Source organism: Apaloderma vittatum, unplaced genomic scaffold (assembly GCF_000703405.1).
Source record: "Apaloderma vittatum isolate BGI_N311 unplaced genomic scaffold, ASM70340v1 scaffold207, whole genome shotgun sequence".
Taxonomy (NCBI): Eukaryota; Metazoa; Chordata; class Aves; order Trogoniformes; family Trogonidae; genus Apaloderma; species Apaloderma vittatum.
This window is the reverse complement of record NW_009726450.1, coordinates 1-72,089: the sequence shown is the minus strand read 5'-3', so window position 1 is coordinate 72,089 and position 72,089 is coordinate 1. Positions and strand designations below refer to the sequence as shown.

Genomic DNA, 72,089 nt, shown 5'->3' with positions numbered 1-72,089 from the left:
ATAAGTAACAGTCATTTCTGTTGAAATAGAACTGTCCTTACAGAGTCACCATAAAGAAGAATACACCCGAAGTGAACATGTTACCCAAAATGACAGTGGAAAGGAAGACAAAATCCTCAGCGCTATGAAAGGTCCCTAATGCTCCCATTTAGACAAGCAAAAACCTCCTCCCAGTAATTACTGAGGCTTCATCCTCCTCTGCAGTGGTTACTCTGTGGTGATAGCTCTACACCCATCACGATATCTATTGTGTATGTATGTTAACGTCTAAGGCATCAAAATTTAGAAAACTTATAGTAGGATAGATTACTTATGTTCGATGATCTACAGCACTGTTTGAATGATAAAAACCTGCCCCACACATAACAAACCAAACCACATCCACAGGTGAGACTATTTGCTCCATTTTGCACAAAGAAACATCCTCTGAAGTCAACAAGCCTGAGTTCTGGAAGACTAGCAAATAAACCCAGGAGATTATAAAACAGGACCTTTCATGCAGAATGTCCTGTCAACGGCTGCAGGAGAGGGCAGATCAGTGTAAACATGACAGACACCCCATTCTCTTGTTTTGGAAGTACCCTGGAAGATGGGATGGGAGAGCTAACAAAGCAAGGGTGGTCCAGCCTCATCTGAGATCTGTCTCCAGCACAAGTTTCTGTTTGTAACAAACAGAGGCAAAATACACATAATTATGTTCAAGCATGTTTAAAGGTAAATCACAAGTGGCCCATATCATATGTAGGTTTTTGTTAATTTTCTATCTTTTAAGAATACTTACAGGATGCAAAGGTTGTGATGAGACTTCAGCTGAATTTACTCATTTAATATGCTCTTCAAATTCATAGCTAGATTTTTTCCAATAAGCAATTTACTCTTGGTAGAAGCACTTGTGCCAATACAAGTTAATGTGCATGACTTCTTCTTTATTCTACTCCTCTTGGGGAGGCATAATCCATCTGTTTATAAAACAAAGAGAATTTGCCACAATGGTTGCAGACAACTATTTTAAAGTTTAGATCCTTTCATTCCACTGAATCCAGCTAGACCCAAACATGAATAAAGACCAGTCACAAGATTATAAGCCTGAAGCAGTTGCTCATACATAATTCAATATATTCACTACTCATTCTTTTTTTTTTTCTCTGAAGAATGGTAGAATTTCAAATTTTGTTGGCTATACCTCCTCTTAGAGGTTTTCATCAGTAATTTCTCCTTTAAAATTTACTCCATATAGTGTTCAGCTGTATCAAAATAATAGACAATAATAGCATCTCAAACTCTGCTTAGGAGCTAAGATTTAACAACACACACCTACAGTACTCATGGAAAGGTTTTAGTCTTTCCTGTTAGAATGAAGTAATGGGAAGAACCTGAGCTAATTTCTTTGGGTTTCAGACAGCTGTGGATAAGAACTAATTTACGGTCATGTTTTGAAATCATGCCAGCAGGAGCTTGCTCTTCAAACAGAAGCTTCAGGATACTGCTAGGAAGGTCACATGTCTCATGTCATCCTTTGATGGGAATATGGTCAGAAGTCTCTTCCCCTCCTGCTACAGCTGTCCTTGTGAAACAAGTCTTGTGGTCATTGTGCACCCTCTGAATTATTTCTTTAAAAGCTTACTTACAGAAAACTCAAGGATCCGTCTTCTTAACTCTGCAAACCTGGAGGCTGAACCAAATTATGTTTGCCAAAAAAAACCCCAGCACTCAGTGTGGTACAAATCTGAATATTTTTTAATAATTTCAAAATGTTACGTTCATTTTATGAATTAAAAAATCCAAACTCAGAAAAGATTCCTCTTTATCAATCCTTTGCTTTTGAAAAGGTATATGAAAATTTAGATATCGCTTTTTTTTTTCCTGATGAGACAGCCCAGAAAGATACATGCAGAAGAATCCACACCTGTGTTAATGTCTGCCTAGATCACCTCTCAGAGCGGCATGAATGATCATACATCATCTGCTGCTGCCGTTTGGGCATAAACTAGTGTTTCTTCCACACTGTACCTTCCTTTGAAAGAGGTTTTGGGAAACTTAGGCACAAGTTAGGGCGGAGCACAGTACGGTTGTGGTTCCCAGCACTCCCGCTGTCAGAGGTTGGTGGCTCTCGGGGACACTCTGAGGGTGTTGTCAGTGCCCGCTGTGTGTGCTCCCTCCAGCTGCTGTGCAGCAGCAGGAGCCGCTCTACGCTTCTCCCAGAGCCGAGCCACCAGAGGGAACGCACTGGAGGAGCATTCCTTAGCCAGATGCTTTGTGTGTCCTCTCAGCCTCCATGAACCCCAGGTCGCATTGTAATGTTTCCATTCAGGAAATATCATGGTTGATGCCAGAACTTTCTCGCTCCCAAGAGTTTCTTCTGTACCTGTCTCCAGGTGAGACAAACAGAACTTGGACTTTTTTGGTCAGTTACTCATGCTGTTGATAGATGGCTCTGGCTGTAGTTTAATGCATGCTTTCACGTAGTATAAACCAGTTCTGGTGTTGACAGAAAGCTGTCCACCCTTCCCCACCCTCCAGCTACTTGCTGTCATCCCACCACTCCCTTGCCTTAGTGTTTGCAGGAGCATTTTGTGTGGTCATGTGGAAAGCTTGTTGTGCTTAAAGCAGGAAAAAAAACCAAGAAAGGTTGGTAAATCATTAACGAAAAGATAGTGAGGGCCAGCAGAAGGGCCTGGGCTCAGTTTCAGAGCAGTGCCTGAAGGTCAGGCAGCAGCTCCAAGGCTGGAACCAACACACTGATGTAGGTGCTGTACAGGAAAGGGCAACTAAATCAGCCTCTGGGGCAATATGCAGACAGGGCACCCCTCGGGTTTAGAGCCCAAATTCCCTTCTGGTGCCTGCCTGCCTGCTGCACAGAAGGGGAATGTGCACGTGGGTTTTATTTTGCCCAAACAAGGTATAGTGAATATTTTTTGCTTGTGGTGTGATTTGACACATGACATACCGCAGCAACCTTCCAGGGCAAAGAATGTGACCCTAGTAGGTATCTGATATAATTAAGGATGGATGACTTAAGTCATGGCAGCAGTCTGAAGTGATACCATTGGACTGAGATACAACATTGTGGTTTTGCTTCCCATCTAGGGAATTGCAATATGTGCTAAAAATACTGTTGGGCACACGGAAGCATGGAGGGTTATCACATACAGAGAGGGAGATGGAATGTCAGTCCTAGCAGAAGTCATCACAGAAGAGAGAAAATGTAGCATTGAACATTTTAAGTCAAGCCTTTTTGTGTTGCCTGCAAGATAAGCTTGGACTGGGTTGACACTCTTTATCCCTCTCTCCTCTCTGTCCCTTTCAGGATGAGAAATTATATATTTCGAAGTGAGTCATAGGTAAACAAAACATATATAGGTAAGCATTTGCACCATATTAGTGTGAGTTTTCTGCCACATATTGTATCTGTGTAGATACGTAGATATACATTGTATCTATGGATCTTTCTGTGTTTTGTCACAGGAAGAGCATTTATTCTTCAGTGGTATTTAAAGTCACTCATCTCTAGGGACACATGCAAGAGGTTGCCTGACATACAAGGTGACTCACTCATCCTCCTCTCCAAACCCACTCTGTCCCCTGGCTCTGCTATCCCAACTCTGGGTGGCACACGATGACTGTGATTTAAGAGAGCAGCCATAGGAAAAGAGTTGCTCTGACAACCTTTTTAGAAAAAAGTACCCATGACCCTGTTTGAAATTGTGCTTACAGACAGTGGCATCTGCTGAATTATTTAAACTGCTGCATTCAGGTTCTACAATCATGTAATCAGAAGAGAGGGAGCAGAGAAATTCATACACAGAGTTACTTGTGAAGGACAATAAGGTAATAAACAAAATGTTCTGGATAAATAACAAATTAACCAAAGTGATTACATTTCAGCCTTAGAGAGCTGTAGATCCAGCTCCTGCCCGTTTTACCCATATGAGTAGTTTCATTAACAACTATCTGCTGCTTAGTAAATTGCCAGTTATAATAAAAACAATTCAACTTGCTCTTTTGCTTCTATATCGTTACACATTTTAATAATTCTAGTCATAACCATTAAAACTTGTGCTTTATACTCCCATGTTGCAAAATATAATGCTACACATTACTGTTAAACTACTCAATCTCCTTTTTTTCTGTCTGAGTGTCAATATAGCACTTACAGAAGAAGCAGGGGAAAAGTAAATACGTCCAGAACAGGTGCACGAGCAGGATGATGTAACTGTCTGCTCGCTCTGCCCACAGGAGCAATGCGGCACCTCGGGGCCATGAGCATGGATCCGGTAAGTGGGACTGATTGAAAAACGCTGGCAACATCTGATATGTGCAAGGGAGGGGCTGAGTGCACAGAACTCTGTGTCTTGCTGAGCATAATATCATGCAAACACCGGTGGGGTTAGGCTTGCACACAGTAGTCATTTATTTGCTATAAAACCAGATGTGCCTTATAGTTCCATCTAAAAAGTGTACTCCCAAAATTAGCAGCCCAAAACCTGCACAGAGGTAAAGGTTTTGTAGTGTTAATAATCAATTTGGAAAAGTTACATCCCATTTTCTTTACAGTAAGTACCAATTTTAGTAAAGTACTGAGTGGCATCTATCAAGGTTTTTAAAAATACCTTTTATTTTGACATATTTTAATGTTTATAATGCCTCTATGCTACAAGTATAAAGGGGTGGCTATGCATGTGTTGGCTTAGAGCAGCAAGGTTTCTTCAGAAGAGTTGTCTGTGTATTTTTTTATACTATTGATGAAGTGCTTCAGGCTATTCAGGAAAACAGCTAGATAAAAACCCACCACCTTTAATATGCACATGTATAATGCTTATTTTGCAAAAACAAGTCAGCAGAATTCTCTGTAAAGTAGTGGGTAACACCTCTTTCCTGAGCAACAGTGCAATTAGGAAGTGTTTGGCAGTTTTTTATTCTACCCATGAGAAGTGAGACTCTAGAAGGCTCCCTTTGTGCCCACTCAGAAGCATTACTGAGAGGGTGGCTGCCTCCAGTGCAACAGCTCTGTAGGGAGAGATATCACTTTATTGCCCCTAAGAAAGGGGAAAAGTGAGGTAAAATAATATTAATTTGGATTTTTTTATTCACACTTCCAAGAGTCAGACTTGAGAAGTTAGCAGAGTTGTGCACAAGCCTTATTCATCCCTGCTTCTGAAGCCCCTAAATCTGTTGTGCCGGGTGCCATACAGAACTGGAATAAAAAGGCAGCCCCAAGCAGATCTGGAAATTTCTGGGTGATACAACAGATGATGAATCAGTGCTAATGGGTGGAAATAAGGAAATAATTCTGTTACAAGCTGCTCAGAGATCTGAAGAATTGGTTTGCAGAGAAGGTGAGAGGCGGTAAAAACTTTCTGGTTTCTAGCAAGAATGTTTCCAGATAGAAGAACTTTGCTCCATATCTTTCTACAGTCTAGCTGGAAGTTCCTCTTTGACACTGATGGGTAGTTGGTGGTTTTGAAGTTTTTCATTTTATACTTTGTGCATGTTTGATGAACTGTCATGGAACCCTCTCGGATGGCCACAAAGTTGTGATCTCTGGATTAAGGAGGGACCCCTAAACCCCAGGGTTCTGTCCTAAGGCTGAATTTGGTCCCACCAGAGTTCAGTGGTGTACACTGTGGTGGTGCTCTGCAGCCAGAAATCCAGCACCTCTGGCTCTGGTGTAGATTTATCAAGAGAATAAGCCAGAGACCAGGCTGCTGCCCGTGTCCATGGCAAATGCATTCCAAGCAGAAAAAGGTCTCTTGGGTCCTCATATTGCACCAGGGATAACACAGTCCCAACCCAAGCTTGAGCTCCACAAATAAGAATTATTAATGGTAACAGACTTCAGTGCAACTGAAAACACTGGTCAAGGACACAAGAAGTCCTTGCCTAAGTAGTTTTCCATTTGGTCATGATGCAGGTATCTCCAGTGACTATCTGACTGTTCTCTTGGCTTGTTCTAGCCTTGTGGGCAAAGCATTAACTGTGCTGAACTTGGGGTTCATGTGAGCTCAGTTCACGTGGCAAGTCAGACTCCAGACTCACAGTCGGTGGGACCAACTCCACTCATGGCATTTCCTTAAGTAGAGTTGTACTGCTGTGCCCTTTATTCTCTGCTGTATATACTTGGGCCTATTGAATCAAAGGAATTCTGCTTAAAATTGATTGACATAGTGGAGTTTCTGCTGAAAGATAATTGAAAAAGAGAGAAGAAGAGAATGATAGAAAGTTAAGCCAAATTATAAGTGGCATGAACCTTGTTTTCCTCTTCAAAGTAAAGCTAAATGTATGTGATCTAATTTAAAATGACAGATGTTTCTGAAATATATATAAAAAGGTTTCATTTTAGTAAGAAGAAATGCTGAAAAACTGTTTTTGCTACCAAGCAGACATGTGGATGACATTGGCTGGCAGCCTGTTACAACACAGTAGTACAAAGGAATTTTCTTCAAACATTGCCATGGCACATGATTTTTTTTCTGTTGAGATCTTGCTACTATAAAGTCAGCCAACTGAGGAGAATTTCTCATGTTTTGGGTGGTAATAAATCTTCCAGAACAGTGCTAACCAACACCTTGGGCAGTTCTGCTGGTTCATATTACTCTATATTCCACAATACAAATTGCTGAAATGGGAGAAGGGGCTCAGATACATTTTTCAAACATTTCCTTCCTAGTTTTGGTCAGCTTCATATGACTGCATGAGAGAAATAGCGTGGGATTCATCAACAGTATAAGCAGTAAGCTACATCTCAGGTTTTAAGTTGAAAAAGAAAACAAAACCAAACCAACTCTTCCTTCCCTGCTCCCCCTCCTCATTCCCATCTAACTGTTCAACAGACTTTGTGAGAAGTCTTGGAAAAATTTCCCTTTTCAATGCTTCTAATTTAAATGACTTACTAGAAATGAATATTTCATAGCATACCAGGACTCTCTTCTTCAAAGCTTCGTCTCTTTAGTGCTAATTATTTCAATGAGACCTATACTAAAGGCAATTCCTGTCACTTCTCTATATTGTCTGCATTAACACATAAAACTAGCTTCACATGACACTTAAAGTTCTTGTTTCTGGTATTTTCTCACTTTCACTTTTTAGTGTCTTCCACATAAAGCAGAGGTGCAGAGTCTGGAAATCCTGCAGATAACCAGCTATGGCCTCATTAAAAAAATAAAAGCAAAACTGCTAAAATTTAATCCTTACTTCACTTTCTCTTCAAGCCAAACCCACCTTCAGTTTCTATACTGGAAATTCCCATAGCAGTATCCATAAACAAAGTGGTGTTTAACCCTCCAGGTCAGTTTGAAATTTTATGTATTGCCTGAGCAAAGAAGCAAGGTCTGCTTAGACATCTATGTGTCTGGAGTTAAGAAACTTAGAGAGTTTCCACTATACCCCACTTTTCTGTCGTGGTAAAAAAACCAAAACAAACCCAAGCAACCCTCCACCTCTACTCCTTTCACAATCTGATGGGCCCAGAGGTAATGAATAGCCCTCCCAAACCCAACACTTACGTCATTTGATCAAAATGAAAGACATACAGTACAAAGATCGAAATCTTTTCTGTGTGCCTTGACCAAGGTCAAGACAACCCTGTGTACAACCTGTCGCCCGGCGTATCAGTGTTTCAGACACACTTTCAGAGGCTCTTGCACAGTTCCTTCATGCACCGTGCACACTGAGGAAAACACGTGTAGGACAAAATCCGGGCTCTTCTTCCTTTACTCGCACAATGTTCAGCAGCCCATCGCTCATTAGCTGCAATTAGGAAAGGGAGTCTTCCTTTTCCTGGCTTCTGCCTGACTCTCGAAGTCTAGCTGAGCATCCAGGGGGACCCCCACATTGAGAACTCGGTAACAAAAGCTGCTGGTAATGGCCTACAAGAGAACAACACAGATGCTCACGGGGGCATTCTGCCTCCCCCTTGCTGGTATAATCCTCCCGGTGAGAGCATTAAGGACTGATGGCTGCTCTGTGTTGCCAGAGCAGCATAGAGTGAGACCACTGCAGCCAAAGAGCAGTGAACAGTAGGAGCAACAGTGGCAAAAAATTTCCCCAGACTACTCCTCGTGTCACTGAGCAGCCCAAAGCTGAGGAAACACCTCAAAGGAGGTAAGACCCAGAATTTCACACAGTTTGTCCTACAATCTCTGAGCTGAAAGACCAAGATCAATTTTTACTTTCTAAAGTTGGTATTCATGAGAACCACACCACTGCTTCCAAGACTCAAGACACTTTCTCTCTGAATACCTACATATGGCCTTTACTCTTTCACACTAAGTTTTCTGATGGAGAACTAGAAGGTTTTTCATGCCCTTACCTGTTCCCACAGCCAGTCTCCCACATGCCTAGCATCCTTATTCACAGTGATCAGATATATGAAACTAACAGTCCAATTCTGGTTTTATGAAGTGCAGATTTCTCTAAGGATGGAATTATCATCATGAAACAATCTGCTGTTTAATATCAGGCCCTATAGGTTTTGACGAGTTTCTTAGTTTTACATGTGGATCTTAACTAACTCCCATTCCTTGAATGTTACAAGAGTGACTTTACCCTCTTTAGTAAACACAACAAAGCAACAAACCTAGCTGAAATGAGAAGAAATATTGTGGAATTAGCTCTGCATTCAAACTGAGTTCTTACTGTCGTATTTAGCAAAGACAAGGACAAATGCTTGTAAGGTGGTTCTTTTGAAATAGCAAAACAAGTAGGATGATTTGGGGAGACATGGTGTGAGTAGGACTAAATCTTACAAAGAAATATCACTTGTGACACTGTAGCTGAAAGAATCCAAGGCACAATATTTTCCATTTGTCCATACAGCCTATTGTAACAATTTCTGCAGCAAAGCTGAAAGGGTATCTGCACACAGGCACTGGGGTGCAAACTTGATGTTTATCTGTATGAAGCACCCTGGCATTCACAGACAATCTTCAAGTGCAAAGGATTGCTTCTCTATTTTGCATCATAGAGCATTTGCAGCATTCGACAGCGCTCTTTATGATCGAGGGTTAGATTGTAATATCTATGTTCACAGCTATTTAACTTTTACCCTTCCCAAATTTTCCTCCGTTTTATCTTGCTTCTGTTGGACTTGCGACCATATAAACTATATGAACAATGTACTTCTGTCAGACCAGTCACTCTGTTGGAATTGCCAGAATCTCACTGGGCTGATAAATCGCAGTTTGATAGCTGCTGCCAGACACTACAAGGACATCCACTGATGTCAGTGAAGCTATTTGTGAAACAAGGTGCCGCTCAAGGGGAATGGGAGTATCTCACAGCGAACTGCCTGCTAGCAAGTGGAAGTTAGGGGAGCAGCAACAGGCAGAAATATTAAAAAGTCTCTTTGAATGGTTACATACTTATTTTGGGATTCTGAAATATAAGCAAATAGGGAACGAATATAGTAATTCAATAAAGACTAGATTAATGAAAATAATTCTTCATATGAAACCTGAAGCACAACACTGAAAAACTATATATTCCAGCAGAAAATCCATTACTATTTACCTCCTTCTGTTAATACCATCATAGTTTAGGCTAAGCCCATCGTAAAACATAAATGAACTGGAAAAGAGAACATTCTGTTTTGCAGCTGTTATAAACAATTGAATATGATGTTAAGTTTGCCATTGGTTTTGGCAGCAAGTCCTTGCTCCTTTGAAGTCCTATGTACACACTTTCTACTCCTCTGTAATGAGGACTTTAAAAAGTCATTCATTTTGGCTTAGTTTTCAAGGGAATGATGTAATCTGGGCCAAGTGGAGAGCAGAGTTTGAAAGACAAATGTCTTACAAGGTTGTGCTAGGTGACAGCCACACTTTGATCTGTCACACCCCCAAAATGTGCTCACGCTGGGAAAGACTGGAATAAAGAATGAAAATAAGGTGAACCTGGTCACTCAGCTGCAGCTACAAAGTCCTACCTAACACATGGCCAAATTTTTGGGCAGGCAAGGAGTACAGCCATGTTGTACACCACTTTATCTGCAATGCTTACCAAACAAATTTGTTTCATTAATATTTCTTCCGTGAAACTGGAATAAGGTAGATTCTAAAAACATGAACTGATAAGACACGAATGAAATTACTTCCATATGTCTGTGGTGATTATTATAAATGTGACTTCTCTTTTAAACAAAGAGTACTATAAACAAACACATGAACTACTCTATTAACTGAAACTGGCTGGATTACAGTTTGAAAATAAGATGTGTATGTTGGCAATTACTATACTTCACTATGTTTAGGTCTTCAAAAAGCATACTTTGCATGTTTTTCCTGTAGAAATTGCAGGCTTTTTAGCTTGCCTTAATAGAAGATTTCAAGAAGTATCTTTTCAAAATGACTTTTGACTTCAGTCTGACTTCTGAATCCCTGTTCAGACATGAGAGGGCATGTCCAGACATCATCAGTTACATCACCTGGGGTAGACGCCAGAAAGTTGTTCCAGCTAGACAGAGTATACCACAGAGAGACACTAGGTATAAATGTTTTGGTGGTTAACATGCTTGTCTGTAGCCTCTGTTGCGCAAGATATGAGACCAAGGTGCACAGCCTGAGTCAACTAGGAGAAGAGCTGTGTCAGTATTCTGCTTTTTTAGGGCTATTTTATCTTGCAGAATGGTGGTTGTCATCTCCTGACCTGTAAAATGGGGAGAAACCAGACTGTCTCTACTTCCCATAGATGTTATTAGGGGGATCTCAAACTGCCAGACTCTTAGGTACTAGCTGCCCAAAAAAGGTAGGGGGTTTTTTGTTGTTTTTTTTTTTTAGAGTAACTTTGAGAGGAGAATCTCTGCTTGTTATAACTGAAGAGAAATCTTCTGAACAGCAGCCTGGCGCTCAATGCACTATAGCAGTTGCTCTATCAACCGATGACCTCCCCAACCAGCAGAAAAAGGGGATCAGGAAAAGGAGAGGAGACGCACAGGTTGAGATGAAGACAAATTTAATGAAACAACAAAACTAATATCAATACTAATGCCAATATAAAGTATACAAATTTATACTCAGCCCAGCATGTGCACAGCAGTCACAGCGAAGAGGAAAGCAGTTCTCAGGAGCAGAGTGGTGAGCAAGCCCCTTCAGGAACAGCAAGGAGAACAAAGAGGAGGAACTCCCATCCTCAGCAAAACTTCCCCCGTTATAACGAGCATGACACTTATGGTATGGGATACACCTGTCAGCCAGCTCAGGTCAGCTGCCCTGACTTTTGCCTCTCAGCTTAATCTTCCGGCTGACTCGAACCTGCTACAGTCCTGCACAGCATGGCTGGGCTGGGACTCCATCCCAGCGAAACCAGGGCACCCATGTTAAGGAAATACCTGTTAATCCTGGCACTAATCCAACAGTGGGCTATAACATTAGAAGGACATAGGCAGCAAGTAGGAATAGGTCTGCAGAGACCATTAGGGATGATTATTCACTCTCACAATACAAGGACTTCTTGTAGCAGATGTAGGAAAAAAAAAGAGGAAACACAGGCCCTGAATCTCTGCTTAAAGCCCATGGTAATTTCCAACATATCCAAGCAATGATGATGCAGAGTTTTGCAGACATCGTTGGAGCAATAATTTTGGGTGCTGTTAGTCCCATCCTGGCATAGCTACCATGCAGGCAGGAGACAGACAGACTGCCTCTCCCTTCCTGTCATGCAGCCTAGAAAACCAATGAAGTATCGTAGTAGATGTGAACAACAGCACAAATGAACCTCCTTATCTAATTGACTCCAGTACTGGTGGCTCACAGTTAAATGAAGTAGAAAGATATGAAATAAAAATGTCAAGTTTAAAAGCTAACAGACTAACTCTGGCCTCAGCTAAGATTCTCACGCAGCAGCTCCACAGGTAGAGGAGCACCACAGTTCAAGCGTTATTTACTTTAAACAAAATTTACCACACTTACATTCTGAAGGATTCTCCCAGTGAAGGAGCTATGTCAGTCCTGTCCCTCTTTCCAGCACAGCAGAGACAAAGCTGGACAGGGCATAGGGTAGCTTAGCAACCTACACTCCAGGCTTCACCACGGGTGTAGCAAGACATCCCTTGCCAAGCAAAGCCTGAGATAAAATTACCTCAGATGCCATACAAGTCTTCAGCTGCCCTGAGAAGGCCAGTAACATAGGAAAAGTTTTTTCCCCTGTCTTATGTTACAGGTTTCCCTAAGAAAACCTCAGATTATTTTGGGATTTGGTGCTGATTCTAATGTCACTTTTTTTAAGGACATGAAATAATTTGTCACTTGCAAAAGGAATAGAGTTAAAATCAAGAAAGTCATAAATCTTACTAGAAAAAAATCTGTTGAAATTACACCAGATGGAAGCATGTTCTGAAAACTCCCCAAAGGGTCTTAAAAATGCAGTAGGGGGAAAGAGATGCCATCTACTTAGTCCTCTAGTCCTACCCACCATCATGACTACGCTAAATAGCAAAATAATCAGTTTAGGAGGGGCCAGAATACATGGAGGGAAAGCTGAGTGAAGGTTCAGCAAAGCCAGTATTCACAACTCTCTGTGTTTCATTTCATTCTACAAAGCCAAAGATTGTTTTCTTGTCTTTATAAAATTAAAGCAAGCCCTGCCCTGTTTTGTTAGAAAGCGTTGATATTTTTATACCAGCTATCATCTGCTCAGACATGCAGAAAATTTCAGATAAATCCTTGTAATAGGCTCTTTTTTTTTTACCATAAGGCCAAATAAATGGTTGAAGTATTTATTTCTTAGAAGAAGAATAATAGATGAGTTCCTGCTTTACCTCTGTGTTTGTGGCCATTAATTGGTAATAGCAATTAAAAATTATGCCTTGTAAATGATTTCCATTACCAGCCTAATTCATATGTTGGAAGGAGGCAAAGGTGAGCAGGGCCACGGCGGTCAGTGGATTTCTCAGGCTGGCAGCCAACCTTAGCACTATTGCTGTTATGTCTTTCTTCCAGGGATGGTTGTGCACTGGAGCAGAGCTCCACCAGCCTTTGCAGCGTGCGTGGTGGCACACATCTCATATCACAGCAGCTCCAGAGGGTTGGCATGATTGCCTCTGCTTTCATGTGTTCCCATCCTTGCTGCATGTTAGGCTAAGCCACAAGCCAAATAATGGGTTTATCAGCCACCTGCAGAGGATTAGATGGACATCACTCAACTAAGGTTTCACAACAAGCCTGGGCAACTCATGGTGGCAGTGGCTCTGGCATGTGGGGAGCTGAACTGAGGGTCCCATGGCCCCAGAAAAGATCGGACTGGGTTTATGCGCCCAGGCCTTACAAAACTGCCATCAGTCACTGTTCAGACACAGGAGACTTTGGTTTTTGCAGCTGGATTCATTCCCTTTACGCATTACAGTCTGGATGGGACCAGACTGTAGCCAAATTGTTGCAGGTCAGCGATGGAGACCTGGGGAACTGCTCCTGAGGCAGAGACCCTCCATCGCAGCAAACCCCATGTCAAGAACTGCAGCAGTGCAAAGACAGAAACATTCATCTTACTGCCTGTAAGGTTCTGGGGTTCATATAGTAAGAAAGGTATTATTAATAGCAAAATTGGCCCTTCTTAGACATAAAATTTGCAAAGCTGCGAAGCCTTGTGTCTGACACTGTAGAAGTCAGATCAGAGATGAACACCACCAAAACTGGTTTTAACTGGTCATTCTGGAGGTGTTTCCAAATTTGAAAGCCTTTCTGAAATCTGCTAAATTGCCAGGTGGCAGTAAGGTTACCTAAAACAGAATTTACAAAATTTGAGTGCTTAGCACAAAAATTAACAGTTAGGATCATGGATCTAATTTGTGCTAAATACCCCTCTTTATTATACATGAACCCCTAGATTTTAATTTTTGTATTTTTTAATATTTGACTTTCATCATGGTGGGAATTATATTACCATTATTTGGCTAACTCTAGCAACCATTACTTCTGTTAAAATGGAAGCAAGATTAGATGCAAACAGCAAAGCCAATCAACCAACAAAATCAAAACAAACTCCAAACCCTGTAATTTATAAAGCACTTTTTCTGATGGCAGTTTGTGCACGGTTCCATGAAAACCATGAGGGAGTACGTTAAATCCTTTGCAAGGCCAAAGAAAGCAAGCGTCAGATGGAAGACGCCTTGTAGTGGATCTACTCTGACTCTAAGTCATTCAAACTTCAGCAACTGTTTGAGATGTCTTCAAGTTCTCCTGAATATAACCTGTTCTCTTCAGACCAGACATTCTCAAAATGAAACACTTTTCCAACCAGCGCTGAAGAGGATTAAAAAAGAGAAATGCCCTTTCTCCCTTACACAGCTAAAGGAAAACCCACAACGAGGAACTGAAAACAAATACTCTGCTTTTATACAGAAATTCCAAGAAAAGTGGAGTGCGGGAACAAGTATAATGAACAGCCAAGGAGTGGGCTTTAAGAAGGATGAGAAGTTAGACAGTTTTCAAGCCTATCTTAAGCAGATATCATTGTAATAATGGCCACAAGGAACTTTTCTTAGTATTGCAAATTTAACTGGAAGCAGAATTCTGTCACAATAATGAAGCTGCTACTGCAAATATTTTACAATGGATAAATAAACTTCTAGTAGCTAGTAAAAACATACATATTTAAAGAACTGGTGCATTACCCAGGTCAGCATTATGTTTCAACTCTTATTTCCTTTTTTCACACCCTCTGCACATTTCTTTCTTGCTGAAGGCTATAATCCTTGAGAGAGGAGGTAGTGAGGCTCTGCATAAGTTTAATAGTTTAAACCCGTCTTTTTTCAGCTGATCAAGACCTAAGAATTTAATGATTTACAAGACAACACTTCTGCTTGAGGCCTTCTTTCAGCTTTTATTAATTAAAAGTGCATGTTTTTGATACAAAGCTGAATTTCCGTGAGGTGAGAGACATTGCATTCTTCAGTATATTTAATAGAGAGGAACATAATAGATGCAGTAGATGCTCTTCTGTAGTGCTTATCTGGTGGCATAAATTTAGAAAGTGACAAAAGGCCTAATGCCTATAAAACTGAAGCATGTTACACCAAGCTAGAAAAAAAGGGAGATGATGCATTCTCTCAGGAATCTGTCTAAGGAAGTTATGGGTGTAACTACAGCGCTCTTTGGCTTTGGTGAAACTCTAGAGCAGGAAGTATTGTGGGATGTCCCTGGGGAAACTTACCAAAACAAGAGCTGTAAAGTGAGTGAAAAATCTAGATAAGAGAACTGATATAAATCCTTAGGAGAAGTGAATCTCATGTTGGAATATCTTCCTTCTGGAATTAACAGTTTATTGCAGAAAAAGAAATGAAATGCTGTATCAGTGATGTATACCCCCATAGCTGTTACTGGGACCTCTCCCTTGGAGAAGAAGTGAGATGATTTTTTTCTTATTCTGCTACTTTGTTAGGTATGGCTGTAACAGCCATTTAGGCAACAGAAAGAATATCTAAACCACTTGAGGAAGTTGTTAGCATTTTGTGATTGACTATTGTTTTGTGATTTATACGAATTTGGAGTGGGACTCCAAATTTTGCCCTCCTCATCACTGATCCCGGAGCTGCTCCCAAGGTGCTGCTGTGAAAGCCTACACTTATTACTGGAAAAAGCCATTACTGACAAACATGGGTTCAGAAAATATTCAAAGTAGTCATGTGGTCTCATGTCTGACTTCTTTTTCTAAAAGCAGAAGTTACCTGGTTAAGTCTATTCTGGAACAATATTGTCAGTTGTTTTCTGAGTATTTAGAAAGTCCTGCTTTGTTTCCAAATTTAGACCAGAGAACAATCAAAAGTAATTTGTCAGCTTCAGCACAACTATGTATTTAAAGCTGAAGGCAAATATCAGGATACCTTCTTGCTTGAACATTATGGGCCAGACGATATCAAATGGTGGAAAGCAGAGTAAAGTTCAACAATGCTATTTTGCCAGTTCCCAGGAACTGAGTATCTGACACTGGGCTGAGCTGCCCCATAGTCAGGCTCCAGTGCTTGCACCCATGCAAGGTTTCTGCTCCACTGACCGTGAGAAGGGTGTGAGTGACCAGCTGCCCTGCAGATACACATCTCAAGTGTAGCATCAGCATCTGGAATTAGAAAGCAACATCTTCACTTTCATAAAGCATCAGGCTCTGCTCAATTTTGCAAAAAGTCATGTTTACCACATTAAGTTTCTTTAGGGAAGAGGGAGACTAGAATTAGTCTCCTTGAAGCTGTTTCTCCATCTTGCACTGGGTGCAGGCAGACAATGATTACATGTCATCACATCGTCCCTGACACTATCGGTTGTTGTCTGCCAGGAGGGAGGAGCTCCCAGTCACCCATGACCTCCATCACCCTGGAGCACCACCTGTGGCCAGACCCATCCAGCAGCCCTGCGAGATCCAGCGCAGACAAGCTCCTGAGCAACTCATCTGCTGCCATTGGTGAGGGTCCCATCAGCCACCCCTCTGCTCCTGTTGCCATCCCTGCAGAGCAAGAAGACCCTCAAGAGGAGCCAGAGGAGGCTGTGCCTGCCCCCTCCACTTCCAGTAAGGGCAGTGACTGCTCCCCTGGGGGACACAGCAAGCCCCAAAGAGAAGAATCAGTAGCTCTGAGGACTCTCCAACCAACAAGGGGCCAGCACCACATTGGTGATGTTGGAGGGTGCCTTGGGGGATGGCCTAACCAGGGTTGGGCCATCAGCTGGGGCACACACCAGCCCTCAAGGGCTCCCAACTTCTCAAATCCAACTATGCAAATAAAACAAATGCAAGAGAAAAACAGAAAAGGTCTCAGTGTTACTAACAATGCAGGTGGAATTGCTGTCCCCACCCTTTTTGCTGGAAGAGGTGGGATGTTAACGCTGAGGGGTCCTTCTACATCTGCCAGGTATTATTTCATCATTCCCCTTGAAAGCAAGTGCTGCCTAGCCCCAGGTCTGCAACTCTGCATCTGGTCCTGGGGCAGATGTTTCCAACTAGGGGCTCTCCGGGGTCAGCCTGTGCCCCAGCACTCATCACCCCAGGCCTGGCCTCCTCCTCTGCCCCACGACCAGCCGGCGCTGCCTGACGCAGCCTCACTGCACCAGACGTGGTGCAGACATGCACGTCATGGCAAGACTCCAGTGCCCAATGCAGTTTTACATCCATGTTTAGTTCACAGGGTCATTCAAGCCCCAGAGCTGACTGGTCCAACCAGTCTTAATAATAATAATTGCGTAATAGTAGTACAGCAGCTCCTCAGGAAGTTCCCACATTAAAAGCCCACTGCTGTCTGATTGAGGAGGCAAGAGGTTCAGGTAGAAGTTCTCCCTCTTCCATATACATCTTTAGGCTTTTTGGACCTAAACATGTGAAGAATATAGCTTTCACCCACAGATGGCGATGAACACAACCTCTGCCTTCCCAAAGATAGAAAATGATGTATTTAGTCTCAAAGAAATGCCGATGTATACGTTAAGGAAAGGGGCTGTAGCCTACGTTGAAACAGTATAATCAATTTGGCATGAGAAAAGTGAGAGTCAGATTGGTATAACATCTACCCACTCATCAGGCTTCAGCACAACCCAGGAAAGCGCAGACTCAGAAAACTGCCTCATCCTAATAAGGCAGAGCTGTCTGCTAGCGGCATAGTCTGGATGCCTTCTATATGAACTAATGCAAACCATCGGGAGAGCTGCTTCTGTGCGGCTGAGGAGCCGTATCAACTTTCCATCAACAACAAAACATGATCATCTTTGCAGGATTATTCGTGCCGAGTTGCACACAAATGCTCGCATGCGTGCTGCATGAAAATCTCATGTTACAAGAAAAGCCACTTACCGATGTCCTGGGTTAACCTCTGCATCTCCCTCAATATGAAAGCACAGTGCGAAAAAAAAAAAGCCATTGTGCCTGAATAGTAAGCATTTTTTCTGCACAGGGAGTATAAAATGATAGCAAATATTTTTGACTCTGTAGCAAAATGATATTGCTTTTCAGTTTGACTTGTCAGGACCTTCCTTTGTTTACATTTAACTTGGTATGACTGAATCCTTTAGGAATAATAGATGTGCTTTGGAAGAGAAGACAAAAGCTCAGAAGGGCATCTGTGCAAACAGCCACGCTTCTGCCTGTTGCTGAGTGGAGGTGGCAGGGCATCTGCTGAGGTAGGAGCTACTGCTCACTTATTTTGAAGAAATGTCTTTATTTTTTGATGTATTTATAATATTTATATCCGCTACTTGAATGCATTTCAGGGAAAGCCAGATCTCCCTACTGACGTCAAGAGAAACAGCGGAAAACAGGCCAGTAACAATTTTTGGGTTTTAAAGCAGGATCTGTGGCTGTTTAGGAAGGAGGAGATTTCTTGTTACATGCACAAATAAGAAAAATGTCATTTACAAATAAGAGAGCAAGTGAATCATGCCAAAATTCTTCATGTTTTGCTGAAACTCTTAACATTTTGTTGCAAAAAGCCCCTGATGCTTCCTGCAGCAAGATTTCCATCTGAATTATTAGGAGATTTTCTTGCTTGATTAAGGACTGCAAAATGTGATTTTTGCATCAAAACTTATAATCTTAGAATCACAGAATGGTTTGGATTGCAAGTGACCTTAAATATCATCTAGTTGCAATCCCCTGCCATGGGCAGGGACACCTCCCACTAGACCAGGTTGCTCAAAGCCCCAACCAACCTGGCCTTGAACACTTCCAGGGAGGTGGAATCCACAGCCTCTCTGGGCAACCTGTTCCAGTGTGTCACCACCCTCACAGAAAAGAGCTTCTTCCTAATATGTAATCTAAATCCACTTTCTTTCAGTTTTAAACTGTTACCACTTGTCCTATCATTAGACTCCATAGTAGTGTAGAATCACAGAATGGTTCTCCCTGAGGGTAATGGTCTATCGGCATAGTGGATTTTTCTCATTCAATCAGAAGTATATAATATATTCTAATGAAAATGAACACTCAGCTACAACTACTACGTCTTACTGTTTTCTCTCAATAATTATAAACATTTATCCAGAACACAGTGACATTTCATAATTTTACAAGCAGTGACCTTTTCCTACTGCCTGCAATAATCAAGTATGGCTCTGTTGGCCTCTTAATCCCCTTCCATGTCCTCCTTCCAGATTTTTTCCTAGAATGAGGTATTAGTGGCTTGAAAGAGAACAAGAAATTGTGGTGCTGGTATAGGAACATGATGTGCTGCTCCTGGGTGAATAAACAGTGCTATTGAAAAGATTTTGTTTAAAGGGAAATGTTTATTTCTGAGCAGAAGAAAGCATGAGCTTATTCAACTTGCATTTTAACGAGCTGGTTTGGGTTTGTTTATCCCTAAAGTTTGGTTAAAATTAATTTTCAGTTCAGAGGACATGTTCTCCTTTTGCTCATCAATTACTCAGGAAATGAAGGTAGCCCTGACATTCATATGCAGAAAGGAGCCTCCACCACAAGCCTGGCAGCTTGTAAGCAGCAACTTTAACAGTAAATTTTGCAAAAATGCAAGAGGTGCATCAGACCAAGCCCAAATACACTTCTATAGAAAATAAAGCAGAAAAGAAGTTGAAATTATTGAAGGTATTTTAAAAACTCTGTTTAACGAATGCATATATGAAGAGTCATGGAAAATTATGATGGATCTCCATGTTGTGCCATCTCGTACAGATATGCCTCTTCTCTACCAAAACCACACACATGTCAGACTCTATCTGTGACAGAAAAGAAGCTGGTTCTGACAAGGAATCTGCAATTCGCTTACAAGGCCTCCTATTTCACTTGTAATTCTTTAATAGTTTCAAGTTGCTAGACACATGGTTTCAACAGTGGCCAACTTTCCTGCATGATTTACAGTTTCCAGTTCAAATTTCTATATGTGAGTAGGTGGACAGACCCAGTTATTTGACCTTACAGATCTTGGAACAGTCCATCCCCATTGGACAGAGAAAGTGGGCTTGCAGTACCTTCAGCAAAGAGACCAAAAGGTGAGCAAGCACAGGCCACTGGTGCTACTGTGCAGAGTGCCACTGAAGCACGACTAAGGTGCCATGCCAAATCCCTGCAGGTGTAGTCAATAGAGAAACCCATCTGAAATTTTCCACAAAACGGTTTCCACATGACCAGCTTCTACAGGTCAAAAACAAGGGTTCATTATTTCACCTTTCTGTCCCAAGCAGAGAGAAGAACAAATTCACATTATTTCACACAGCACAGAAATTGTCATTTATGGACTCCACAGCATTCTTCTATGGACAAAGGATTTCATTCCTCTGAACCAGAATCCGCCAGCACACAACAAACAATAATGATTTATCTAAGTGTAGTTACTCAGCACTATGTACCTGAGCACCTAAAACTTGAGCAAGCTATGCATTTAGAAAACCAGATTCAGAGCTTCATTCTGCTTTACCCTGAAGAAATGCTCCAATATCATTCCACCAGGTATGCTCCTGTTCTGCCATCCACAGAAAGCCTGGTGACTCAGAAGTGCCCACCTGTAGCTGACTGATTCATGGATTTTGCCTTAACCATTTCTTGTAATTTTTTACAGACTCCCAGCATGGTCAGAAAACTGATGGAATGTTGCAGAGAGGCGATCTGACAAGGATGTAAATGCCTCAAACAGCCCTGGCACCGAATATGTAAAGAGATTAGGAAATCTTGGAGGCAGGATGGCCTTATCTCTAGCATATCTTCCAAAAAGATGGGGCATTCGCACGTGTTGATGATGGGGCATTCGTACATGTTAATGAGAATTACTGGAAACATGAATTACTGGAAACAAGAATTACTGGTAACAATGGAGGATCTGGATCCCTTACCTGACATTCTGCATGTCCGCACGTAGAAAATGGTGTATAAACTGAGGCAAGGTAAAGCAAAGATTGGTAAAGAAGAAGAAGAAAAAGAAGAAGGAAGATGAGAAGAAAGAAGACAAGGATGGATGCATCCTGAACTCTGCTTTGGCGGGACCAATGCAGGAACCCGGACCGGTGATATCTCCCTCTCTCTCTCTCCCTTTTCCTCGAGAAGTACCTCTCTCTCTCTTTCTTCTTCCTTTTCCTCACTAGGTAATGCAAGGTCTATCATACTGTTCATTTGGGTTTTATGGCTAAATTTCTTTCTTGTGATGGCTAAGTGTAATATTGTCTGACTTAACATTGTGTTTAGATGTCCTTTTTTATTCCTTGTTATTAAGTTGTTGTAGTGCATTGCTTATTTAGCCTTTTTTCTTGATTTTTTTGTTATATTTTCTGCCCTATTGTGCTTTTGAAGTAGAATCGATTGTCGTGAGCCCAATCTATACGTTGTGATAAATTAATAAATGTTTGTGTTTGGGCCTTGAGACTTGTCTCACCGTTGTCCGCGCCATTGGTGGATTATGAATCTTGAAAGTCACTTGTCCCTCTCTCCTGAGCGGGACGTGACACCACCCTTAGGCAAAAGAAAATGGAAGACACTAGAAAACAAAAAGTACAAGAAAAGGAACCTCCTTAAACCCAGGAAAGGCCTTTTTTTTTTTTTTAAAAAATCTATTTTGAAGTAGACTGGCCATAGAGAAAAACTTCTTTCCTCTTCCTCTGTGTTGCTTGAGTCCTCTAAGCATATTCGAAGTCCAGACTGCGGTTGGGAGGGAGCTCACTCACCTTTAACATCACTCTAATGCAAGCTTGCTAGACTGAACTCCTTCATCCTGGTTGAGAAATAGTGTCCTCATTTCACTCCTTTCTTTACTCTCTTAAGTTTCTCTCTGCTCTCTTCATGTCACTACAATGACCAAGCACCATTCTGAGTATGTATTTTAACATTGTTGTGTTTAATTAACTTGTCAGATAGCAATTCAGGAGCATGCTGCATATTTCATCTTTGCCATATCACTAATTATAACCATAGTTGTGATTAGAATGCTGAGATTCACAGTTTTTTTTCTTTCCTTGCCAATCTTAACTTCTATTTCAGCCACCTTTCTCTGGCTCCAGTGGCAAATAAAATAGACATCAGCAATGGTGATCATCTGCCAACGCAGTGGGAGTGAGCCAACGCTGATCCCTCTTCCAGTAACACGTCCTGGCTGAGCATGTCCAGACTAAAAAGTCATTACAGCCAAACTTAGGTATCCTCAAAAGCAGCTAGTATCACTAAGTACTAAACTGAACAACACTGTCATCCGAAGCTTTTTGAACAGAAAATCTTTAGACTAGTGGAGAAACTGGAAGCAGGTTTAAAACTTGATGCCCTTATGCTGGAGGGAATTTCTTAAGCTTATTGCACTAGTACTGCTTAACCCCTCTAACTGCTCATCCTTTCAGAGACTTGTTATTCCTTGCAATAAGGGAATTCGGACCAAGAGACCTGGAAGAGAAAAAGAGACAAAAAAGGACACAAGGGAATGTCAAAATGAGCTTAAGAATAAGTCTTATAAGGAGTGGCTGAAAGAGCTGGGATTGTTTAGTCTGAAGAAAAGGAGGCTGAGGGGGAAGTGGCTGAATCGCCATCCTTGGACATATTTAAAATCTGTCTAGATGTGGTGCTCAAGGACATGGTTTAGAAGTGGGTCTGACAGAGTTAAATAATGGTTGGACTTAATGATCTTAAAGGTCTTTTCCAACCATAACGATTCTATGATCCTGCAGGACTCAGCACCTGATCCCAGACTCAGTTTTGGTTGTCTCGTAGCACTGAAGAAAACTATTTGACAGATACCTACATTTTCCACTTCACAATGCCTAGGTGCCCTGAGCGGCATCATTTTATACGCACAGAACTGCCTCAGACAGAGCAGAGGAGCTCAGCATCCAGCTCTGCTTCAGCTTGCTCCAAAGCCAGGGACAGGGCTTTGTCTCAGTCAGGTGGCAGGAATCATTCCAGCATGGTGCAGTCAGCTTCCAACTCAGAGATGCAGACAGGTACCATGGTGGCTCCTGTCTTCTTGTAGAACAGAGGATGTGAGGGGAGGTTCGTTTAACTCATTATCAGTCTGATGCTCAGCTGCTTCTGGCTGTGGGCAAGAAAGCTGTGATTCTGAGCAGGATGCCTTTGTCACTAGGTGACAGCTTTATCCTCCATGAGGCAACACTCCCCATCCCACCAGGTCAAGCTGTGACACTATTCAGGGAAGAACTCACCATGCTCAGGGCACTCTAGTGCAAGCAGGGAGTTCTAGTCTCTGCTGCCAGAAATGCTTGCATGTGTCACTGTTTCGGTTGTGCCAAACACAACTCATCTTGGGAGAAGAAACCACAGCTCACAACTCCCCTCTTCCTCATGAGTGCCCTAAGCATTAGCCTACAGTCCTGCAACTTTTTTGTTTCTTTGTATTCATGCTTTCTCTCCTTTAATTAATTTTGGTTTGGTGGCACACATTCAAAAGGAGAGGGGAAAGGTGTTCTCCCGGGATAAGCAGTTGCCTTGAAAATAGGGCACAATGGATCTGAATTCTCTCAGGTTGAGAAGCGAACTAAATGTAAATCCCTTGCTGTAACCACCCTTGGCTATTGGAAAGGCGCACGTCTGAGACATGCCGGCAGCCACACCCTGTTCTTTGAAGGAACAGACCTTGGAAGTGTCCCCAAGGCAGAGCCAGGACCAGGCTCCTGCAGGAAGGCTTCTCCCTGAAGCTTAAAGCCCATAGTACATCATTTCACTTAGGTAATTGTCCAGGCAACCTCTTGCTGAGGATGTAGACTTTGCTTGACCCTTTCTTCAGACTTTCTGACCACTACTCTAAAATGTTAGGAAAAAAATAAAATCTGTGATTTTTGTCAAAAAATTGGTATGGTAATAATGATGTTTTCCAGATTGAGCCAATATCTACAAGCACTACACTGACCTTGCAGTCTGGGTGAAACGGTCTCATACCTGATTTAGTTACTTTTTTTGGCTGAGAAAGGCTTTCCATCCATAACTTCTTTTTAGTCAATGTTAATATTAGGTCTGGGTTATTTAGAGGTAGTCAAACTGCAGAAAGGTTGTCTTAGGGCATGATCTTCCTGAAAAAATGCCAACAGATATTCACAAGCTGGGCTTAGATCATGTGCTAAGTTTTACAGGCTGCTGTGAAGGTGTCCAAGGATGATTACTTCAGGCATTCATAGGAAAGACCTAGGGGCTGGAGAGGCTGTGACCCTGCCAGTCCTTTAAGCCCTACTCTCTTATGCATAAAAGATGAAAAACAACTGAAATAACAGTTATTATGTTACGTCATGTTGATTCAATATGCAAATACATGTATTTTCACTTCAGCTTTTCCCGTACTTTGAGAAAAGCACAATTTAAAATAATCATTCTATGAAATTAAATTATGTCCAAAAGTCAAGCCTGTTATGTTTTGCTGCTTTTCAGTTAATTTACACTAACAGGATTTTTAGAAGTTCAACATACCACCATTGTCCTGTAATAATACCTCACAGTGTGGTATGATACGCTGCCTTATTTTTCTTCTTGGCCCAGAGTGAATAACTCAGCATTGCATGTTTCATAGTCCAAGTCATAAATGTTGAAGTTGATTACACAGAGGCATTGGAGCAGTCTCTCATTTTGCTTGCTTAAAGATCACTGAAATTCACGGAGACATTTACAATTCCTAGGCTTTTGAAACTTTTCATTTTTTTCCCCACCCACAGTCAGGACAGCAACTCTGAGGACGCAGTCCATGTTCAGAAATCACAAGAATGCTCCTCTGTCATATCCTCTGCCTCCTTCTCAGCTCCTCATTTTAATGGCTCACCACTGAATTAATCTATTTATCAATAATTGCACTTGTTTAAAACAATATTGCTGGTCTTCCTACTGAAAGAAAGACAAATACACTAGAGTGCAGGATGAAGAGATTGAAGTTGTGTGTTTGATTTTTTTTTTTTTAAAAGGTGGGCGTTTGCTTCTTGGCTATGAATCCAGTTGTGGTCAACACAAGCCATTTGTGCTCCTTTTGGGGTCTATACAAATCTGCAGTAAATCCACTACTGGAAATGCAGTGATTCCAGAAGTGTTTGACATTGCCCTTCGTACACGTGTAACTGACTCAAATCCTCTACACTAAATCCAATGCCAAAGCAGATTGATGTTTGCTATTTTGGAACTGAGATCAAAAGTGATACTTGTCTGACTTCCCAAAGACACCCTCAGTACAGGAGTTAGTTAAATTTAAATAAGTGTGTTACATATATTAGGGGGCCGGTTATCTCAGTCAGTTGAACGTAGCGCTAACAATGCTAAGGTCGCGGGTTCGATTCCCATTCGGTCCCCATGTGCTGCCTGACCTAGTCCAGAGGTGGCGTCCCTGGCAGCAGGGAGGCTGGATTAAAATGATCTCTAAGGTCCCTTCCAGCTTAGGCCATTCTATGATTCTATGATTACATACAATAGCGCAAATCTTCATCCATCTGTAAGTACTGCACAATTTTTTTATGCAGTGCTTAATTATTTTCTCTTCTGCAGGCCAGTGGTACTGAAACGGAGGCTCTGGGGCAAGTCAAGGAAGCTGGTGGAACAACCTCAGCAGCCCGCTCATTAGACCTCCTTCATGACCAGGACTGCGCAGGATTTTCCACACAGCATATTCCTCTTCCCCAATCTCACAAGGCAAATCAGAGTACATCCAATTAAGACACAGATTCAGCTAGAAGGAAACAACCTAATTCATATTTCACTGAGGCAAGAAGGTGATACGTCCAGCTTTATTACAGGAAACAGAATGAGGATAACAATGGTCTGCAGTCCAGGGCCAAAACATAACCCTTACTGTAAATAGAGAGTTTAAATATTATTCTTAGAAGGAATCTTTAAAAGAGTTGCCAAAACCCTCGCTGGCCAGAGCTAATGCCCTCTGACAGTTAGGGAGTTGTAATTTTATAAAATGTTTTGTTTTCATGACAATCTTATACCCTAATGAAGGTCCACCCCCTCCACACACTCCGTTGTAGTCTGCTGGGTCGCAGCTTGCTTTGTGTGCATTTCACACTGTGCAATCCTCCCTTTGTTGGTTGTATTTGCAACACTGCACTTCAATACCATTCTGATCAACTGCTTCCCTGTGATAGAACAATTTAGGTTGGAAGAGACCTTTAAGATCATCAGATCCAACCATGAAGCGACCACTGCCAGGTCCACCACTAAACTATGTCACTAAGCGCCACATCTACGTATCTTTTAAATACCTTCATGGATGGTGACTCAACCACTTCCCTGGGCAGCCTGTTCCAGTGTTTGACAGCCCTTTTGGTGAAGAAATATTTTCTAATGTCGATTCTAAACCTTCCCTGGCACAACTTGAGGCCTTTTCCTCTTGTCCTATCGCTTGTTGCTGACTGACTCCCACTTCACTACAACCTCCTTCAAGGTAGTTGTAGAGAGTGATAAGGTCTCGCCTCAGCTTCCTTTTCTCCAGGCTGAACAATCCCAGTTGTCTCAGCTGCTCCTCATAAGACTTGTGCTCTAGATCCTTCACCAGCTTCATTGCCCTTCTCTGTATGTGCTCCAGCACCTCAATGTCTTTCTTGTAGCGAGTGCCTCAAAACTGAACAAAGTGTTTGACGTGTAGCCTCGCCAGTGCAGAGTACAGAACTTAAATCTTTGAAAATTATACAGCAAAAGCACTCCAGACATAAGAGTTTTCAGATGGGATGGAAAATACTCCTTGCCACAGATGAGACTCAGGAGTTTTTTTACTGCTTTAATGCAGTGTGTGTTTTTTTCTGGCATCAGTGGGGAAAGAAAATGATGTTGGTATCAGATAATGATAAATTAAAGTGTTTTTAAAAGACTGTGTTTCACTGTCTCCTAATTACACAGCAGTTTCATGGAGAAGAGCACAGACGTGAGGCAAAGCAGTGCCCACCAAAAGAGAGGAGGAGGGCATGTGCTGACACGAGGGCACAGCCCCAGATAGGCAGAGGGCTTGCTTTGCCTACTGCATGCTTTTCCGAAAGAAGAGTATTACAGATGTTAGAGATGTCTACAACACAGAGTAAGCTGGGAGGGACTTGCAGTAGAAACCAGTAACGCTGTTGTAAACCTCAAAGCATTTCCTAGCTGTTAGTGTAGCTTCAGGGGCTCCCCAGGACACGCAGTCCTGACCACAGTGGTCCCCACAGCTTTTCCAGAGCAGCTACTCAACCCCACAGCATCTTACTGCGACCCTCTCTCTGGTGCTGAGCTGTTTTGGTTTTAGCTCTGGCAGGGAACATTCCAGCTGCATCAGTGCAGAGCTATTCTGTTCCTCGGGCAGCCTCACAGACTAATGCAGGAGTTTTAAAACCTTCCTTAGTGCAGATTTCATGTTGTTTCCTCTACTGTTTCCCACCCCAGTCCCAGGGCTGAGGACAAAAGCAATGATGCGACTTTGCATTTCTTGTCACATTGCTCCTGGTCTCCTCTCCCCTTTCCCCTCTCCCATGGTTTCCAGACAACAAGCATTACCACCTCCCCAGCAGTCACTTCAAGGCCATGTGGATATAAAGTCACGGGAGGCTGTGGCATCTCTTCAGGAACACAAGACACAACGAGGCCCAAGACACCCATGGACTGGTAGAAGGTAGAAACTATTTCAGCCTATTCCTGGGTTTAAAGAGCTAGCTGCCAGGACAAAAGACTACGGAAAATGTCGTCTACAAAAACTCACAATAAATGAGACAGGTCAGCAGTGACAAAATCGTGAAAGAGAGAGTAACTGTAGCTAATTAGATGGGCTGCTGCCTAGCTTTCTGAAACCCAAGGATTTGTCTGAGAGATAGTTTATTATATTTTTCTGGTGCCTCACCAGCCTTATGTATTATGCTGATGCAGTTCATACAAGATGTTTCTTTTCCCTTTCTTTCATTTTACTTATCTTAAATACATCATTGTGTTCTCCTTTAGGTCTTTTCCTTTATAAAAAGTAGGTGAAGGTAGGTAAAGGATAGAACTGCAAAATCTTACACACCCAGTGTTAATGGACACGTGAACTCAAACATATTTTGCAGGTGGACAATTATTTCAGTGCAATTTTTTTTCATTAGGAGAATGTTTTAGCATTTGAAATGGCCAGTTCCAATATTTTTCTAATTTATTTTTCAGTTCAAAGTTAAACAAAATTCCTGCTAGAGTCATTTTAGCTTGGCATCTCCAAGTCAGCATCTCTCCCTCTTTCTTAGCATGTCTCTGTTCTTTCCCTGCTGGAGATAAGCTGGGGGATTTGCATGCTATTTTCTCACTGACTCATTTTCCAAATATGGACATTTAACAAATATTATTTCTGCAGGCAGCCATCCCCTTCAGATCCTCCATAAAGGAAATTACCCAATCAATAGAGTTAATTTTCACTCCCCCCCGAAGCAGCCACCCACCCTAGCAGATATTCAAAAACAGACTAAAACAAAGCCAGAAACCTACTCAGATCCAAACATCTCTTGCCAACATCCTCCTGCAGCTAAGGTTGAAATTAATACTTTATCTATACTAGGAAGTAATGCAGAGAGCAAGACCATGTTCTGCTGCTTTAATTAGCTAACTGAAAGATTAATAAACAGCAGTGATGAGCTCTGGTCCATTCTCACTATGTTTCCAGTCAACCCACTTCTACTACAAATATTGTTTTCATGTTGAAACAAATTCAGAGGTGACACAAACCCTAAGTAGGTGTCTCCTGTGTACAGCACAAATTCCTACACTTCTGAAACTGGCCCACTGGGACAGAAGAACTACTCTTATTGCCTTGTTTCATCCCAGGAGGTCCACACTGGAAAGGGAGCAAAGACTTACCTGGAGATCCTGAGAAAATCCTGCAGCTGCATTACTTCAGCTTATGGATGGGTGCCATCAGAACTTCTTGTGTAGGGTCTGTTTCTGCAAACCTGCAACCTGTGGCAAGTAATGAACAATAGCATTAATCACAAGAGGAAAATACACAACGGTCTTCTCACATCTCTTTTTTGCCCTAAGAAAAATTAGGTTCAATATTGCATGCACTAAAAGAAAAAGGGTCTCGGAATCTAATCTGGTTTACCTGAATAGTGTTCATGAAGCAAGTCCTCACCTAAACTGAAAAAGCTTAGAATTAGGCTCTCCTCTAAGAGGGCCTTACCTTGTCCAAATCCTTGCAACGTGCAATCTCCCTGATCCTAACATGTTGGCAAAGGCAACACAGAAGTTGGTCCCCGGTTGAATTTCCTTGGGAGCCACATTTGGGTAGAAGAGGCACTGGCATCCTTAAGCATGACTGAGGGAGTGTGTTAACTGGCCTTAGATAAAGTTTGGAAGAAGACAGAAAAATTAAGATTTAATTTTAATATTTAAAAAGAAAAAGAAACAGAGTTGTTCTCAGGCACAGTATCAAGAAAGGTTGTTAACAACTGAAACAGGTCACCACAGAGGCAGGAAGCACAGGGTAAAGAGAAGAAAAAGCACTCAGTTATGGAGAAGGGGATTTCCTGGGCAAAACATCATAAAATGACTCAGAAACGCAATACCAACGTAAAGCATCTGTCCTTGCAGTATGTAGAGCACACTGTAAGAGAGGTGTGAAGGAACTGGGGCCATCAATTGCAAGCCTATTTATCAGGATAAAAAGAAAGTAATGCTAACCAGGGCACTTGTAGAATATATCTATTCAAACGCCTCCAAATAACTCTCCTGTGACTGTGGCATCTCACTACCCTAGGCACTGCAGGGCACTGTTGATGTTACAGGTGTCACCACTTAAGAGGCAGAATTAGCCCAAATCCCAGGGGGTTATGTCCTGGGAGTATTCTGAGCCTGAAAGGCAAAGGGGCACAAATCAACTAACCCCACAAGTCAGGGTGGAGGCCGGCTGGGGGATGCTGCCAGTGCCCTGGGAACGCTCTCACCCTGGGGTCTCATGCCACCTCAGGTGGGTGAGATGAGAGTAGGGGCTCCCTAGGGAGGACACTCCATGCCTTGGTGTTGTGCTGATAAGGAAGGAGCAGTTGAGGACTAAGCCTTGCATTCAGACATTTGCAACTGCACATACCTGTGATTGCTGCTTTAGCAGCAATTTTCATCCTGCTGACACAGCCAGCACCGGGAGAGACGGTTGCAAAGAAATTAAGCACTGTAATTTCAAGCTATTAGGAGAAAGACTAATGACAAACATTTTCTGTAAAATCTGATGATTTGGCACCTGATTTGATAGGAGATCCAACTTGAAAGGATGGATGCAGCTGGCTTCTCAGATGGGACTTCTGGGGCAGAACGCAAAGAGAAGAGTCTCTGTTGTTGGTAAAATTAATGGCAAAAACTCATGGCTTCAGAAGCCCATTGACTGCTTGAACTGATAACAAAAGATGGTGAGCAAAAGCCTTTCACAATTTAAACAATTACCTGTGCCATGCATTTAAGCTTATATGTAAGGAGCTTAAAACATGGGAGTCCAGCACATTGCTACCAACAGCTCCTGAATATGAACCACTGCTTTGCTCTCTTTGTTCTGCTTATTGCAGGGCAGCAGAGTATAAGACCAACTTCCCTTAGTTTTTCTAGGTAAACACCTAGCTTAAATGCCATCAGAAGAGTTCAGCTGCATCTCCTGTTGAAAATAACAGATCCTGGAGATTATGGGTAGTTTTACTACATAAGGGAGCTAGAACTGCAAAGCGATGTTTCATGTCTCATCCTGCCTGGGGATGGAGTCATTCTGCTGAACACCGAGCTCCTAAAGGTCAGCGTTGATGACAGACTGCAGACAGATGGAGCTCCCAAACCTTGAGGTAACTCTCTACACCTCCTCCTTAGCTATCACAGCTGATCTACAGCAGTTGTCTCCTGCATTTAAGCTCAGTTTTTGCCTAACCACCATACAGATATTATTTACAGTTCAAAATCCTGACTTAGACACATGTGAACCCAGGGAGTGACTACTCTGGGCTGATCATTCACAGCAGGAAATTCTACACCAGCAGTTTAGGGCTCAACTATTGCCTTTGTACAGGAAAAAGGCCAGATATTAATGAACTTGGAGAACATCATAAAACCATTAATAAGCTTCTTTTTTAAAAAAATTCTGCTTTCCTTGGCTTCCTCTGATGTACGATTCTGTATGTTAGTTTTTAAATCTTCTGTAGTTGTTTTCTATTTAATAAGACATTTTCTAATCCTAGACCCTCTTTGTTTTGCTGCTGTCACATTTGCAGTCTCTTCATGCTGCTGAAGGTCTCCCATTGCTATGGGAGGAGCTTCGTCTTCTGGCCTTCCAGTATTGGGTTTTACCATTAAATTGAGGGAAAAAATTGCCTGGGGCTTTTGGGAAATTGTCAAAAAGTAATCTTTCTTTGGATGCAAAGCACAAACTCTCCATATGCATTCCATCCTTGATAAAAGCACTGGGTGTAGGTGAATGCTAAACAAGCCTTGATGCATCTGCTTCAGGGAGACACAGAGGAACTTTTCCTCCCACTCCTTGGGATGGACACCTCTGCTCCGTGTCCCACTCTGGAACCTGAGCTTTGCATACATCCACACTGTTCCCATACAGGCAACAGCAATCAGCTGTGTGTTGTGTTGCTGCTCCTCATTCTTAGTCAGAATCACTTTGGCACTGCTGTCCTGCTCCGCATATGCATGGAAGTCAGGGAAAATCTTCTCACTACCTCTCTCCTTGCGAGCATTGTAGAAGCACAACTGGAGCATCTAAAGTGCTTGGGAGCGATCTATGACACTCTGAGCATTCTTAATGCAACTTTCATGGGTCATCACTCACCAAAGCTGAATTTCTCTTCTAAATATTACTGATGCATGAAGAGATACAGATTCAGTTCAGCTTCTGCTCTTCAAATTAGAAATGTTTATGTGCCTTGTGGTCTGTTGCATTAGAGGTGCTTGTACCTGCAGGCTTTTAGAGATGTGTATAATTGATCCTGTATTGAAGTGGAAGAAAACACATTTGACTCACAGAGTAAATGGAAGCAATCGTCAGCCTCTCTGGACTACATATAGATAAGTTCTCTTAGCAGCAGGCTACAATCCACTACGCTGTTGCTCTTGGGACATGGTATCTTTTCTTACAAGCTATTAATAGCATGAAGCACTATCTGGTGCTCATTTCTCACAGAAATATTTTATTTTTATTCACAACTGTGCACTCCTTACCACATTACTTTCCACCATTCCCACTCCCAAATAAATATTCTTATTCTAGTGGTTGCTTGTGGGCAAATACAGCAGATCACACTATATAGCTGCTTCATAACAAGTAGCTTTCCTTTCCCAAGACCTATGTTCCCAAAATAGCTAGCGAGAAGAAACTTGTGAATCCAGACTGACTCTTGCATTGGGTTTCACAGACTCAGGCTGATGGCCACACCAAGAAACCTCCTATCTTCTGACATAGCTAGGACAATTTTTTTTTTTTCCTGTAATTCTACAGTAAGGCTCTAGGATGCTTTTCTACTTTTTCCAGGGTCAAATTTTTTAGTAACTCAATGCTAACAATAGCTGGAACTAAGTCTAAACTTCCTAGTAATAAAACGTGAGGACATTTAGGCAACACAGGCGTACCTGCTGTTCACCTATTCAACCTGAAACATGGCTTGGCAGCAGTTAAGAAGATGGGTTATATTAAAACTGGATTTGCAACACAGTTTTTAATAACCCCATGGGCAAACGTGGTGTGAAGTAAGCCAGCAAGCAATGACCTGAGCTGTTACCTTGACTCAGAAACCACAGCTTGAACAGCGCTGCACCAGCCACGGTACAATGGTACTCATCCCTGACTGGTGGCCCTCCCTTGGGAGGACAACCACTCTCTTCTACCACATCCGTTCCCTTCTTAAAGTCCAGTAGGTATTATGAGGAACTTAAAAGAATTTAGCTTCTCTTCAAGCTTCTTTAAACAGTGATTATTGCATGCTGGGAAATGAATCCATATTAAAGCTCACAGTGATAGAGCACCTTACTCCGTTTTCTGCTGAAAGGATTCTTTTATTCCTGAGAATCTGTTTGCCATAGAATCGGTCTTGGCCAGGGGCTGCAGGCAGAAGGAAGAGTGTTTCCAAGCTGAATGCACATGGTAAGTAGCTCAGCATGTGCAGTCACTGAAAGGGTTTTTCTGGGCACTCTTCTCCAAAGCCAGGGAACAGACCCGAACAGATTTTAGTGTGAACTCTGATTTCACATTACTGCTACCTTGAAAACTTATCTTGCAGTTGCAGCTGAATGTAGTCCTACTTTCTTGTGCTAAGTTGCTCTACCCTTCTTTCACCTATGGCCACGTTGCCATGGCAAAGTCACTCCTGCATGTTTATGTTTTAAATACATAACCTACAAAGCCCTTTGGGTCCATTTGACATGGCAGGCATCTATTTTCCAGGTGATTTTATTGTTCTAGATACAATCTGAAAAACAAATATCTTACCAGTAGACCAAGTCATATTTTCACAATAGCATCAGTAAAATCCTATGTACATGTGCTGCATGTTACGTTATGTGTTTACTCTTTAAGCACATGCTTGTTCTTTGGATCAAGAATCTACGTAACACATCTTTGGCTTCATGTTCTTCTCGGGCTGCAACATAATTCCTTGCAGTTTACATAGCAAATATAGAAAATTAAATTATAGCAGCCTTTGGTCAAAACCAAGATCAATGTATCCTCCACAGTACCACTTCTCTAAATAAGCTATAGCATTATTTATTTATTTATCCTTGTGTTCACAGAAATTTCCACTAGCCTGACACAATGACAAAACATTTTATATGTCTGTCAATAAACGAAATAAAAAAAAAATCAGATTAGATGGTTGATGTTCTGAATAAGCACATTCATCCTCTCAAAGTATTAGCCAGAGAGTTCTTCAAAATAGCAATTATTCAAAAATTGAAAGAAAAGTTACACATTTCTTACCTCAAGAAGATTAGCAATGTTCTCCCATTTATAAATAAAGTCTCTGAAAGCACTTTTTCACTCTAAGAAGAAAGATTCTGGCAATCAGTACAACATGAAAGGAGGGGTAGGTTGACTGCTGCAAGTTACAGAACTACTTACCAGTACAGATCCATGTCTTTTCTCCTTTTTTCCCCCAGGAATTTTCATTACCGGAAAACAATCTGAGCTGAATGTTTGTAGAAACGGTCTAGAAGTCTGTGAAATTGCTGTTTAACATTGTATTGCAATCAACACTGAAGAAAGAATACTTACAGAAGTACAGGTGCTATTCTGGATACTGTTTACTTCCAAGGAGTACTCAGTGGAAGAAAATCCCTTTGCCTTTCCTTTTTAATGGATTCAAATACACTCCATAATTTAACAGAAAATGAATGTTGTCCACATAGCTAATTCTGGCTGCTGTACCACAGAAAAATCTATGGAACTATTTAACATATGCAATATAAAATCTAAGACATAGTCTATACCCAATGTTAATTAATAGGTTTTACAAGAAATTATTTTTAGCTATGTTAGAAGTACACTTCTCAGATGTACGCTACAAGTGCCATTTTTTGCAATCATAATTTTTTTTTGTCTCAAGGCTAGTGACAACCAAATTGTTCACATGAACCAGATTCAACCTTCTGTGTTGAGTTTTACAAGTCCTGTGTAATTAGGCAAGTAGCCCCTTATATTACAAGTAAATAATTTACTTCTTAACATGAGTCATGCAATATCTGTCTCAGAGGAGACTGAGAGATCTGCTGTTGAAAGCCATTTTTCTGCTGGGAATTACTCTTCATGAGTAATAAGTTAGTTTACAAATTCAGCATCATAAGCAAGCAAAGCACAGGAACGGCAGCAAACTTCCTGAACACATTTTTTAAGATCTTCAGAAATCTTGATGTTGAGTGCAGCATAAGGACAAGATGAACAAACACAGAAGTTTCTTTACGTGTGCATCACTTTCAGTAGTTTAGTAGGAGTAGCATGGGAATAAAACACCTTTTAGAACATAGTCAAAACAACATCATATCACTTTGAGAAAGTCACAACAGAAAAATTAAAGGAAGAATACGGGCTAGTAACAAGCTCTGCCAGTTCCACAGATGTCCTAGGAAATCTGCAGAGGCTACTGGCAACAGGACTGGAAGTCTGCGGGAGCACTGACACATACATGTTGTGCATCTTCAATCACTGAAGGATGAAATGAAATCCAAGTGTCCCCCAAACTGGTATGAAGTACAGCTTTTCTTAGGAATAGGGTCATTATTGTAATTACTTCCCAAATGCACTTACTGTCGTTATTTGTGTGCTGGAGGAAAGAACTCCACCTACAAATAGTTTAGAAAAGATGGACAGAGTGTTTCTGAATACAAGAATGTTTTCGCTTCCTGTGTTAGTTTAATGGGACAGATGCCAATGCTTTTATGAATTATGAATGCAGCAGTCTTCTTTCCAAATGAAGATGCTGGAAGTTTGCCACTGGAATGAGGTGCTCATATTACATACTGCCAGCAAATTTCTGTTTCTTTAATGAAAACTAGATTACTAAATCACTTTTCTTTTGAAAAACATTACTCTTGCCTATAATGATGTTGCATAGCATATTCTCTTCTAGAATAAAAGAGAAAAAAACAATCAGGATAGAAGGCAATTTGAATCACAGTTCTGACAGGGAAATTCATATGCTGTGCCCCTGATGTAAATAGCTATTTGTATACCACCTACCTTCCTCCTTCAACAAAACATAATCCAGGTTTATGACTGATCAGGCATTTGTTACTAGTCCTATGCATGTTTTTTTCTCCACAATGATTCTCTTTTTAGCTACCTGGAACAAAGTAATTCTTCAAAATAATTAAATCACCAACATACATTGCTCCCTACTTTGGAGCAGAATTTTGCACTTAAATACAATTCAATTTCTTGGTTTTTTTCCTTCCATTGAGTGACCCTAAATCTCAAGAACACTTTTAGAAGGGAAACTATTAGTCTATGACCTTTGACAAATCTGGGGTTTGAAAGAGGCTCAAAGAAAGCCAGTGAGGCTGCACTGCTGCTGCTGCACAGCAAACAGTGGTGGCGCAACTACTTTTTGCCTGTGGATCAGCAAACTACAACGTTACTAACAAATCTTATGGAAAATGTGTTTCATTTAATCACACATACAATTTGCAATATACTGCATACACCTTCACATTTTGCGTTCACAAGCAACCGTTATCTTCTTCTGCTGACATCTAGAAGGATTTTACAAGAGAATGCAAACTGTCTCAGGTAATTTTAGTTTAATCAGCAATTCCCTCTATAAATCCGAACCACATTTCAGATCTCATGTGGTGGTCCTGCAGGTTTCAAAGTAGCATCTCAGATAAAAGGTATGAGTTTTCTTGAATAACAGCTCTCCCTCTGTTTGTTTTTTTGCAATAGCTCACTACATAGTATGAAGGTCATTAGCTCACACAAAGGCTCATTTACAAAGATATCTTGTAGCTTAGAGTTAAAAATCCCCAACAAATAATAAACAGTAATCAGAAGGTAAGGGTACAGAACAATAAATACTGCTGAAACCATATTAACTCAGAAAAACATAAAAAAAATGAGAGAACAAAAATGAAAAAGTAAAGCTGACATGATAACAAAAAGTGAAATTAGGTTTAAAAAACTGTGGCAAAAGCTCTATGGGATTTTTAAGCACTAAGATGTTCTTACAAAAAAAAAAAGTCTTGAACACACAGTCACACTGTGTAACACATCTGGTTATATTTTACAAATGGGATGCCAAATCCAGTCGATTTTTGCATTAGGAAGGCATTGCACGCATGAAAATGAATGGTAACACTCTCTATGACATAAATGAGAACAAAAGTAGGCCATGTAAGTACTTTCTGATTTTTCTGTAAGGTAAAATATTACTGCATTCCACTTTCTGCTCCGCATTTCTGTGAGCTGATAGTAGGCTTGCATGATTAAGTTATAAGGCTAGTAAATGTTTTAATTGAAATATTATTACAAACTGGAGAGAAGTCAGATAAAACCAGAGATTTTTTTTATTGCACAAAATAAATTATATAGAAACAATGCAACAAAACAACTCGTATTGTAGGCTGCACAACAGATGTTACAACATGAATATATTTATTGCTTTGAGAAAGGAGCAATTCAGTGCTAGTAAGCAGATTAGTGATACTTCTTGCTCATCTAGATTTTTTCATAAAATTAATCCAACTGGGCTAGAGGCATCTTGCAGCATACAGGTCAGACCAAATTGTCATTTGTTATCAGCTGTTATAAAGGTGCTGTGAACATTCCTGACATTAGCATGAAGCACTCAATTCAACATCACCAGTACTGAGCCATACAGGTATCTACATAAATAGAAATATCCTTACATATCAGATACATTTATACACAGGATTCCAAAAGGTCCATTTACAGGGTTTGCATGAGCTGTTGTTCTAAAATAAATCTTGCTTACAAATGCAGATGTAGCTTCAAACAGGCACGCGTCACTCCACCAAGAGGCAGGAACCTGGGGCTTTGCCCCCAGTATCAAGACTTCCCTCACCTAACGGCTCATTAGCGCTAACTCGGAGGGGTCTCATTTTCCCCAGGGCCACATTTGGCTTCCAAGAATTTTAGCACAGATTATAAAAAAAAAATCAGTCCTTTGGTAGAACTGGGTCAAACTTACAGTGCTTTTTTAAATACTTCAAAACATAGCGTATTTGGCTCTTTAAAAGACACAAGACTGAAATACTGGTATCACACTGATAGCTCAAACGGATTTAAGTTTTTTAAACTACTGCTTTGTGGACCCTGAGATGTTAATTAACTAACACAGAAATTAACACTTAACAAAAAATATTAAACCAGATAATATTCAAATAATAAAACATATCAAAACCCGATCACTTGCAGATCTTTGTGACACACGTGCACTAACGAGATGGTGCTACTACAAGTGTTCAGAATCCGAGTGAAATTCTCCTCCAATTTGACAATTATACACGTATTTACTTAACCGAGTTTATCACACCGAATTCTACTGCTAGGGTACACACTCAATGTTGCAAAACTTACAGAAAGGTTAGTATAATAAGATTAAATTTCAACAGTATTAGGCATCCTCAAAAGGAAATTCAGTGAGGCAGTGGGAACTCTGGGTCATTTCAAGTTGTAGCTACCAAGGTCAAGTTGAAAAGCTTAACTGAGCTTCAGGCTCACAGAGTAGACCTCTACAGAATCCCCCAGAAATAACTACATAGATTTTGGAATGTACATTAGTAACTACAAATAAATGCAGCCATCACTCTTTACTGTACTTCAATAAAATTCTCTGCTTTACTGTTTTTGGAGGTTTGGGTGGGTTTTTTTGTGTTCATCTACTATGTTGAATCAAAACACAGTTCAGAGTGAGTTTTCAAATAGCCAAAAAGTATTACAAGAAATTAGTTATACTGAATTTAAAAAAAAAATACTATTTGTGCAACTGCTTAGGAACTTAGTGATGCAATCATGTTACATGTATCTAGCAGTAGCTTCCTTTGGAGGAAATTAAGTACTAAACTTGACGAATCTGACATACTTCTTCACCTGGGAAACTTTTTAAATACAGTACATAAAATTTTGTCACCATTTTGTAAAAATGTTTATAGGTATGCTACGATATAACTGAATAACCAAATATACCCTAAACCATCTATTAAAACAAAAACATCATCAAAAATTATTATTTTTTATCATTATTAGGAAGTAGAAATGTTACAAAGCAGGATGAAGCTAATATCAAAGATGAAAAACAGCACCACCAGTCTGTTTTGCAATCAGCTTTCTAATCAGACAGAAAATGTATTATCAAAGTCAGATACAATTGATTACGTTAAGAAATGCATTTAGCCCAGCTGTACTAACTATACAGCTTCACATAGAATACACATTCCATAAATCAACTGAAAATGCATTTGAGCAAAAAAAAAAAAAAAGAAAAAGAGAAAAATATGTGATTCTCTAAGCAGCATTTTGTTTTCATTTTTTTTCCCAAAACATTAACATAGATAGATATTGGACTGATTAAATATCTACAAGTGCTTTTCCTTTACAAAAATACATATATTCTTAATAGTAGGATAGACTGTCATTAACAATGACCTGTTTTTTCACTTCAATTTGAATGATTTATATGCTAAATTTTACAACCACAAAAAGGTTTATTTGTAATATGATGTTATCACTTTTGACAAAAAGCTTAAAACATTTTATATTTTAAAACAAATTAGCAACATAACATCACAATATGTTCTATGAGCTCCTAAGTACTGTGAGGGCTGTTGTATTAAAAACTGGTAACTACTGATCAAATGCAAGGAAGCATTAGAACATTATTACTGCTCACCATAGGCTCCTTTTTTATCTTAACTTGGATCACAGCTTATATAAGGACACTTAGGCCCCCATCCCAAAAATAATCAATTGAGAGTAACACTATGCCATCTACTCAGTAACCTGGGACGTCCAACAATTCAGGCTTTGCATTAATTTAAAAAAAAATGCAAAATATTCTCCTTTCAACAGTTAAGTCTGCAATAAGGGCAAAAATGATGCATTGCTTCATGTTTATTCTAAGCAGCTTGTATTCGAGAACAAAAATATGATCAGTAAGTTTTTAGAACTATTTTAGTCAACTAAATAATTAAATTGTCCTATTACTTTCCAGTTTAGTTAATCACTATCCTGGAAAAGGTAATCAAGATATTTGGATTTCTTTATTCTATTTTATACCGCACAAGTAAAATAATTGACTTCTTGCTAATCAATGGTCTCATGTCAAGGACAGCAACGCCATTTGCTAAAAAAATACCTATAAAAATCTGTAAAACATACTTAATATCTTCTCACTATCCTCCAAGTCTGTCCTTTCTACCCTCCAAAATATTACTGAACTACAGCTAGAAAACCCCAAAGTAGCTTGGTGAATACTTTGTGCTTTGGAAGGTTTACAGGATTGACAGCACACTGAAGTTTTTTGTTAGTTCACAGGCCAGGTATAGCAGACACATCAGTAATGCAAGCCTTTGTGCTTTTCTTCGAGAATATGAGCTACGACTCAAAGAGCTACTCCAGGTCCGTTAACTCAACCTTTACGCCACTCCTGTTTGTCTCTTCCTTTTCTATTTTGTTTTGGAAACTACTAGGTGTGCCTAACCCTTCAGCTTGGTGACGTAGACAGCTACTACCAGTTAAGTTCTGCTTGACTGATTCCAGGTGTAACTCTTGACCAGTGCTCTCCAGAGAAGTGTCAATGCCTTATTCCGACTTGGTTTCTGGGTGGCTTTACCTTTGGTATTAAATAGGTCCCTTAAAACTTAGGCAAGCAGATTATCCATAAAAATGGTTTATGTAAAAAAATAATAAAACAACTCACTTCTTTTTTATGGACAAACTAAGTATCTGACAACAAAGAGTAAATTTAAATCAATTAGTATGCGATATTTTTCAGTAAAAAGGGAGCATGTTTCATTTTACCGCATCAAAGTTGATGAAACGGCAACAACATCTACTATATTCAATATAATGCAAAACAGAATTTTAGGAGTAGAATAGCATTGTAAAATATGTGCCTTGCACTGTGATAATAAACATCTCTACTACAACTTCATTCGTAATACAAACCTCAGTATGTCAACTAGCAGCACAAACGTTTTACTGTTACAGCAATTTTGTATATTGTACAGTGACCTGCTCTCAACTTGGCTTTCCACTCGCTATCATGAGGAAAAAGGAAAAAGCACAGTAACCACTTCTGTCCACCTCATCCTGTCAACTGTAACATTACTAACCTTGTTGGAAGTATTTACTAAAAATACACATAAAAGTTACTTCAAAGAAAAATATGCCTAATGGTTCAGATAAATGCATGAAGTCAAACTGATGCTTCTCTTCGGCCAAAATTAATGTAAAGACAAAACCCTCCACTTGTAGACATCTTCCTTTCCAGACTGTCTCCTCAATCCTAAGACTAGAACCAGGTCTCTGTACAAAAGGTAGCCTGTTTTCACCAGTCTATAGAGCTCCTACATTCCACTGCTATGCTCTAGAACTGTAGGATCTAAATGGCTTACTAAAAGGAAAAACGTGCTTACTGAACCGTATCAAGCTACCTGAATTCAGAAGAAAATTCATGGCACATACCTTCGATGGAAGAATCTTTCAGGAATTCACTAATCAACCAATTTCCTATCCTGGAATCTGATCTAGGGACAGTGCAGACAGTAGTTAAAAAAATAGTAATTCAATAGGTAGATCTGCTTATAAAGAAAAATAGATCACTTTACAAGAACACCTTTTGGAGCACATTCCTACAGAAGGATGTTTCCACTGAGGTCTGAAGGCCAGACTACCCATATGTGATAAAATTAGTGGTAAATGAGCAGTTGGAAGCTATTCACATTTCATTTAGGGCAAATAAATCCCCTTGTGTCTCCAAATTCATCCTGGAACATGCTCCAGTAGACTACAATCCTTCCTCAAACCAGGTTGTTAGCTGAACACCTTGTGGAAGCATCTCACCTTGTTCAAACTGGCTATAAAGGACTCGGAATGGAGAACTGTGAAAACTTTCCTGAAATCGATGAGCACTGCCCAACAAAGGAAACTTATGACCTGATTCCTCAAATGCAATTTCTCCTTTATAACTCCATGCTTCTACTTTTCAGGCATGAAATGGGGTGGGCACAGTATGGGAACGGGCAAAAGATGTGTAAGAACCTAGAATCAATTTCAGGACAGAGGGTGCCTGAACAGACATTTTAACCTAGAGAAATAATAAAGTAACATAGCATGAAGTAAAATGAGAGGGGAATAACCTCCATGATATATGCAAACAGATGCCTTCAACCTGTCTAGGTTAAGTGAAAAAACTGGACCAAGCTCTTAAGAATTTCTATTTATATATTTGCTGTGGAGAGGCACAGAAGACTTAACTGCCTTTGGTCTTTTCCAGGATAAAAGGGTTTGACCAGTTCACGTAATTGACCAGTATTTTATGTAGCCCCTCATTAAACAGGGCTCCATCTCTTTACTCTGATACTTAAGGCTGGCTTTGATATCTGTTCTTTAGTATTTCTACCAGACACAGTATCTGGCTGAGCTGGATGCTATTCCTTTCGCTGCAAGTCCTCCCAAGAATATTCTTTCTGGGGAGTGAATGCCTCATGGTCTCTCCAGTGATACGAAAATGTAAAAAACCCAGACCACAAGCAGAACAATACAACTCAGTGATTGGTTCAATTAAAGGATTAAACCCTGACCTATTTTGTTATTTTAGAAAACAGCAAAGAAGGAAAAAAATTGTTTATTTCTCTCACAAAGTCACGTCTAAAAATTACGTATGGGAGAGATGACACAGAACTCTGGGCCATTACTTTGTCTGCAGCAGAGAACAACAGCCTAGCATATATCTAAAGGGAATGTGATCAGTCTCTTTTCTTGTGCAGATAGATTGGAATTGGTTTCAATAAGTGCAGAAGAGAAAAGCCAAGTCAAATTGTTGGAACCTACAGAGAAAAAGACTAAGATCCAGAATTCAAGGGTTCCTCATGCAGAAAATGAAATAATTTCAATATAAAAGTAACTATTTTCATGCAGTTTCTATCAAGATAGGTTTTTTCAATTTTAAATTATCTAACAGAACACATTTATTTTTCTGCTTGTTTCTCATGAAAGAAAGCTTTTCAATGCAGCATGTTTATGAAATATTCTTGTTGAAAATATTAAGACCATGGATAAAATACAGAAGCAAATATTACCCTGCCAGATGCAAATAATGGGCTTAACAAGTGTTCTGTATTAATAATCAGGCACTTTGCTTTATATAACATTTTCAGTAAAGTCAAAATAATACTTTTTATAAATTTTTTTTGCATAATAACTGCAAGCTAGCTGACTATGCAAAATATACTTATAGTATTGCATACTCCTAGGACCCAAACCCCAGAAGCTTTCATGTGAACCGTACCTACTATAGTGACGAGTCACTTAGATTATTGTAATAATCTTGTTTGGTATTTCATCCAAATAAAAATATGTTTATAGGACTAGGCTCTCAGCTATGAGCAGCGTAGTAATGCATGATGGAAGATACATGTTTTGATTAATCACTTAATTCTATATTGTTTGACAAACTGCAAGATCTTGTTCATAAATTCTAGCTTATGGTTTGTTACTAGACAAATGCAGCACACAGCTATCCTCGACAAAAACTTGGTTATGACTTTCATTAATGAGTTGCGCAAGAGTTAAAAGAAGATATGAATTCTTCACTTTTTTTTTTTTTTGGTGGTAGGGAAGCACTAAGTGTGCTAAATAAGAGGAAGTAGGGCAAGGTAGAAGTGGGGAATTTTTTAGGTTTTACTCCTCTGCAGCTAGGTACTGCTGATATGGGAAAGCCAAAGAAACACATTAGCAGCAATGCTTATCTTATAAGCAGATTCTTTACAAACATGCAGTGGTGATGCTTTGTCATGGAAATGCTCTGAAAGGGTGACTGCACACAGCCACCTGCTCTAGGATGGCACACGGTGCAGTTTAAATGGAATGCCTGGGTACTCGTTTCACTTAACCCCATCTTTGGCACACACATTCCTATGCTGTTCAGATATTCTTAATTGGCACAAATGAATTAAGTATGTGTATCTGTAGACACATGGCACATACGTACTATAGGGGAAAGAAATTTCCTGTAAAAAGGCAATGCCTGTGTTATAGAAGCTGTCCTGTTCAGATATGTATTTCACTGGCACTTCACTGCTGCAAAAACTATTAAACTATAACAGCACTCAGGCACCATGTCATCAGATCAGAAATGCATAAAATGTAGGTGGCTAGATCATATGCATTTAATGCCACGAATCTCAGCTGGGAATGCTAAATCATATCCGTCAGTATGTTCCATGCTTAAAATCACGATTTGCCTTCTGCAATCTAGCTTTATGTCACATCAAGAAAATATCATGAATTAAACCAATGTCTAGTTCTGATCACAAGAATTCATGGTTCTGTGAATTGTGAATATAGAAAGTCATCAACTAAATCTTCTATTAGTTGCCATTCAGAAGTCAACACAAAGTAGGCCTTTCTCAGGGGTTCTGTTAGGTGGATGCAAGATAATTTAAAATTGATCAAAAATAACATGTTCTCTGTTTAAAACAAGTCTGTTAAAATCTGGCAAAAAAGCAAGCACAATTATTGAGAAAAAAATTGTCCCCTGAACCAAGCAGAAGTTATGTTTAAATGCACTACCATTAATATTGTGAAAACCGAAACAGGCGTTTTATGTGAGGTGAACCTACAGTGAAAATTCTGGTATAAAAACATGTGAAATATATAAAACCGGCAAGGTGTCACTTGTATGTGCATGTCAATATTTACAAATAATCTCCTATTCCTACTGTACAAAACAACTGTATATACTAAAGAGAAGAATGATTCGCAATCAGAACGCATGCTCCACTCTTCCAAGCTGCTCCATGAGGAGGATGTCTATATACACAAAGAATCTATTTTCCCCTATAGACTCTGCAAAGAAGGGCTCTCCCTACATGGAGTGTCTTGTTGTTTCTGTCAAGTAGCACATCGTAGACTGGGTAGGCAACACTATGACCGCTTCCCGCAGCCCGTGTGCACACCCCTTCCCACCTACAGCATGGGCGAACCGGTGCCGGTATCGGCCGGCAAGCTGTGCCTGCAGAAAGGAGCAGCAGCCACTTCCTAAACATTCTGCTTCCCCAAGGTTCACTGGCATCTGCACAATATGTGCAACCTTGACCTGCAATGGCAGGTTTCCTAGACAGACTGCTACCGACAGCATCTTTATTTCTGCACGTCATATGGGCTTTGGAGCACAACGGTAGAATTCAACCTGACTATATATGGGTTCCTCAAGTCGTCAGTGTTAGAATTCCTACTAACATTAAAAGGGCCAGGTTTAACCTTCAACATCTTTATTTCTCCTACAGAAACATATTAATGTACACCAACATAAATTTACAAAGGAGTTATGGCCTTGCAACTATCTGTTATACGTGATCCCAAGATAGAATTTTCACTTTGTCTTACCTAAGAATGATTAAGTTCACTCTATAGTAGCTTCTGAAACATTGATTTGGCTCCTTTTTGCTGTATGCAAAAGGCATAAGAAAGTAAATAGTGACCTAAATACTAGCAGGTGTGTATTAAAGTTGAAATTACATAAAGGTACTGAACTCTAAGTATCTCCACAGAATTTAAAGTGAAAAACTCAATTGACTTTTAAGCAGAGCAAAGACAAGGGAAGACTACAGAAAACATGCGCATTACTATGCTCCCTGCAACATTACCAGAAACCCCAGTAAACACTTTATGCTAGAACCATTACGCTTGCAATACCTAAGGCAACAATCACTTTTTATCCAGCACTGCCAGGTCTTAGGGGGGAAAAAAAAAAAAAAAAAAAGACCTGAACAATTATTTTGGTCAGACTGCTTATCTTCAGTATTGCATTACCTCTAATTTTATGGAAAAAGTTTTACGATGTGACTTTAACTAATGAAAATTTTTGTAATGAATTCTAAACTCCCGATAGTCACAAGAGATATATAATGTAATTAAAGCTACGTATTATTTTTGTCTTAGCAGGTTATATGCCTCCAGCCAATCTTAAAAGGACACGCTTACTATGAAAGACGACAATTAGGTAAATTTTTGCCTTGGTTGTAATCTTACAGTGAAATTTATTTGCTCCATAGACATTTAGATTATTTTAAACTTCATTTTTATGGAGACTTTATTAGAAGAAATGTAATCTGACTGGAAGCCATTTTCCAGAAATAGCTAGTATCCCAAATTCCAATTTTTAGGGAAACCATACAAAAGTGCAATCACAAAGGCTGCGATGCTTGTGAGCAATATTAGCTAAATTTTTTTTTGTTGTTTTGTTTAGAATTACCACATTCTACATCTCTTGTTAAGGGTAATTAATCATCACTCACTGCAAAAGGACTGTTGCACACTCATGAGTGAGCTATACCTGGACCCATGAGAAGCTTATCAAGAAAAAGGTAGTGGCCCATTCACCACTTTTCTAAATATACTTTCTATACAAAATATTTTCAAGGTATAATTCTTAATTATTTGTACAGTACTCTATGATTTAAACAACAATATTCAGTAAAATAGTAAGTGTGTGAAACTGCAACACCACATGGAATGAGCACTCTGCCATTTTGCTAGTGTAATCGGTATTAGGACCAGAAAAAATTTTGAACACGCAAGCAAAAATATTCCGTAATTTTTGAACCTTGACTGTACACTTCATGATTTTGGCTATGATTTGCAGCACACTTGTAAGATACACAAATACCTTATGCACATTTCAGTAGCAGAATGGCACTTGGCTTGCTCTAATAGAAACAACAGAGATGCAACTGACAATTTTAAGAAAGACAATGTCCTTATTTGCATGCTGATAATCTGGTTGTGTCCCCCTAATCCAGGCACATCCATTCATTGTGCAATCTGTCGATGGGTAAACAAATAGTGCAGGATTCATCTCAGTGGGATCTGGCCCTTTGGTCTAACCGAAGTCAATTCTAGGTCGATACTGAAGTACCATAGGGTAAGACTGAAAACAAAAGCAAGAGAAAAACAACAACAAAAACAGACAAGAAAACATGAAGACATAATTCATAAGGCATACAAAGAGAATGCAGTTAAAGAATGCCCTAGGGATAAGTTCTGGCAATGCTTAAGATGTGTATACGACAATCAGTATCATTTATATGAACTACTTCTATACATTTCAACAGTTAAATCCATACCTGTCCTCCAAATCTATATTTGATCTCTAAAATCAGTTAGTTGTAGTTACTTGTCGTTAACACAAAGTTCCAGTATCTCCATTCCTATATTTCATGATTTCTGCTTTACAATATACGTACTTGGGAGTGCTCAGACAACTCCTCTTATCTCTGTGTTGGTGTGTTTGAGAAAAAGCAATCTTGAAATTTTATACTTTCTAAAACAAAGTCTATTTACAGATGATGTACATTGTTTTATTTTCATATATACAGAAGTTCCATAGTTATACTACTAGTCAGCATGAGTTAATAGGAGCCAGGCTACCTTGGTATTAAAAAGAAAAGAGAAGGATGAAAAAATAAATCAGGTCCAACTATTGTCACCTGATTTTCTGAGAAATGAGGGCTAAGTTCTTGCCCAAATACAAACTCCTCAACTTCACATCTGGGGATAAATTTTTATTAGTTCCTACTAGAAATAAAGAAAGGCAAATCGGCTGCTTGGGTTGCCAAATTGGACAAAATTGTTGCTGAGCGAGAGGGAAGCATGGCTGGGTTTCCAGAAAGTGCTGTGGACACTTGTTGCTGAAAGTGCTATTTTACTAAATGTCTTACTTTTTCAGCCTGTCAGCATTTCATTTAAGTGTAATGTTTTCCTCTTGAATTCATTAGGAAACTGGACATTTTCTACAGCATAAACCCCAGGAAAATCTTATTGTCTCAGCAGCTGCATGGGCTTGACTATCTCTCTGCCATAGGGCAGAGGAACATAGCTAATTTAAGTCTTTTTGAATTGCAAATTTGTAAATATGAAGAAATATTAGAGAAGCTATCATTAAAACCAGAAATATTTTACTGCCTTCTTCAAACGCAATACAGATAAACTTCAGTGACAGAAAAAAAAAATATCACTGAAAAGACTTATACAGGTTAATAAACTTCCCATGCCATGGTAGTGAAACGATCACCAGAACTAAATGGGATCATCCTTGCTGGGGATTTACAGACTGGAGTGCAGAGAAATCTCAGCATAAACCCAGAGGTATTAAACAGTAACATGAGCACTTCGGAGAGAAGACAGGGAGCACTGCCTGTAATCTACAGGTGCAATCAACAAACATGTATTTGTAGTATCATAAACTACTTGGTCTCTAATTTTTTTTTTTTTTTTGCATAGGATATGACTACCCTATGATTGAAATGCTATTTCACATTTTGTCTCCACTCTAACTGGAAGCGCATACAGGCAGAGACAGAGCAGTCACCTCACTGAAATTGCCATGTAAACCAGCGAGGCTCAGTGTTTTTGCAAACAAAATTACAAAGCAACTGTACAAATAAAATGGGCTATGCTGCTAATCACTGGAGCAAGCACGACTGCAGCAGGTCACTCTAAACGATAGTGGAGAGTGACTGTCTATCAACAGCCTCAATTTTTTGCTCATGCAAAAATAGTATTTCAAACTTCCAAAGTAGCATTTAGAAATTAGTTCAAAATTCTCAATGAGGAAACTAGAATATCATTTCATATAGGTATGAGCCTATATAAACTAAATTGATCAATTCAGTTTGCAGGTTCTGGAGGCTTTGATTTGCCATATTCTAGACATAAGGCATTATTTCATTTCTAATTTTAAACAGTGTGAAAAGAATACAGTATTAAAAAAAAAACTATTATTTTTTACTCCATTAAAAAGAACACATGAATTGCCGTAAAGAGATGAAACCAATGTAGTTTCTTTTGATTCACACTCCTTCGTTTTGGTCTCGTATCAGCAACTGCCCATAGATGGGCAGAGGAGGATGAGATAGGAAGAGGCAGATAAATCCTTCCAGACTGATGCGGCTACCAGCCTACTGAATTGTACCTCTCTAGAAAGAAGATAAATGGTCTAAAGTAAAGTAAAAGAAACCCCCAGACCTTTTGAATGGATTCTATTTATCTGTTCAACCAAGCTTTCTCTGAATGAATGAAAATGCTCAGGCCCTGCTCATTGAGTTTTAGCACTTTTTAGTGGGGAATTATAAAACTCCAGAATTTGGACTACAATTGAAGTGCTGATTGGACCTTAATGACTGTAGTATGTACAGTCGTGAGTGCCTCTTACCTGATAAAAAGTGCCATCCTGTGAGCAGACTTGCGAAGATGAGCAGTTCTGACACCGAAACTGCGAAGGAGATGATTTTCTGATCAGATAAGAGGCATCCACAGCTGGACATATACATTTACCATTTAATGTTTTTTAAATTTTCAAATGCAAAGCTTAAAATCAATTTACTTACTTAAAACAGGAATGACTTCTCTAATGAATAAATGGATATTTCCCCTTTACTACTCTACCTCTTCTGAGTCCAAAGGTGTGCCAGTAAAAGCTCATAGTGAATAGTACCAAAGATGGAGATAATGGATTTACTTGATCTTCATCCAAAAGAAGAGATGGTTAATTAATTACCATCGCAACTTCTGTTTTATAACAAGACCCAGCACAGTTAAGGAAAATAAAATCATAGAAGCCCAGATGTTACTGTATTTATTACCAGCACAATGCAATTTTTATGGGTTTCAGTTTGTCATCTCTGACTTTAGGGGAGTGATTTAAAACTACATAATGGAAAGGATGATTGCATACCTGACTACACTACATGTATGTAAACACAACTTGCAAATGTAATCAGAAATTGTCAGCTCTTACATTCACTTAGTATTAAAAACTAGTTCTGAGAAAAAAAACGTTTGAAAAATTTTAACCAGTACAAATAATGTCTTTTTTGTCAAGATGACATTTACTGTTGCTTCCAAACCAATGCAACTGCCAGAAGTCTGTTTGTAGGCAGCATCTGCAGGATTAAATGTCATGAAAGAATTCCATTATCGCTAAAGTTATTGCCTCAACACTTCCTAATAGTACAGCCAATGCTAACAAAAATACAAGATTGCAAACCAAGCAAACACCCACTAGTTTGAAGGCAGTATTGGAAAAAAAACACTACTCAAAGCTCCCTTACTGGTGCAATACTAGGGGTTTGGCAATCATCAGATTTCAGTATAATATTACTTTCAAATGTAATGAATAGTTGCCTATATACATCAACTCCCCTAATTCCTATCAAAATCCATCCTTCCCCTCCCCCTTCAGATTAAGGTGAAACTTTAAGAAATCTGTGAATCGTTAGCTCCGCTGTGTGCTTAATCCTCTGTCTTCTCTATCCATGCCCCAGTGCTTTTTATTCGGAGTACTAGGAGGCTTCAAAAAAAATTAGTAGAGAAAGTTTGAAATTTTCTACAGCACATTAACATATGTCAAGTGCTTAACCTTAGCAGCACTCCAATATAGCCTCCACTGATAGTGACACGCAACAAATATGCATGTACTATAAAGCAATAAAGAGTGAAGAACAATCAACAGCCACACACAGTGAATGTATTAAAGAAATGAGGATGTGACTTCTGAGAAGAAAAAATCATCAAATATACAAGGCTACTAAATCAAACTGAGTATTTGACCTGAAAGAAATGTCTTTTAATAAGTTAAATTTTGCAATTCTAAAACACGCACACACAACAAGGAAAACCCATTTAGCTGTGTTATCTGGACGTTAAGTGTTATATAGCGTATCTAAAAAACCATGGGTGTAGTATGAAACAGAAACCGTAATAAAGTAATTTGATTTTTTCCAATAATTTTTCAGTGTCACTTTCCATTTACTGGCTGAATAAAATAGATTCTTAATGAAGAACTGCTGGATGCAGATTCCTCAACTATTGGGACTCAAAAAGGTCACTAAAATCAAATTTGCAGAAAAAGAACAAGTGCTTTTCAGATACTTGACTAAAAACTCAGAGCAGAACTTGCATGTAAGCTTTGTATACATGTTATTTTTAAGTTTCAGAATCCACACAATATACGCGCTGTAGGATTTCCTTCATAGGGTTTAACATAAGAAATTCAGAAAACATGTATAATGCATATTTAAATAAGTTTTTTTTTGAAGGGTCACAGAATATGTTTCGGACCAAGCTGTGAAAGCGTTTATACTCTCTATAATAAATACACAAACCCATCATTTCTTAATAATGTAACAGCATTTACGTTTTCGCCTCTTAGTCTCCATCTTGTCATATAGATGAATTCCATAGTATGATCCTTCCCCATGATTTCTCCATTGCATAGTACATCCAGCTTAAAATACAACAGAACAAACAGTAAGACAAAGGGGTGCAGAATTTTAATGTCTAAATAAAGTCCTAAGTGAATCTCTGAGAATTTAATCCATAAACTCCTATCCCTATGCAGTAATTCTGTCAGATGCATATACCAAACTTGGATAAATACAAGATGTAACAATATGCTATTTTGCACACGAGCATTTCACTTGAGTTTTTCACTTTTTGTGGGTTTGATTTTTTGTGTTTTCAATTAAGATGTGGACAGCAGAAAGTCTGCTAAACTAAGTAGAAAATCACTGTTAGACAAACTCCTTATATTTATCAATACTATGTGGTACCTGTTTGAAGAAAGCCTTGTGCTGTATTTTGAAGGCCTTCTTGCTATGTCAATGCTCTTCCAAACCCAAGGATACAAACCAGAAGTACTGTAATTTTCATCTTTTTTTAAAAAAATGTTGAAGCAATTAAAAATTTTTAAAAATAACTATGTTACACGGAAAATGAACTGAGTATACAAAAATGATTCGTCATTAACTAGAGACAAAACAAAAAGTAATGATCTTATTGTGAAAAATGACTGGTTTAAACTGCATTATAGCACCTTTCTTCTACCCTACACTGGAACAGTTTGACAATTCTTTCATTACTATAACCATAATGCTTTTCTGGTTTTTAGAGGGCAAAAAAGTGACAACGGCCTGAAGCAAGCAGATGCTATGTAACACAAGCCATTAAGGTGCCAACTACAGAGTAAATTAACAGAATTAACAAAACCAAATGACACCAAAATGGCTGGTCAGCATGTTGGGATAGTGGGACAACTCCTGTGTGTAGCTCTGCAATAACCTGTGCATGAGCACTGAATGAGCACTGCTCATTCAAGGGCAGAAATTAAAATTGGGAATGTTGAATAGTACTTAGCGACTGGGCTAAAAAAAATTCCTCAAGTCCATATATGATTAAATTTCATAGAAAACTACTATTTTCCAGGCAAATAAAAACATAAGCATTGTTCTTTCAAATGTACCTCATAAGAACTTGGAAGTTTTAACTTTAAGCTGAGAAACTTTTTGATAGTTCCCACGGTCACTCGAGTAGAACAGCGGATAAATTTCTTCATTAAACCCTAAAGCAACAGCAAGGAAACAAAGAAACACATTAGAAAGTTCGGAGCATTTAAGTAATCTTTAGTGCAAGAACTCGGAGTATGTATGTAAGTACTCTTTAGTACAAGTCATACTTTCGTTGACTGGTAAACAATTTTACCGCACCAGAGGTTCATTTATGCTCACTTTTTTTGCAAAATTTACATGAAGACAAACAAGTTCATTTGGTTCTAACATAATTTCCAAAAGATCCAGAAGGGAAGAAAGAAAAAAAAACCACCAGAAGAACTTAAATAATCCAAGTGTCTGTGTTAGCAACACTGGGAATCACGCAGATATTACATTTTGCAGAATGTCTTCAGTCCTTGAGAGAAAAAGGAAGTAAAAACATCCTCAAATACTGCAGGTAAATTACAGGGAACCTACAAACCTGTGTTCTATTATCACAGATTCTGTGATCCGGAACCTAATAGTTTTGATTCAACAGGCAAGCTGGAAACCCGAGACTCCTCTAAGGTGATGGAGATAGATTTCTTACTGTATATAGCACAAACAGACAGTGATAACACATATGTATGTTTTCTTGATGAATCAAAATTCTATCACTGTGTAAGAACTTCCAAATTTATACATGTAACATAGCACACAGGAAAAAAAAGTACCTTTTTATATGACAAATTGTTAATATTTCTTTAACTCTTGTCTTCGTAACTTAATAAAATATTATTAAAATCTAAGAGGATTTCTAAACTCTTCTAGACTTGATACCATTAGGTAATCTCCCCTTCAGGAATAGAAACCAAATTTGCCTAATTCTTAAAACAGCAGTTAGCAGGTATTACTCTACACATTTTACAGATGAAAGTGACCTGCTCAAGGCCGCAGATGACACACCAGTGTCTGACTCAGGTTTACAACTCAGAAAATCTGGATCCCAGTCATTCAGCACACAGCATATCTGAAAAGTAGCTTCAAGCTGGCATGGCAAAAGAGCAGTCCTGAAAGCGTGAGGCAACTCACCGACAGCTACCTTTTTAATTACCTCTGTAGTATGGTGTAAACTGTTGCATAACGCAGTTATATATCATCAAGGCTGTAAACTACTAAACCATAATCCTTTAAAAAATACTGTCATTTTTGTATGGAATTGTATTTTTCATGAAATTCCAAGAGGCACTGAAATATTTCAAACAAAAGGACTAAATAAGTGTGGAAGTGCAGACAGGTCACCGCATTAAAGCTTCTCGTTACTGGTTATATAATGCTATTCTGTCAACATTAAAACCAGCACAGATTATCTTTACTACTCACCTTGACTACATTATCTCCTGACTGCCCATTGTTGCGTAAACAGTCAAGGCAGATAGCAATCTGTGGGTCACTCCTGTGATAGTCTTTATCTTCTTCATTTTCATCACACTCCTCATCTACTTTGGGTTTATCAGCTTTTGGGCTTTCATCTATAAAATACGAAGATCATATTATTTAAGTGTAAAATAATGAAAAGTCACAGTAGCAACAAACACATATCTAAAGCAATACTTCATTTTCAAGGGCGTATTTTTTCTTCAAATTAAGTTTATGCAATTTCAATTCAGTATATTCTTAAATAAACCAAGTTACAAATCTTGAAAACCAAGTTTTACTAATAAAATTTTAATGTAATATGCAAACAACAAGTTACTATATGACAGAAAATAATCACACCAATGGACCACTAATGCTTATGGCTGTCTACTTTTGTTTGTGTCCAGCAATTACAATCCTGCAGCTGCACGTGTTATCAAGATTACTCATCCACATAAACTTACTCGATGGTGTGGCAGTTCACTGCCAAAGAATATTGTTTTTAAATAACCAGTGGAATAACTAATCCCAACTTGTGTATCAAAGTAACACGGGTAATCAGACCATATTAACTGTCTACTGCAATAACCCAGTGGATAAAGGGTCCGGAAATGTAACCATGAAGTAAACTAAGGGAAGATAAAACTTAAATTTTATCCACTTTTGACCCACTCTAAGTAATGTCATTGTAAAAACTCCAGGCGTATCTCTACAGAAGGATGTTATAACTAAATAGCTGTATACTTAATTATTCCCCTTTAAAAACAACAAAAAAAAAGAAATGAAGAATGGTCCCTCCCCATAGAATCATTATGAAGACTAGACAAAAAGACAGAATGCAAAGGGTAATGAATATCAAGCTATACCCAAGTTTCCATACACAGTAATAAGTTCATATAATTAATTTATATATTTGAGTTTCAAGCTACTTTCATTACTTGTCTTTCTTACAGTTTTGAAGTATTTTAAAATTACAAAATATTTGTGCACAAGTATCTATTAGCTATTGACACATTTAGTTGAATATGTATAGTAGATACATTTTGTTGCTATCACCCTGCCAGGAACAGAATTTAGAATATCAAACTACACATTTTTTTTTCTTTTTGTGAAAGTCCAGGAAGCAAACTTTTAATCAAGCAAGTGCAGTCTATCTGTCCCAAGCATTTGTCTGAGGAGCCTGCCTACAATCCACAGGCTCTTTGTCAATGCAAGTACATCCACAACTTTCAAAAGCTATCACCAGTGAGTAATGGAGGAAGATTTAGATACACAGTTTGAAAAGTCTTGAAAGGCAAACCAACTGCAGAACTAGGGAAATTAGCAGATATCCTATCATTAAATCATTCCAGAAACAGATGCACACACAAAAAGGGTCGCATCTTTTAAGGTATTCTGATAGAAATTCAAATGCTACTCCAGGTAAATGGCACCAGACTATTTACTAAAAAATCTTTGTAGATATTAGAATTAATGATGTTTCCACAGGCAGCCTCCAGAAATCAATGTGATGATACATCAGAGGTGTGTTATTCAAGTTCAGTAAGATAGAAGTTAAAAACAAAAAAATAAACAAAGACATTTTAATCTCACCAAAATGCACTGAAGTATTCTCCAAGTCAAATGTGCCAAGCCAGGAACAGAGGACAGGAAAAACATACCTCCACCTTACCCATCTCCATCCCTTTTTCCTTAAGAGGTAAACTGGTATCTCATTTTCTTTCCTCACCTTTCTTGCAAACCTTGAAAATTGTCTACCTCCTGTGCTTTCCTCAGATATTCAACGTAAAAGCAATCGCCATAGTCCAAGTCAATATAAAGTTGTTTATCCTCTTCCTTCTCCAGTTCAGACTGGGGAGGACCAGTAAAGTGATTTTTCCCTCTGTACCACAGAACGTTTCCCATCTTCACCTGTCAGTTGTCTCTAGTAACTGCTCTCCTAGTGGAGTCACCAATGCCTGAGATATGCTCTGTTGTTTGTGGTTGTTTTTTTCTTCTAATATGTGACAATCATAAGCCCTGGGATTTTTTTTTTATAGATCTTAGATCCTAAGGCTGGGAACTGTGTTACGACCTGTGGTACAGGTCGTAACTGATGGACTCTTCTAAACTAGACCGACTGTGCGACTGCAGAGCATGGTACTGACAACTGAAACAGTCACTGAAATCATTCTCATCAATTTATTCTCAGACAAGATTCCAAATGCTTGTTTATGGCAGAAAATAGTTTAAATGCTCATAATTTGTCTCGATGAGATGTCATGACTTTCAAACGGTCTGCAGAGCCAAATTTCCATAGCCTGAGGATACAGTCACTAACAGAGATGGATACATCTGTAGCTACTTAAAAGTATGTTTTGAGAGCTAGAGCCTTCCTCCGAGTCACAAAACAACCCAATCATTTAGAAACTGATCTACGTTAGCTTTACCATTAAAAATTATGGGATGAAGGTAATAACCAGAAGAATATATTGCTTAAAAGTAGGCCACTTTCTACTAATTCGCAAATTATGCTATTTTATTCTAAGTATGTATATAGCAGAAAAGCATTTTCAAAACAGTCAACAAATGTCTATATTTCATAAAAGTATTTTCTAAGTATTTTTAGAACTGAATAAGGATACACTACACAATAAGTTGCAGTACACTAATATAATTTCATCTAAACTGTCCTGCAGTTCTTCATTTAATTATATGAAGAATCTTGTCCCTTATAATGGATGCCAAATGCAAATCAACGAAACTACTGAGAAAGAAAATGAAGTTGAAAAGAAGATATTAAAAACAATTGAGTGCAGGAGAGTTTTGCAAGACATTTACTTGACAGCAATACTTTAATAAAAATAGCTATTTCTTTAGCTGAGCAGAGTCTTTCAAAAATTCTTAAAAATGTGCAAATCAAACAGGCTACAGTATCAAAACCCTGATGTCAAAGAGGCATAAAAAAATGTGTGTAGTCCTCACTTAACATCTCAGTACTGAGCTCTCAGAGTTCATGGGTCAACTACAAAAGAATTAAAAAAAAAAAGAAAAAAGAAAGGGAAAAAAGAGGCGTTTTGGAATCTATAAGAAATAATTGTATAGAATGTGTGGAAAACTGTTTTACTACTTGTCATAACTAATTCTTGACAACCTCCTACTTAAGAGCTCGTCAAATTCAGCAACAGAAAATAATCTTTAAAAACCTCCAGTAGTTCTGCCTCTTGCTGTATTAAGAAAATTAAGAAGTCAAGTGGAAAATCGCATGAGTGTTCAAAGTGAGTGCTTAGGGAAATGCAAATAAAACTAGTGGTATAACAGTTAGTGTTTGCAAAATAACTGGTTAATAGATAAGCAGCAGTAGATGAAGGCCTAGACTATATTTCCATATTTTGTTATGAGTTTCTGTAGTATCTTGGAATTCAGTAAGACAATGTACACACATAAGTGTTTGAAGAACCAGGGCTCAACACGCAATGCTACTTAATATACAGATGAGAGAGGGAAAAAAGTCATCACCTTGTCCATTTTCTTGAGGTTTGTTTTTCTTCCAAAATTCGATCTCTCGCTGCAGTTCCTCTAGTTAACATCAAAGAACAGTAATGTGAATTTTTAAAACAATACGACAGGTATATCATTAGAAATAGCCATATTCACTCCATCAGCCCAAAGAGGCACCCCAAACCAAGTGAGAAACTTACGTTCTCGAAGTCCAGGCACCAGCTTAAATATAATTTCCTCTAGGGTGTTATCCAGCCTTTCAAAGGGAAAAAATACATTTCACATTAAGCAAAAACTAGCATTTAAAATATTTCTAGCCATTAAATAACAACAAACTTTTGCATAACAAAATGAATTGCATGTTTCTTCTAAATAATACATACTACAAAACACAAATTATTTCAGCTTGAGTGACGACATATGTTAATCTCAACCACCTCTGGAACGGATTTGTTTTAGAGATAACCAAGGAATTTATTTTAAATGTATAAAGCCACAAATTAAGAAGAAGAGAAAAAAGGTTATACTCTAAAATTTTCATTGTTTTAGTTTGTGTCACATACAAAGGAACAAACTGGAAAAGTAGCATTCAATTTTAAGGTCCAGGTCACGAGCAGTAAGCATGAAAATTATAAATTCCATTATCATATTAAGTGTTCAAGTGCTTTGGTAACAGGGCTGTTACGAAAAACAGAACCTACTCATTACAACACAGACAAACCAGTCTTGGCAGGATACAAAAGACCACAGAGCATCCATGCTGGTCTGGCTAGGCAGTCCTCGGTACCCAACATAACTCATTTAAACTATTTAAATCTGCCATGAGTATGTCTACCAAAAGAGAGTATGCAGCACAGGCATGTCCTCTACTTTCTAGTTCCACTGCCCGTTCCCATCTCACTTATCCTTCTGTTTCCTCTGTACCTTGTTCCATTTACTTTTCCTTTCTCTCCTCTGGCCTCCACATCTTGTAATGTAACTCCCACTGTCCACAGCCTACACAAAACCCCTGACAAAACAAAGTACTAAACAACATGGCCAGAGAAATTGTCTGGAGATTCACTCAGAAGCTACAATACAGTAACAGCCCTTGGAATACTTTTAATTGCCTTAATTCTTCATCTCAGTAATGATCTCTCTGTAGTTGCATATATACACACACAGGCGTGTGTACCTGTTGTTAATAGCACATTCTAGGCCTGTTACAAAAGAGAGGTCTGTTCTCTACCTTTTGTTCACTAGCAGTGGGGAAGTAGGAAGAAGAATGAATGATTTTATTGTTGAGGAATGCCTAAGAGGCATTTTAATACATGAAAAATATCTTCTTATAATAAATACATGAGCATTCCAGGTTCCCTTCTTTACAGAATTTTTATTTGTACTTCAAATTTGACAATCAGACCTACCCAATCATCTTCTGAGAATAGTTCCCTGCATTATCTGCCAGTTCATGGGGACGGTCACACCAAAAGAATAGTCATGTTCAAGCTACAACCACAATCCACTTTTTAATTGCTTCTTCTTATAATTGCTTCTTTGGCAAATAAAAAAATCTTTGGCAAGTGAAAAAGATGTCCCTTAAACATAGAAGCTTAGAGAGTACTTTCCCATAGGTAAGAAGGAAACCAAAATCACAAGGTGTCTGAGCACTTCACTCCTGACAGATGACAGTGTAGGTCTGCTTTTTGAAACAGTACGTTACCTCTTCGAACCTTGCCTATTAATACCTAATGCAATTCAAAGGTACCGCTCTCTGTGAAGTTCCCACAGCAGAGCACTGGGAACTTGTCTTGGAAATGGAATTAATTTCACATTGTAAGAAAGCTCCAATCTTCGTAACTTACTCATTAAGAGAAAAGAAATAAGGACTTTAATAGAGAACATCAGTATCTTAATTCAAAATCCAACTGACCATTCCTTGGGATGGTATAACACACGCTGTCTTTTCTACATCTATGTTTGAAAATTCCCATTTAGCACTTCCTAATTAATCTCCAATGGCCTAAACCAAAAGTCACTGATAATGCTAACATAGCAAGAAAACCAGTATACTTAGCAAATCTACAACGCTAGTAGCAGGAACTGGCTTTATACTGTAGTCGATGATTATATTTTCTTTCAGAAACTAAAGAAAAAGACGTATTTTGTCCTTATGAAGCATAAATACTCATCAGTACTTCAAAAAATCCAGAAAAAGTAACTCTTGTCTGACAGGGAAACTAAACTTAAAACTATATGGGAAAAAAGGAAATTATAAAAAGATTCTCAAATTCAGATGCATTTTACCATGCTTCTATTATTCACACCTATGAGCACTCTACCACAGATTTGTAGTTTTGTGACTCTCATCAAACCCATTCCAAAAATGAAACTACTTGACATAACTCCAAAGCTCACGTCAGTCATTTAATATGACACTTCCTGTTAATGCCGAACCAAGAACATTAGTATTTTAGACATGCCTCTTTCCATTCCCCACATCTTCCAACCTCCAAACTAGACTTACAGAAAGAAGAAACAAGCATTTATGTCAGCTTCATACAGTTTATTTTTTCACCTCTTTTATAATATCAAATGAGTTTTAAGATCAAAACTACTCTACTATTCTGAAGTGAAGCAAACAAACCCTATCACCCAGAAATACCCGCATTCAAAGAAGCATGCTACCAAGAGAGAAATAAGCCTGCCTTCATGGCGTAACTAACACAGACCTTATTAAATGCTGATGATGCAGAATCAGGAAAGAGAATTCTAGAATTTAACACTCTTCCTAGATTTCCATTTTAGAGCTCAGTGTTGAATTCCAGACTTAGGCTTATAGTTTCAACAGGCGATAAGTTCTGCCAACCAAAAGATACATCTAAAAACCTCACATAGTTTTGAAGTTATTCACTACTGAGTTTATCTCAAAGATCTCAGTTAAAAATACTATTTAGAGTGTTCAATGCAATTTCTTAGAAAATGACTGCATTCTTGAGCAATGATGGGGCTGGTTTCTATGGTCAGAGTATAAGACACATTTTAAGTTATGCAGGCAGCATCCAAAAAATATAATTCCATTATACCACCCATGTGCTCTTCAGATTATTAGTTTAGCAAGTGTTTAAAACTGTTTCATAAAATATAACCAACAAACTACTAGCTATATGCAGTTTGTTGGCCAATAAACCCAATGGCTCTAATTGGAGTTTCAGGAAATAACCGAAAATAGTTTTTCCCACATATCTGGCTTGTGTTCTCAACTTTTCTCACCCTTCTATCACTTCCTGCTTAAAGCATAGTATTTATTTACTAAACATCCCCCAGATGTTTCATAAAATGCATTTTTTTCTGCTCCTATGAAAGGCTCCTGTCAGAATGAAAGAAATTTTTTCTAAAATGCTCATTAATAGCCTCATGCACTCTGTACAGTTAGAGCTGACACAGCGTCCCAGTCAATGACAGAGCAGCAAAATACATAAGGGAAACATCTACAAAAATCCCTTTAGCCCTACCCTTCCAAAAAACATTCAGACGATAAAGACTTAAGCTAATAACATCCTTTAAGGAATTTAATCTCTCTCACCTGTCCTCTTGGTATATAACTGAAGCACAGGAATTACTAATCACACACATTTCAGTCAAAAATCAAAGCAAAATTGTAGCAAACACAACAGCATTAGGAAACAATAACAACCCTGGTAACTTCCAGATGTAAATATTTATTTTAGCATTGATGTAAGAATATTTCTTCCTAAATTCACAACAGCATTACAAACTGATTATATGGGGGCTGGAGGGAGTGTTGGCAGCGAGGGCTGGGAGTGGCTTCATCATTTTAGGAAAACATGAAGTTCTTCCACTTATGATGAGATTTCCTGATTTCTCTGTACTACGCTTGTAGGATGGCTATCACCTTTATTTCACGTAACATCACTAAAAGAGAATCCAGAATTTTGAGAAAAATAATCGTCTAAAAAAAGATGTGTTACTGTGATATAAAAACCGCAATCTCTGAAGAAAGGGTATTTTTTCACATTAAAGCTTTCTTTTGTGAGTGGTCTTTTCATTAATCTGGCAGCAGATTTCAATTCAGATTGGTAGATCTACACCCTGGAAAAACATTCAGTTACTTGCACAAGTAATTTTCTGCATTGCTCTAAGAAGAAAAAATAAGGCATAGGCAGTTAGGAATGCCCTAAATTGTTTGAAAAAAGAAAATTTGGAATTTAATTTCATGTAAAGAATCAAAGTTATATGGTTCATTTATTCAGTTGAGGTATTAAAAAATTTATTTTAATTTGCACAGTATATCCAGTCTTTCCGTGTCTTCCCTTTATCTTTTGTTCTTTTATTATATCTGAAAAAACTCAATTTATAATTTAATGGGAGATGAGAAACTGACAGAATCTATGGGCAAGAGCCACTGATATATGTACTACACAAATACGCAAAGCAATTAATTATTTCAGGATAAAAATAACTTAAAAAAAATTTGTGTTCTTCTATTTCAGCAAATATTGTGAAATGTCATCTTACCTTAACATTTCTAATGGATTGGTCTCGTGCACTTGGTTGCCACATCTGGGACAGTCATTGCTGTCTTCAAAGTGTTGAACAATACAAGTCTTACAAACTGGGGGACAAAAAAACAACACACAAACAACTCAATTTAGACTAAAATCTAAATAATACTGCTTGACCATGACCTAATGATACCAGCTAACTACTTCATGCATCAAAGAGAAAAGACTATTTATTTTAAAGCAAAAAATTACAATGTATCCTATCCACTTCTGGTTCCTCAAAGCCAGGACACTCAGTCCAAGTTAGACCAGGGCTGCTTTAAAGCATGCAGGACTTTTACTATTTAGGATTCTCACAGGACCATGAACTGCCAACCCCATACCATACAGTATGCGCAAAGAGCAGGTTCTGAGAAAGTATGCTGGGGAGGCTCGAGCCCGACAGAGCCACTCATCACTTCAGGTGATTTGAAAATTACTTCTGCACATTATTTTCTTTCCAATGGTGTTGCTGGCAACTGAAAATACTGTTGTAGGGACTTGTTGTAAGAGAAAAGTTCACAGAAATTGTACAAGTTCAAAGTGGCTATGTTTCCTTTCTGATGCAGTTCCTGTAAATGCAATGACAGAATTTGAAGTAATTTTTTATAATGAAAAACTAGGATCACGACCGTAGCAAGTATAAACAAATCCAAAACAACAACGCGATTTTAAAATCCAATAAACTGAAATTAAACTAAGCAAGGTGCCACAGTAGTGTTGCTTCCAAATGATTAATGGCAGACTGTAGATTTTACTGCCATTAATAAGAAAATGGAAGCCAAGGTGATGAAAGAAATATGCCCGCTGTTATTACTGCATTATGACATTCTGGATGGAGATAAAACTCCATCCTTGGTTTATTATTTCTTTACCTGAACTGAAATGAGCTGCAAATTCATTAGCAAATGGACTGAAAAAATAAATGGACTGTTGCAATTGCAATATGATTTTTGCTGAAACACTGTAATTTCTTTCATCAATTACCTAAAGAACTAAGAGCTCCTCTAAACAAGCTATATGACAATCTTTAAGGAATCTTGAAATTCCTTTAACAAATGTAACCTGACAAACAAAACCCGCATTTATTTTTGTCTTGCTCAGAGAAGTTACCACAAATCAGCTAACATTGATGATACACACACATTAAACCTCTTTGTAGGTGTTTTTTCCAGCTGCTTTAAAACAGTAACTTAGGGACATTAACTTCCCAGCGTTGGTTGAAACGACGATGACCTTTCCTCTTTAAGTCTCACAGGCAGACTTCAGAGCTCTCTGCCTGCCTCTTGGCACTCTCCCACAGCGAAATGGCTCTAGCAGGGCTGGATGCAGGGCAGATTTCGGATGATTTGCTAAAATGAGCTCAGGAAGACACCAGTCCTGCCAAACAATTCCAGCAAGTGGGGTGCAGCGCAGTCCCCTGCACATGGGGACTCCAAAACAGCGAAGAACACCGATGCCATGAGAGTGCTGCTCAGCCCTCAGGCTACAGGTGAATTTTTTCTTAACCTCGTGCTGTGAGGTATTTAGGACTGGCATACAGATGTGAGAACCTGTAATCATGGATCTCTTTAATTTGTTAAATTACTAGACTTAATTGATTTTTGCACATGCATTTCCTAACACTTCCACAGGGGTAAGAAGTCTAATACAGAGCAGCAAATATGATGTTCTGTACCTACAACATTTCTTCACCTTTCTAATATGGTTTTTACAACTAATTATCCTAACCTTAAACATTTTGCTACTACACTTAAAGAAAGCAAGCAATTTCATCACCCATGTAGAAGCCCTCGTGCCAGCCCAACAGAGCATTTAAGAACATGCTTAAATATAAGCACAAGTCTGAAAAACTTTAAAAATACATATAATTGAGATTTCTACATTCTCTCCTCTTTACTATGGGTGAGAATTTCCTCTAGAAGTGAAAATAACAGAAGTTACTCTTGAAATTGAAAAAAAACATGAAAATTCTCATCTCAAAGTTTCTCTTAAGATGCAGTCTCTGCACATTTTCAACCCAGGGGCAAATACCACAAGCAGAATTCTTTAGCCGATCAGTAGCTCCTTGCCCATTCCAGCTCCCATAAATACCTGAACCGTGCTTCCTTCTGTCACCCAACTGAAAGACATAGCAGCACAGGGAGCAACTGAAGGCATAGCTCAGTTTCTTCACTAATCACATCCCAGCCACATACACAAAATGACATAATAGGGAAGAGGCCCGAACCATAAAATATATACAAAAATCACCTCTTCAAGAACACCAATCACCGTTCTCTTTTAAATCAATGCACTAGCTAGAAAAGGGTTAGAGCTTTCTGATTTCAACTAACTATGCCAAGACTAAATAGCTGTGGAATTTTTATTTCATTTCTTCACCCACATCTAGTATAGGGATTAATTGCATTGTTTGCTTCAGATATTCAATTCACAATTTTTTTTTGCACTTTACCTTAAGATGGCTTAAGTTCTGTAAGACTTTAGCCTAAATACAGAACGATATGACAATGCCTACCAAAACGTGGCATGAATCTGCTCCGCAGTGTTCCCTTTAAATGAATAACCTGACTAACGTAACGGCGTACACCCTCATTTCAGGCACACACCTCAGGAGAGGAAGGGGCGTTGCACAGTAATATGTCATAAACAAACAGCTCTCTCCCCTGTAGTTAGATAACAGGGTGCATATGGGTCCCCTGAGGTCAGGTCTCTGAGTCACAGGTGAAGAAGCAGCATCCCTTTCCCAAAGTTGCACTTTTTGAACAGGCATTGCCATGAGACATAATGCTCTGTGAAAACATGTACTAAGATAAACCTGCAAACCTGAAAGGTGTCCAGACCTGAATTACTTGTAAGCAGCCACCGACACCATTCAAGTGCACAGATAGGATTTGATTAGTTGGCCAAAAGACGTTCTCCAAAAACATTCTTGCTAATCTTCAAACTAATTACTGTCCTTTTACTTTTTGTATACTACCGGTAGTCCTGAAGATTGTACAAAAAATAGCTCCAGCTAAATCACAAACATGACATGTCATTTAAATTGAAAAAAACCCAACAGCCAATAACACTAAATACTATGAAATTCTAACACAGTGTTAATAAAAAAAGCTAGGATGAAGTGAGCTTTTCTTTCTGAAATAGGCCATCCTGATATCATGTCATTAATTTCTCTTGCTCTTCTTGAGAAGTGAAAAATGAGCTAATAATAAAAAGGTCCTACTCTAAACACATGACAGGAGAATCAAAACAGGAGACAATGTGGCTCAAAAACATGATGAAGAAGGCTCTTTAATTGATAGCAATATGTATTATAATCACTGTTAAATAAAATATTTCAAACAGAGGATCATTTATAGACACAGTAGTGAAACCGCATTTAAATTTATTTATTTAAGCAACCCATATATTTTTTGAAAGATAAGGAAATACTACTATGAACTGAAGTAGTTAACATTGTTGAAAATTCTACCTTTCCCATTCATTAATGGAGGGGATGTCATCTTCCTATCTAAGAAAAAAAAAATAGGACATTTTTGGGGCATGATTCTTCTATACTATTGAAGTGGAAAGCATCAAAGCAATTAAATTGAGAGATACTAGGTCTGCATGAAGTAAACCAAAGGACTAAATGAGACTAATCCATTAAATACAATGTCAGATAAAAGTAGTCTGGAACAAGAGTCTTGGAACAAGCACTTCTTGGATGACTTCAATGAGAATGAATATAACCACATTCTGCCCAAGCCTCTCAAGGAATCTGTGAAATACGCCACTGTCAATTGAGCTCCTCAACTGCAGGACCTGATATCTCATAATCCTGGTATCTGCGTTGCTGAAGGTGATGACACGCCAGTTCTGTCAGGAGAGGGCACACACATCAGCGGTGGCAATGACAATACTGATGAGAACTACAAAGTTACGAATTATCTGCTTGCTCAGAAATTCCATTAGTTGAAGAACCTCAATTTAAAGAGCATGGGGGAAAAAAGGCTAAGAAGCTAGTATGATGATGAAAATGTGAAGTCTAACACAGTTGTGAATAACGGCCATATGGAAATTCAGCTGAAAGTTGCTGAGGTAAGTAACATAAGGGTTTGGTTTACACTAGACTTTTTCTGACTTGACTTCACAGAAACTGAGCTTAGGGATAACCCTTTTACAACGAGGAACTGCAAGTGAGATGCAGTTCTCTGCTAACTCCTATAATAAAAGAAGGGATTGGTCTTCAATTCTCTTTTTTTTGGTAAGCCTCCTGCCTGGTAGAAACAGCAGCATCTCTGCAGAGTCAGTCTTTCCAACATGACACCAATTTTAAAAAATTTATAAAGTGTTTTTTTTTTTTTTAAAGAAAGGGAAAAAATAGCATACATTTAATTTGTATTGGTCAATATTAATTTCAGAACTGATAAGCCTAACCCATATTCTTTTCTTATTTGGAAATTTTTTAGCAAGAGAGACTCTAAGAGGATTAGCAGAAAAATTCTTCAAAAGGATTACCAGTAGCTTCATATTGATACCAGAGTCATTTCTTTTTTTCTGTAAGCACTGGTACTAGCCTCCTTGAGAAAGAATTTCCCTGTGTTTTAAGAAAGCTATGTCTGAAATTCTTTGAAGAGAATCTAACTCCCTCCAGTTGTTCTTAGGATCTCTGCTCCATTCATGTCAGAGAAGTTCTGAAAGTCTGAGATGACACTGATCTGACTGCTTTGAAAAGGACTCACTGATATTGATATGTCTTCTAAAGACATTTTAAACTTGGCTTTGCTAGGCTTTTTCTTTGTTTTCTAAGCTAAAGACAATAGGACCTATTTACACCTAGGAGAAATTTGAAGTTATTACCGTTCAGAAGAACTCTATGCCACATGATATATAACTAACGCTGACTCTCCAAAACCTCCCAAATGCTAAACACTGCTAAAGTCTGCTAAAATCCATAATAATGCAACTTGAAGAAAATTTTTATAATATAAATGAATCTATGGAAAGGAACGGAGTTCCTCAATCTGAATAAATTTTTATGCTCTCTTTAGACCTTTTCTTGAGAGAAGACAGCACTCTTGGAAGTCATATCTGGTCCAAGAAAGGGACTAATGGTGAGTTTAATCTCCAGTGCAAGAGAAGTCTTTGAGTAGAACATGTACCGATAAAACATCGTAAGGAACTCCCTACTTCAGCAAACATACAGATCTGCTTCAGGGCTTTGTGCAGCCAGCTCAAATCACGATGTCAACTTATATCACGAAAAGCCCCTTGAAATTGTAGATCAGTCCTGTAGTAATCTAAACCAACTTCTACTTTCGTCATATAAAGCTACGGTGCTATGAGGATTTGCCTGTCAAAACTGAAGGTGATTTACCGATAGCAATGTAAAAGTAAAAAACACATATAAATTTTAGCGCTTGAGAATAATGAACTGATACATGATACTCTGAGTAGGAGTGGGATCATCAACCAGTATTTTCAGATATGATAGGTATAATCATCTGTTATTCTCAGTATAAAACACTGAACAATTTTCAAAGCCTATCACTTTGAAGTTTCAGAGAACAGCATGATGTCTAAGTATTGGGTGAAAAGGGTAGAGAAAAAGGGAACCTTTAAATACAATCAAATTACAGATACACTTAGCTGACCACCTTAGAGGGAAAAAACCCCAACAAACCCACAAACTAAAAATCTTTAACACTTCCAGTACAGATTAACAAAAGGCACAGTTTCACTTGCTTTACTATAGGTCATGGTGTGGAAGCAAACAGGCAAAAGAAAAGAGCTGAACCAAAATGTATACAGTTTGCAGAATTTTGAGGCATGTGCTACACACCCCAGTGACATGAGGACCAGAATTTCATGGTTGTACTACGACACTTCAGATGAGCCACAATAAAAGTTAAGCTCACAAAAGATGATTTACTACAGCTGATAAAAGTACTTATGTGACATATGCTAATTGGCTGGCAACCATAACATACTATACAATGCTGCATTTTCCAATACAGAGATACCTGGATCACACATTCTTTCAGATCTTTGTAATCAGCTGAAAAAATATGTCAGAACTGTGCTGTATGTCATCTTATGCAAACAAAAAAAGTACATATCTTATGCATATCTGCACATACTGCTCAATGAGAAGACTTTTCCTAGGTTATTTTTTATATGCTGATTAATAAAGTGCCTAAATAAAACTTAATATTGCATTATTTTAAACAAAATATTCTACAAGAGAAAGTTTAATTAGTTAATTGTGGGACAAATTCTTTGTCAGAACTCATCCTTTGAATTCTTCCCCTCTCAAAATTAATCACTCTTTGATCCAGTGAGCAAAGGCGGGGTACAGAATATACACAGCTGGTGGAACATCAAACCCATCTCAGTGATGGCAGAGAGATGTAGTAAGTCACAGAATCACAGCAGCTCAGCGTGCTTGTCTGAGGGTGGAAAATTTTGCTGCAGTAAAATTCTTTTGAGATCTTCTGGTGACAGTGTAAGTTTTTAGCAAACTCGGAAAAACACTGTGGTTGCAAGATTACTGGTTTGATGTTGAAAATTACACCTCTGGTCATTTTCCTGCAGGAAAGGACATTTCTGAAAGTTCCTAGACTGGTTGACAATTTCTTAAGGCAAATACTAGAGATTCCAACTAGGACTAATGCACCACTTGACCTGCTGCTCATAAACAGGGAAAAACTGGTGATGAATACAGCTACAGATGGCAGCTTGCCTCGCAGTGACAACGGCATGATGGAGTTCAGGATCTCAAGGAAAGATACAAAGTTAAACAGCAGAGTTAGGATTCTGAATTTCATTCAGAAGATGGGACTTCAGCTTGTTTAAGCAACTGCTAGTCAGATTTCCCAAGGTGGGTATCATTAGAAAGAAAGGTACTTAGGAGAGCTGGCTGAGATTTTTTTTTAAAAAAATATTATTTAGACCTCAAGTGCTAACCAGCTCATTAAACAGGGAATTTTGTGAGAAGAACCTCCTTGTGCACAAGAACTGCTCAGTGCACAGGCTTGTTAATTAATATGCAGAAATACAGCACATCAGAAGTGGAAACAAGGAAAGGAAACAAAAGGATATAAAATCATTGCTCTGGCACTTAGAGAAAGAATTAGGAAGGCCAAAGCCTGGCCATAGCTAAAACTGATGAGGAACATAAGGGGATTCTGCAAGTGAGTCACTGAAAGTTCAGACAAAACGCGGGTCTGTTACTGAATGAGGGAAACAATTTCGGAATAGATTGTATAGAAAGGTTTGAAGTCCTCAGTATCTTTTTTGCCTTGGTCTTCACAGGAAGAGCCTGATCCCAGATCTTCATGCATACCAGCATAATTTGGGAAGGAGAGGAGTGATCAGCAACAGGTTAGAGCCTACTGAGAAAAGCTGGATCAGGCCAGGTAGGATCAACTAAGCTGAAAACTTAGATCACCAGAATCATGGTGATTATGGGAGGTGCCTGTTGATAGAAAAGAGTGTTGTGCCCATCTTTAAGAAAGATGGAAAAGACAACCCAGATAACTATAGCTAAACAGTCTCCCCTAGTGCCCTGGAAAGATGAGAAATCACATTGCGTCCCCTGGAATCAATTTCCAGCTACATGAGGGACAAAAACATAGTCTGGAAAAGGTGATATTCATTTACCAAAGGTGAATCATGATTGAGGCTAGTAAGTGATCTAACAACAGCCTATACCAGTTGAATAGCAGTTACAGGAGTGATGGAGTTCAGCTCTTCTTGGTAGCGGCAAACAGTATCGCAAGGAGCAATGGTTACAAGTTGTTGCTTGGTAGGACACTCAGAAAAACTTCTTCACTAGATAAATAGTGTAGCATTGGAAATGGTTATTGAGAGAGCCTGTGAAGATTCCATGCTTGGAAATTCGTGACTCAAACTGTACAGAGCCATAGTCTGACCTGTTACAGCATTGGCAACTAACCTGCCTCATGCATGAAGTAGGCCTAGACAACCTCCAGGTGTCCCTTCCAACCAACTTTTCTACACTTGTATAAAGAGTCTTTTTAAGATACTAGAGAATGTTCCTGAGGAAAACTTATTTTCCAGGTTTTGTAAGTGCACTCTGTATTAAACAACAAAGTGACTCAGGAGACGGATAATGGGACATATCCATTAGACATGACCATTCTGTTGCAAGCATCAAAAAAGAAACAAAGTACTGAATTTACAGAATAATTAATTATTGTGCAGTTATATAAGCTTTTCTTCCAACAGAGATAGAAGAGTTTCTAAGACTGATGTCCAGGCTTCACTTATTCTTGCCTGTAAACGGTGGAGTAGTCTGTCCAACATTTCCAAAGACCCCATCAGAAACATCTCTTATTAATAAGGCACACATTTCTCAGAGAGAACTTTACTACTTAACATTTTTCAGCAACACAGAGCATGAGACTTAACTGCTAACTGATTTGGTTTCTACTGATCCCATTAGTTCCTCTATGATCACTGGAGAACATCTACATCAATACACTCTTTTAATTTTGCCCAGATTAATACCTTGTACTCCCAGTATCTAATAAATTCATGTGGTCTTAAACTTCAAATTTTGATCATTTGTGTAAAATCATTTTGAAGTATGACAACAAGTAGCATAAGACAAATACCAAAGGACAGTTAAAATTGTTGTATTGTGGTAACTATTCGGATATGACTGAAGTACCATTAAAAAAAAAAAAAAGTTAAAATATTTTCTAAAAGTCAAAGGGTAAAATAATTTATGAGAGTATTTTCCTGAATTCTGTCACATATAGAGCACCTTTTCCTCTACAGACATAAAACTTCCATATAACCACTTGAAGTTCTTCATTTTCCCTTCCATCATCGCAAGCTTCATATTTTGGAAAGTAAACTTTGCTTTAAAGAAATGCCACCTTCTTAACTGCAGTTCTACTTACTGATCCAAACACATGGCAGCTTTTCTGTGAGGAGACCTGCGCAATCATACCGCAGCTCAGTAAAATTCATGTGTGCTAATCTGGGGACCAGGCAGCACCAGAGCTGTCTCAGTAAAGAGCTCACCATCTACAAGTGAACAACAGAAACAGGTGCTGCTGGGAAAAAAACCCACTCCTTCTGCCATTATTGCTTTGTAATGGGAGTAAAAGTAAATAAACAAACACATTATCTAAACAGAAAGATACCATAATAAAAACAAGTCTGAGCTGATTTCTGATGCAACATTTTTTCCCCTCACCCTAAATGATGCTGGACTTTTTCCATTTTTTTTAAAGGGAAGGATAACTTAATAATAGCTTATACACCTCTCTCCCTCCTGTTTCATTTCAACTACTGTAAGGACACTTAGTTTAACTTCTCTCTTCTGAACTTAAATTCCTTTACTACGTAATCCGAAGTGGAAGAAAAATCACAGAATCACAGAATGTCAGGGGTTGGAAGGGACCTCAAAAGATCATCTAGTCCAGCCCCCCTGTCAGTGCAGGATCACCTACAGTAGGTCACACAGGAACACGTCCAGGCGGGTTTTGAATGTCTCCAGAGAAGAAGACTTCACAACCTCCCTGCGCAGCCTGTGCCAGTGCTCTGTCACCCTCACAGTGAAAAAGTTTTTTCTAATATTTTTATGGAACCTCCTATGTTCCAGCTTGTACCCACTGCCCCTTGTCCTGTCACTGGACATCACTGAGAAGAGCCTGGCCCTGTCCTCCTGACACTCACCCTTGATATATTTATCAACATTAATGAGGTCACCCCTCAGCCTCCTCTTCTCTGAACTAAAGAGACCCAGCTCCTTCAGCCTCTCCTCACAAGGGAGATGTTCCACTCCCTTCAGCATCTCTGTGGCTCTGCGCTGGACTCTCTCCAGCAGTTCCCTGTCCTTCTTGAACTGAGAGGCCCAGAACTGGACACAATATTCCAGATGTGGCCTCACCAGGGCAGAGCAGAGGGGCAGGAGGACCTCTCGCGACCTACTAGCTACTCCCCTTCTAATACACCAAAACACTTTTTCTAAGTCTAATATCAGCTGAGGATTTTAATGTAAGTTCAACGTTTTTTCTCAAAAATTTTATTTGGAAAGATGCCAAATTGTTAAGAAGGTCCAAGCCCACTATCTTCTATTCAGGAGCAAATGTTAAAAAAATCTAGCATGTAAGTAATTTAATCTGTGGAAGCAAGACAACTGAGTTTGAAAGGACCATTCATATGGTCAATATAATTCACAGACACCAGTGTTTCGGCAGTATTAGAAGCATAAGACAACCTGAATAATTTTTCCTGAGTCAGTTTCATTCAAAGAGATCTACTCCCTAAATAAATATTTTCACCAGCCTTCAAGTATTTCTGTGCATTGTGCCAGGGAACACACTGCAGAGAGATGGGAGCCAGTGCTGACCAAACCGGCACACCCGTCACGCACCCTGCCAGCAGGTACAGCAGCGTACGTGTCAACAGCATGGTTACATTGCCAAAACACTCCACCCAACCTGATCATCTTGCTTACCATCAGCCAGGCCCCAGGGAAACACGTTTGGTGCTAGAGCCAGCACAACCACCACGGGCTTGGGAGCAAGACAAGGGCTCTCTATCTCCGCTGGGCACGGTCCTGCAGACCGCCCGGCCGGCTGGCCAGAAACCGCGCCAGAACTAAACGAAACCCAGCGCAGAGACCACATGAACCAGCCAACACTTCAGGGAAGCACCACTCGCGGAGGAGGGAACACTTTGCAAAGTACTTACAGGTATGGAGGCACTCGGTTACTGTCGTCGGCTTGATGAGATAACCCTTACAGATGTAGCAGGTGATGTGCGGATTGAAATCTTTCACCAAGTGCTTCCTCTGAGTAGCCATTC

The 72,089-nt window shown here is 39.1% G+C and overlaps 1 protein-coding gene across 2 annotated transcripts; it reads right to left on the bottom strand.

Moving 5' to 3' along the window:
* Positions 1-45,572: 45,572 nt before the first annotated feature.
* On the bottom strand, positions 45,573-72,089 carry PCGF5 (polycomb group ring finger 5). Of its 2 annotated transcripts, XM_009873264.1 has the most exons (9): positions 71,976-72,089; positions 61,234-61,330; positions 56,916-56,971; positions 56,734-56,793; positions 53,200-53,348; positions 51,810-51,908; positions 50,706-50,795; positions 48,723-48,782; positions 45,573-46,439 (listed from the first exon to the last, which is right to left on the bottom strand). In XM_009873264.1, exons 1-9 carry the CDS (start codon positions 72,085-72,087, stop codon positions 46,392-46,394), a joined length of 771 nt encoding a protein of 256 aa, XP_009871566.1. In that variant the 5' UTR covers positions 72,088-72,089; the 3' UTR covers positions 45,573-46,391. The 2 variants fall into 2 exon arrangements, with proteins under 2 accessions (XP_009871566.1, XP_009871567.1); XM_009873265.1 differs by lacking the exon at positions 48,723-48,782 and having other exon boundaries at positions 45,588-46,439; positions 71,976-72,087.

Excerpts from the sequence above, each read along its gene's own strand:
- PCGF5 (XM_009873264.1), bottom strand. The coding sequence starts at position 72,087 with ATGGCTACTCAGAGGAAGCACTTGGTGAAAGATTTCAATCCGCACATC. Across the intron at positions 56,972-61,233 it reads AATCCATTAGAAATGTTAAG|GCTGGATAACACCCTAGAGG; the intron begins GTAAGATGACAT and ends TCCCTTTGAAAG. Across the intron at positions 48,783-50,705 it reads GGAGACTAAGAGGCGAAAAC|TTTCGGTGTCAGAACTGCTC; the intron begins GTAAATGCTGTT and ends TCTCCTTCGCAG.